At 37.1% G+C, this 57,151-nt stretch overlaps 6 protein-coding genes across 7 annotated transcripts; 2 read left to right on the top strand and 4 right to left on the bottom strand.

Moving 5' to 3' along the window:
* Positions 1 to 1,257: 1,257 nt before the first annotated feature.
* On the bottom strand, positions 1,258 to 3,221 carry LOC148697912 (uncharacterized). The gene has a single exon (XM_088690970.1). It carries the CDS (start codon positions 3,131 to 3,133, stop codon positions 1,475 to 1,477), a length of 1,659 nt encoding a protein of 552 aa, XP_088547096.1. The 5' UTR covers positions 3,134 to 3,221; the 3' UTR covers positions 1,258 to 1,474.
* Positions 3,222 to 9,644: 6,423 nt separating this feature from the next.
* LOC137714430 (uncharacterized) lies at positions 9,645 to 11,605 on the bottom strand. Its single transcript, XM_068453651.2, has one exon. It carries the CDS (start codon positions 11,518 to 11,520, stop codon positions 9,862 to 9,864), a length of 1,659 nt encoding a protein of 552 aa, XP_068309752.2. The 5' UTR covers positions 11,521 to 11,605; the 3' UTR covers positions 9,645 to 9,861.
* Positions 11,606 to 24,284: 12,679 nt separating this feature from the next.
* On the bottom strand, positions 24,285 to 29,514 carry LOC137715943 (E3 ubiquitin-protein ligase BIG BROTHER). 2 transcript variants are annotated; one of them, XM_068455309.2, is made up of 9 exons: positions 29,226 to 29,514; positions 28,248 to 28,342; positions 27,983 to 28,152; positions 27,446 to 27,689; positions 26,776 to 26,810; positions 26,385 to 26,429; positions 25,641 to 25,768; positions 24,923 to 25,031; positions 24,285 to 24,814 (listed from the first exon to the last, which is right to left on the bottom strand). In XM_068455309.2, exons 3-9 carry the CDS (start codon positions 28,121 to 28,123, stop codon positions 24,758 to 24,760), a joined length of 759 nt encoding a protein of 252 aa, XP_068311410.2. In that variant the 5' UTR covers positions 28,124 to 28,152; positions 28,248 to 28,342; positions 29,226 to 29,514; the 3' UTR covers positions 24,285 to 24,757. The 2 variants fall into 2 exon arrangements, with proteins under 2 accessions (XP_068311410.2, XP_088547095.1); XM_088690969.1 differs by having other exon boundaries at positions 28,248 to 29,048; positions 29,226 to 29,347.
* A 3,946-nt stretch (positions 29,515 to 33,460) lies between these two features.
* Positions 33,461 to 36,024, bottom strand: LOC137747797 (uncharacterized). Its single transcript, XM_088690332.1, has one exon. It carries the CDS (start codon positions 35,834 to 35,836, stop codon positions 33,461 to 33,463), a length of 2,376 nt encoding a protein of 791 aa, XP_088546458.1. The 5' UTR covers positions 35,837 to 36,024.
* A 12,448-nt stretch (positions 36,025 to 48,472) lies between these two features.
* On the top strand, positions 48,473 to 49,670 carry LOC148697911 (uncharacterized). The gene is made up of 3 exons (XM_088690330.1): positions 48,473 to 48,618; positions 48,938 to 49,113; positions 49,357 to 49,670. The coding sequence occupies exons 1-3, from the start codon at positions 48,473 to 48,475 to the stop codon at positions 49,668 to 49,670; spliced, it is 636 nt and encodes a 211-aa protein (XP_088546456.1).
* A 4,377-nt stretch (positions 49,671 to 54,047) lies between these two features.
* On the top strand, positions 54,048 to 56,592 carry SLO1 (SLOW GROWTH 1). Its single transcript, XM_068455913.2, has one exon. The coding sequence runs from the start codon at positions 54,395 to 54,397 to the stop codon at positions 56,567 to 56,569; it is 2,175 nt and encodes a 724-aa protein (XP_068312014.2). The 5' UTR covers positions 54,048 to 54,394; the 3' UTR covers positions 56,570 to 56,592.
* Positions 56,593 to 57,151: the final 559 nt, after the last annotated feature.

Raw genomic sequence — 57,151 nt, 5'->3', positions numbered from 1 at the left:
ATTCACTTTTATCCTCCCTAACTTAAATGTATAACGATGTGTTACAATATTATGTTAACTTTGTGAGAATTCTTTTACTTTTCTGAAGTTGGCCGCTTCAGGAATATGCTCAAGAGATCATGAATGAAAGAAGGTAGTAAGCTTTCCCTTTCTGCCTTTTAAGTTTGTGTTTGAGTAGAAGGCACCAGATCACTTTTAAAACAGATGTCAAATACACTAAAGACTAGACATCAAGATGTTCTCTAAGAGATGTATCATATATGATGCGTCTGTTGAGTCATCTGACTTTTTATTGTTTAATTGTCTTTTTTACTGTAAATAAAGATAGAGTCAAATGTTTTTAATTTAATTTTTAATGCATGAGTCTCATTAACAACCAATAAGATGAAATTAAAATCAATTTAAATTATTTTTAGTCATTAATGTAATTAATGGGGCCCAATATATTAATAAATAAATATTTAACACATCCTTGGAAAAGAAAAAGATTTAACATCTATATTTAATTGCCCGCATTGTCAATCAAATAAATTTTGACATATTATATTTTACATCTCCTTAAGAGATGCTCTTATAGTAGTTTATAAGTACTAGGCCAACATTCATATTAAAATGAAAAGTAGTTATATTCATACACTTATTTTTGCTTTTTACACTCTCTTATTTTTTTGCCGTCAAAGCAATAGATTAAAGATTAATAGCTACTAATTAATAAAAGTGTGTAAGAAATAAAAGTTAGGGTGTAGTAACACTTTTCAAAACGAATTAGGGTGTCTGTGTGGAGGCCCATGTATGGTTTGGGTTAGATGGTCGATTAAACTATGTAATATAATTATATTTATCAATAAAAAACTAGGTTGAAAAAAATTAAATTAAATGAAAAACTAGGGCCAATCTATTAAAAAAATGAAGGACTAGGGCCTTGGGAACTGGGGCTCTTTGACTCTAAACATATATATATCGGTGGACTCAATTGCAGTAATGTTTCAAGAACATGGCGACATTAGGTCAACTCCAATTAACATTTCTTCTAATTTGATTACGTGTTTTGCGTGTTGACTTTTAGTCATGATTTGAAAATCCCGGTAACAATTCAGTTATAATATGCATGGTTATTTGTTTAACATGCCTTATCATGTGCAAGAATAATAGCTACGGTAAACTGACATGCATTTAACTTTTAAACCAAAAAGAACAAATCTAATCAAACAAAAAGTCATAAGTAATGAAATAGAAGATTAAAACACTTTGATCACGTACAAGAAATTAATGTTCTTCACTTTCATTTAATCTCTTTAAACAAGTAGTACAATGAGTTCTTACAACAGAATACAGGAAGGATCTGTTGGACCCTTATTATGCACAAAAATGCACTTGTTTGTGAACTGAATAACGATGAAAAGAAATGGTACCCAATTAACATCCAAAACAAGAAGTTATTCCGACCCTTTCAAATGGCTGTAACCATTAGCTCTTAGTAATGCTTCGGAGGTGGAGGTGACCTGTAGTAGTATGCAGGTGGTGGTGGAGACTTCAGTGGAGGAGGTGGTGAGCTGTAGATGTATGGAGGTGGTGGGGACTTTGATGGTGGTGGTGGGGACTTGTAGTGGTAAGGCGGTGGTGGTGACTTTGCTGGTGGTGGAGGTGATTTGTAGTGGTATGGAGGAGGAGGGGAAGGTGACGGTGGAGGTGGTGATTTGTAGACATAAGGAGGAGGAGGTGAAGGTGAAGGAGGTGGTGGCGACTTGTAAACATAAGGAGGAGGAGGTGAAGGTGATGGAGGTGGTGGTGATTTATAGATGTAGGGAGGTGGAGGTGATGGAGATGGAGGTGGTGGTGACTTGTAGACATAAGGAGGTGGAGGTGATGGTGATGGAGGTGGTGGTGACTTGTATACATAGGGAGGCGGAGGTGATGGTGAGGGTGGTGGTGGTGATTTATAGACATAAGGAGGAGGAGGTGATGGTGAGGGTGGTGGTGGCGACTTGTAGATATAGGGAGGAGGGGGTGATGGTGATGGAGGTGGCGGCGACTTGTACACATAGGGAGGAGGAGGTGATGGGGAAGGTGGTGGTGGTGACTTATAGACATAAGGAGGAGGAGGTGATGGAGATGGGGGTGGAGGAGATTTGTAGACATATGGAGGTGGTGGTGAGGGTGATGGGGGTGGTGGAGACTTGTACACATAAGGAGGAGGAGGTGAGGGTGAAGGAGGTGGTGGTGACTTGTACACATAGGGAGGAGGAGGTGAAGGTGAAGGAGGTGGTGGTGACTTGTAGACATACGGAGGAGGGGGTGAAGGTGATGGAGGTGGTGGCGACTTGTAGACATAAGGAGGTGGAGGTGATGGTGATGGAGGTGGTGGCGATTTATAGACATAAGGAGGAGGAGGTGATGGAGATGGGGGTGGAGGAGATTTGTAGACATATGGAGGTGGTGGAGAGGATGATGGGGGTGGTGGAGACTTGTAGACATAAGGAGGAGGAGGTGAGGGTGAAGGAGGTGGTGGTGACTTGTACACATAGGGAGGAGGAGGTGATGGTGATGGAGGTGGTGGTGACTTGTAGACATATGGAGGAGGGGGTGATGGTGATGGAGGTGGTGGTGACTTGTAGACATAAGGTGGTGGAGGTGATGGTGATGGAGGTGGTGGGGACTTGTAGACATATGGAGGAGGGGGTGATGGTGATGGAGGTGGTGGTGACTTGTAGACATAAGGTGGTGGAGGTGATGGTGACGGAGGTGGTGGCGACTTGTAGACATAAGGAGGTGGAGGTGATGGTGATGGGGGTGGTGGCGACTTGTAGACATAGGGAGGAGGAGGTGATGGGGAAGGTGGTGGTGGTGACTTATAGACATAAGGAGGAGGAGGTGATGGAGATGGGGGTGGAGGAGATTTGTAGACATATGGTGATGGTGGTGAGGGTGATGGGGGTGGTGGAGACTTGTAACGGTATGGAGGGTGCGCAGATTGCTTTGGTGGTGGGAAATTGTGGTAATGTTTTGTGCTGTGGGGTGGTGGTGGTGAAGAATAAGTGTCAGGCTCATTAGCAAGCACACTTGTGGCTAAAAGGCATAATGCCACGACATAAAACATTGGAGGCCAATGCCTCGGCTGTTTCGAGGCTATCATTCTCTGGCAATTCAGATGTTATTGCCAGAAAACTGTACTTCGTTCTTAGAACTTGTTTGTGAGTGAGTTGAGTTGCTTTTAAAAGGGTGAGAGCTATTCCCTTTTATAGCATGCAATATATGAAATCGTGGTTGAAAAGACATGTTTGTTTATTCAGTATAACAGGCTGGACTGATGCTTTAAAAACTTCCATATATGTAACTCGTAGACTTCGAAATGTTTTAATCAATCAAGGTCAACTATTTCGACCAATGATTGTGGGTTCCCACATATATTTTAGGTTAATTTGTTCTTTCATGGAGGCCATGAACAAGTCAAGTTGCATGGTTGCTAGGAAAGTGTCGTGTGCATGGCTGGATAAGAGTTCAATTGTAAAACCGTGTTAGAAGCATAGGCGGTTGAACTTTTCCCCAGTTATATGTGTCTCTTTTTGTTGTATAAATATTGAGGCTTCTTTTAACAAAGTTGAGAAGCCACTTTACGACTAATTAGTTGTCGTGGACTAATTATACTTGTGTAGAAGGTGCATCCCTTGAAATGTTCTCACACTGAAGTTTTACTTTATGTATGAAAGAACATAAAAATTGAACGTTTGCGTAATCGAACTTTAAGATCTATATTCTTTTAGAAAACGACAGGATATATATATATATATATATATATATATGAAGACTTATTACAACTGCAATGTATTCACATTGCAACTACAAGTTTGGATGAGAAAATTTCAAGTTTCAAGGGATTTAGCTTAAAGACACGAGTCCATTAAGACTTGAAATTTCTTCATCCAAACAGAGCCCAAATTCACGAATCTCATCAGAAACATATATCGTTTTCAATAATTTATGTAAATTAAACATGAAATAGTAACTAAAATTCAGTAGAGACGAATACTAATGAATCGATATGGATCCATGTATCTCATGGAAAATATGTAATCATTTTCATCATTAATTAAATCGAACATGCATCAGATAGTAGTTTTAATTTGAGTGGAGACGAATATTGACGAGGGGTGTGATATTCACACATCATTTTTTACTTCTGACACACTTTTTTAATTTTTTACCATTGGATTGAGTGAATTGAAGAATATCAAAGGGCAAAAATTAATAAAATGTGTGTGAGAAGTAAAAAAAAACGCTATTAATGAATCTAAAGGCTAGTTAAATCAAGTTTATATTTAATCAACCAATCAGGGAAGCATCGGGAAAAGAGAAAAAAACAACACACACACACACATATATATATATATATATATATATATATATATATATATATATATATATATATATATATAGGGTTCTATCTATGCTCGTTCCAACTCAATTAGGAAAGAAAGAACCTAAAAGCTGACTTAGATTAAATTAGTTCGTACATATAATATAAATATATATATATTTATATTATATGTACGAACTAATTTAATCTAAGTCAACTTTTAGGTTCTTTCTTTCCTTTTTCATTAGTTCATTTCTATCTTAATTGAGTTGGAACGAGCATGGATAGAACCCTCTTAACCAATGGCGGAATCCAGACAGATGAATAGGTTTAAAGATTTTCATTAAATCAATAGTGTCACAATCCTCGAAAGCATCTGCTTTAGAATTAGCTTCTTGATATAGATACTGTGGGGGCAATATACCGTCGTCCATGTGGTAGTCGATTGGCGAATCTCTTGAATTAATAATGGTCCCAAGTCTCCAAGGTCGTTCCATATCTGAATTAGAACTTTGGTTAGGGTTCTCTTAAAACAAATTAGGGTTAGGTTAGATTTATATATATTTTTTTTCATACATGAGGTATCCCACCGCATATTGGCAAACTAATTTCCCTCCATATGCAGCTCCGATACTACATGAGGCTACATCCTACTTTCGGTTTCTGGTCAAACGGTACGTCAAAGCAGAACCGATGACCCCAAATGTATTTGTGGGAGTTCAAAGTTGAGTTAGGTTAGAGTTATGTGAAAAGAAAGAAGGTAGAGACAGATGAGGATCAAATTAACAAGGGTGATCGAGTAGGGAGAGAGAGGAGGAGAGAGGGGGGGGGGGGGGGGGAAGGTGGTGGGTGGTGGAATAAGGAAGATTATGATAATAGCACCACTAATCTTGATCTGTCATTGATGGAGAAGTTGACAATGAGAAGGGATCAAGATGAATAATGAAACGATATATATATTTTTTTCCCCTCAAACTTATGATCTCTTAATTAAATTTAACTAGTATATTCATGCTCACTTACTTATTGTCTTATAACTATTTTTTTTTCTTTTTTTCACAATTAATTTTCTTTGTTTCTGTAAATATTAAATTTGCAAGCACAATAATGAAATAAAGTAGAATAAAATATATCAGTTCTCTAAGAAATGTTCTCCGGGAATATATATACTTTCTTGTAGTGGATATACAGAGAACGTGCTCTCTAGTCTCCAAGTTGCAGTTGCCTACGGTGGGCACCAGACAACATATAGATTGGTGAATTTGGTGTGCAATGTTGGCCATCATCTCTTTCAATTTGTTTTTTTAATTAAGTCAAAGCGAATTCATCATTTCTTTCATCTCCCTTCTTATGCGGGTTTAACACTTGATCTCTAGGTTTCCTTGAAATCCTTCTGAAACTGAAAGCTTCATTAATTACGTTTTTTCACTAATTTAGAAAAAAGTTACAAATTACTAGTATGTTATTTTTCTATGATTTACTAACAATAGATTATCTATTTCAAATTTTCAATATATTCCTTTACACCAAACGAAACCATATGGTCATATCAGTTAGTGCAAAAGATGGATTTACAAGAATAAACACAATTCTTAGCCACCATTGGCTCCTCTGTTTTTTTTAACAAACGAAATTATCTATATTAAGGGGGTAGAAGTAGACTAAGTCTCACAATGGGTAACAATAATGTGGTTCAAATTCGCCTTTGACAAGAATCAAACTTAAAACATCTTACTTACAAATGAAGAGGAAACCACTAGACCGTAGTACTACATGACCCTTATACTGAGTGTTTAATTTTTCTTTTTCTTTTTTGTCGATGTTAAGTGTTTATTTTAAGGTAGCTCATTTTTCCAACTTACCAAATACTTTCAAGTACCTATTCTTTTAGGTTTCCTTTTTTTTACCCTATTATTTTAGCTAGTAACAAAACGTCATAATATTTTCACAATAATGTTATTCTTACCACATTATTATACCACAATCTTATATCACCTTATATGGCGGCTGAGTTGGACATGCCTTCTCACTTAATTACAATATACTTGGATTTCCATATAAATTTTATTAATCTTAATTAGTTTTTGTTCAGAAACAGATATTAGATTGAATTAATTAAACACTTCAATTTTCATAGACTTGCACCCCTCGTCCAGTCGTCCTCAAATACTCTTTTCGTCATCCCAATCTCCTCCTCCCTCTTTAAAGTTCCTCTAATTGTCTTGTGCTTCTTCATCCTCCTTCATCCTCTTTTCCAAAACAAATAGAAAGAACATTAAAATAAAAATAAAAAACAAAAGGCCAATTGCAAAAGGAAAAAAAAAAAAAAAAGCATAATTAATTTCAATAATTGGCAAGCAATTGCAGCATAAATCTGAGGATTTTTCAAGAACAGTGACCCCATAACCTTCAATCTGATAGAAAACTTGTTCCTTTTGACTCCTTCATCAAATTTTTAAAGATGCATATAGAGTCATTGTTCAATGAAACGATCAGCTAACCCTTATTTTATGACAATAAAAAGGAAAACAAATACGATCAGTTAGAAACCAAATAAAATTGACAAAAAAATTTGAGATGGAGTGGAAAACGAAGCGTCCAACCCAATCAATCCTAATTAGGGTGTTTTAATTATTAATTTTTAATTATAGTAATATATAATAAAACTAAAACTAAAGATGTGGTATGTCCAAGTAAACTGCCACATAAAGTAACATAGAAATTATGGTATAATAACAGGGTAATAATAGTATTACTCATATTTTCATCATGAGAAGTACGGCATTCCCATTATATATCCAAGTGTTTATTTTGTAATTTTGCGTACAATATTCCAGTTATATGGGGGCATTTTCTAATTATTCTCATTTATTCTTTGACCTTAAATTCCGGATTCTTTTCCTAAAGATCTTAGAGATTTCGCGATCGTGATCGTTCATCATACACTGTGCGATTAATTTTCGTTATGTACTATATATATTTAATTTTAAATTTTAAATTTTGGAATAATTTCTGAGCGCATGATGACTAATCAGTACAGGACCAAAAAAAGATAGAAAATACACCAATGACTAATCAGTACAGGACCAAAAAAATAATTAACTCCTAATTAATAAAATATTATATATATATATATATATATATATATATATGTATATATCTTTTCTTGAGAACAGGAAATCAAAGTGTATCGATATAGAGAGCCAAAGCAAACCAGATAGACAGCCCGCTCAAAACTACCCGAACCGCATTCAAACCCGACGCAGAGGATTCATCGCTTGATGGACCCTGGGCAGCACTATCCGGTGACATACTTGCCGGCGCCGGAATCGGTGGCCTACCGCTTGATGGGAACATTCCTTGGGATCCTGCCGGTGTTGCAGAACTCGAAGGAATGCCCACTGGTAACGATGGGGTCGCTGCAATCTCAGGACCCTCTGCAACTGGCGGAGCCCCGGCTGGAATTTTCTTGGGAGCGCTCACCGGAGTTTTGGCCGGAGAGGCAACGGTTGGCGTATGGGGCACCGGTGATTGAGCCGGTGGAGACACACTCTTGGACGGGCTCTTCGCCGGAGAAACCGATATAGGAGGGGATGCCGGAGAGACGGTGGGTGGGGTAGCCGCCGAAGGAGTTGGGGTCGGCGGGGAAGTTGGCTGAGAGGTCTTGGGAGAAGTCTTAGGCCATTATACTTAGACTTGATTGTATTACACTATTAACATTGATTATTACACTATGAACATTTTATTACAGTATAGAGTAATGTTATCCATATCATGTTTTTATACTACATTTTTATATAATTTTATGTGGCATCTGATATGAACAGTTACATCATTTGTGGTATACGATGAGTCTTTCTCCTTCCTTTTTTGAGTTTTGCAAATTTTTTAAATGATGTGGTTCTCCACATCAAATGTCATCTAATGTGGTATGAAAATATGGTATAAAAATATGATATGAATAACATTATTCCAAACAAGTGTATGTACTGGAAAATGTCATAAAATTACATAATATTCTAATTCACTTTTATCCTCCCTAACTTAAATGTATAACGATGTGTTACAATATTATGTTAACTTTGTAAGAATTCTTTTACTTTTCTGAAGTTGGCCGCTTCAGGAATATGCTCAAGAGATCATGAATGAAAGAAGGTCACCTTAGTAAGCTTTCCCTTTCTGCCTTTTAAGTTTGCGTATATTTTGAGTAGAAAACACCAGATCACTTTTAAAACAGATGTCCATTACACTAAAGACTAGACATCAAGACGTTCTCTAACAGATGTATCATATATGATGCGTCTGTTGAGTCATCTGACTTTTTATTGTTTAATTGTCTTTTTTACTACAAATAAAGATAGAGTCAAATATTTTTAATTTAATTTTTAATGCATGAGTCTCATTAACAACCAATAAGATGAAATTAAAATCAATTTAAATTATTTTTAGTCATTAATGTAATTAATGGGGCCCAATATATTAATAAATAAATATTTAACACATCCTTGGAAAAGAAAAAGATTTAACATCTATATTCAATTGCCCGCATTGTCAATCAAATAAATTTTGACATATTATATTTTACATCTCCTTAAGAGATGCTCTTATAGTAGTTTATAAGTACTAGGCCAACATTCATATTAAAATGAAAGGTAGTTATATTCATACACTTATTTTTGCTTTTTACACTCTCTTATTTTTTTGCCGTCAAAGCAATAGATTAAAGATTAATAGCTACTAATTAATAAAAGTGTGTAAGAAATAAAAGTTAGGGTGTAGTAACACTTTTCAAAACGAATTAGGGTGTCTGTGTGGAGGCCCATGTATGGTTTGGGTTAGATGGTCGATTAAACTATGTAATATAATTATATTTATCAATAAAAAACTAGGTTGAAAAAAAAAAAATTAAATGAAAAACTAGGGCCAATCTATTAAAAAAATGAAGGACTAGGGCCTTGGGAACTGGGGCTCTTTGACTCTAAACATATATATATCGGTGGACTCAATTGCAGTAATGTTTCAAGAACATGGCGACATTAGGTCAACTCCAATTAACATTTCTTCTAATTTGATTACGTGTTTTGCGTGTTGACTTTTAGTCATGATTTGAAAATCCCGGTAACAATTCAGTTATAATATGCATGGTTATTTGTTTAACATGCCTTATCATGTGCAAGAATAATAGCTACGGTAAACTGACATGCATTTAACTTTTAAACCAAAAAGAACAAATCTAATCAAACAAAAAGTCATAAGTAATGAAATAGAAGATTAAAACACTTTGATCACGTACAAGAAATTAATGTTCTTCACTTTCATTTAATCTCTTTAAACAAGTAGTACAATGAGTTCTTACAACAGAATACAGGAAGGATCTGTTGGACCCTTATTATGCACAAAAATGCACTTGTTTGTGAACTGAATAACGATGAAAAGAAATGGTACCCAATTAACATCCAAAACAAGAAGTTATTCCGACCCTTTCAAATGGCTGTAACCATTAGCTCTTAGTAATGCTTCGGAGGTGGAGGTGACCTGTAGTAGTATGCAGGTGGTGGTGGAGACTTCAGTGGAGGAGGTGGTGAGCTGTAGATGTATGGAGGTGGTGGGGACTTTGATGGTGGTGGTGGGGACTTGTAGTGGTAAGGCGGTGGTGGTGACTTTGCTGGTGGTGGAGGTGATTTGTAGTGGTATGGAGGAGGAGGGGAAGGTGACGGTGGAGGTGGTGATTTGTAGACATAAGGAGGAGGAGGTGAAGGTGAAGGAGGTGGTGGCGACTTGTAAACATAAGGAGGAGGAGGTGAAGGTGATGGAGGTGGTGGTGATTTATAGATGTAGGGAGGTGGAGGTGATGGAGATGGAGGTGGTGGTGACTTGTAGACATAAGGAGGTGGAGGTGATGGTGATGGAGGTGGTGGTGACTTGTATACATAGGGAGGCGGAGGTGATGGTGAGGGTGGTGGTGGTGATTTATAGACATAAGGAGGAGGAGGTGATGGTGAGGGTGGTGGTGGCGACTTGTAGATATAGGGAGGAGGGGGTGATGGTGATGGAGGTGGCGGCGACTTGTACACATAGGGAGGAGGAGGTGATGGGGAAGGTGGTGGTGGTGACTTATAGACATAAGGAGGAGGAGGTGATGGAGATGGGGGTGGAGGAGATTTGTAGACATATGGAGGTGGTGGTGAGGGTGATGGGGGTGGTGGAGACTTGTACACATAAGGAGGAGGAGGTGAGGGTGAAGGAGGTGGTGGTGACTTGTACACATAGGGAGGAGGAGGTGAAGGTGAAGGAGGTGGTGGTGACTTGTAGACATACGGAGGAGGGGGTGAAGGTGATGGAGGTGGTGGCGACTTGTAGACATAAGGAGGTGGAGGTGATGGTGATGGAGGTGGTGGCGATTTATAGACATAAGGAGGAGGAGGTGATGGAGATGGGGGTGGAGGAGATTTGTAGACATATGGAGGTGGTGGAGAGGATGATGGGGGTGGTGGAGACTTGTAGACATAAGGAGGAGGAGGTGAGGGTGAAGGAGGTGGTGGTGACTTGTACACATAGGGAGGAGGAGGTGATGGTGATGGAGGTGGTGGTGACTTGTAGACATATGGAGGAGGGGGTGATGGTGATGGAGGTGGTGGTGACTTGTAGACATAAGGTGGTGGAGGTGATGGTGATGGAGGTGGTGGGGACTTGTAGACATATGGAGGAGGGGGTGATGGTGATGGAGGTGGTGGTGACTTGTAGACATAAGGTGGTGGAGGTGATGGTGACGGAGGTGGTGGCGACTTGTAGACATAAGGAGGTGGAGGTGATGGTGATGGGGGTGGTGGCGACTTGTAGACATAGGGAGGAGGAGGTGATGGGGAAGGTGGTGGTGGTGACTTATAGACATAAGGAGGAGGAGGTGATGGAGATGGGGGTGGAGGAGATTTGTAGACATATGGTGATGGTGGTGAGGGTGATGGGGGTGGTGGAGACTTGTAACGGTATGGAGGGTGCGCAGATTGCTTTGGTGGTGGGAAATTGTGGTAATATTTTGTGCTGTGGGGTGGTGGTGGTGAAGAATAAGTGTCAGGCTCATTAGCAAGCACACTTGTGGCTAAAAGGCATAATGCCACGACATAAAACATTGGAGGCCAATGCCTCGGCTGTTTCGAGGCTATCATTCTCTGGCAATTCAGATGTTATTGCCAGAAAACTGTACTTCGTTCTTAGAACTTGTTTGTGAGTGAGTTGAGTTGCTTTTAAAAGGGTGAGAGCTATCCCCTTTTATAGCATGCAATATATGAAATCGTGGTTGAAAAGACATGTTTGTTTATTCAGTATAACAGGCTGGACTGATGCTTTAAAAACTTCCATATATGTAACTCGTAGACTTCGAAATGTTTTAATCAATCAAGGTCAACTATTTCGACCAATGATTGTGGGTTCCCACATATATTTTAGGTTAATTTGTTCTTTCATGGAGGCCATGAACAAGTCAAGTTGCATGGTTGCTAGGAAAGTGTCGTGTGCATGGCTGGATAAGAGTTCAATTGTAAAACCGTGTTAGAAGCATAGGCGGTTGAACTTTTCCCCAGTTATATGTGTCTCTTTTTGTTGTATAAATATTGAGGCTTCTTTTAACAAAGTTGAGAAGCCACTTTACGACTAATTAGTTGTCGTGGACTAATTATACTTGTGTAGAAGGTGCATCCCTTGAAATGTTCTCACACTGAAGTTTTACTTTATGTATGAAAGAACATAAAAATTGAACGTTTGCGTAATCGAACTTTAAGATCTATATTCTTTTAGAAAACGACAGGATATATATATATATATATATATATATGAAGACTTATTACAACTGCAATGTATTCACATTGCAACTACAAGTTTGGATGAGAAAATTTCAAGTTTCAAGGGATTTAGCTTAAAGACACGAGTCCATTAAGACTTGAAATTTCTTCATCCAAACAGAGCCCAAATTCACGAATCTCATCAGAAACATATATCGTTTTCAATAATTTATGTAAATTAAACATGAAATAGTAACTAAAATTCAGTAGAGACGAATACTAATGAATCGATATGGATCCATGTATCTCATGGAAAATATGTAATCATTTTCATCATTAATTAAATCGAACATGCATCAGATAGTAGTTTTAATTTGAGTGGAGACGAATATTGACGAGGGGTGTGATATTCACACATCATTTTTTTACTTCTCACACACTTTTTTAATTTTTTACCATTGGATTAAGTGAATTGAAGAATATCAAATGGCAAAAATTAATAAAATGTGTGTGAGAAGTAAAAAAAAAACTCTATTAATGAATCTAAAGGCTAGTTAAATCAAGTTTATATTTAATCAACCAATCAGGGAAGCATCGGGAAAAGAAAAAAAAAACAACACACACACACACATATATATATATATATATATAGGGTTCTATCTATGCTCGTTCCAACTCAATTAAGATAGAAATGAACTAATGAAAAAGGAAAGAAAGAACCTAAAAGTTGACTTAGATTAAATTAGTTCGTACATATATAATATAAATATAAATATATATATATATATATATATATATTTACATTATATATGTACGAACTAATTTAATCTAAGTCAACTTTTAGGTTCTTTCTTTCCTTTTTCATTAGTTCATTTCTATCTTAATTGAGTTGGAACGAGCATGGATAGAACCCTCTTAACCAATGGCGGAATCCAGACAGATGAATAGGTTTAAAGATTTTCATTAAATCAATAGTGTCACAATCCTCGAAAGCATCTGCTTTAGAATTAGCTTCTTGATATAGATACTGTGGGGGCAATATACCGTCGTCCATGTGGTAGTCGATTGGCGAATCTCTTGAATTAATAATGGTCCCAAGTCTCCAAGGTCGTTCCATATCTGAATTAGAACTTTGGTTAGGGTTCTCTTAAAACAAATTAGGGTTAGGTTAGATTTATATATATTTTTTTTCATACATGAGGTATCCCACCGCATATTGGCAAACTAATTTCCCTCCATATGCAGCTCCGATACTACATGAGGCTACATCCTACTTTCGGTTTCTGGTCAAACGGTACGTCAAAGCAGAACCGATGACCCCAAATGTATTTGTGGGAGTTCAAAGTTGAGTTAGGTTAGAGTTATGTGAAAAGAAAGAAGGTAGAGACAGATGAGGATCAAATTAACAAGGGTGATCGAGTAGGGAGAGAGAGGAGGAGAGAGGGGGGGGGGGGGGGGGGAAGGTGGTGGGTGGTGGAATAAGGAAGATTATGATAATAGCACCACTAATCTTGATCTGTCATTGATGGAGAAGTTGACAATGAGAAGGGATCAAGATGAATAATGAAACGATATATATATTTTTTTCCCCTCAAACTTATGATCTCTTAATTAAATTTAACTAGTATATTCATGCTCACTTACTTATTGTCTTATAACTATTTTTTTTTCTTTTTTTCACAATTAATTTTCTTTGTTTCTGTAAATATTAAATTTGCAAGCACAATAATGAAATAAAGTAGAATAAAATATATCAGTTCTCTAAGAAATGTTCTCCGGGAATATATATACTTTCTTGTAGTGGATATACAGAGAACGTGCTCTCTAGTCTCCAAGTTGCAGTTGCCTACGGTGGGCACCAGACAACATATAGATTGGTGAATTTGGTGTGCAATGTTGGCCATCATCTCTTTCAATTTGTTTTTTTTTAATTAAGTCAAAGCGAATTCATCATTTCTTTCATCTCCCTTCTTATGCGGGTTTAACACTTGATCTCTAGGTTTCCTTGAAATCCTTCTGAAACTGAAAGCTTCATTAATTACGTTTTTTCACTAATTTAGAAAAAAGTTACAAATTACTAGTATGTTATTTTTCTATGATTTACTAACAATAGATTATCTATTTCAAATTTTCAATATATTCCTTTACACCAAACGAAACCATATGGTCATATCAGTTAGTGCAAAAGATGGATTTACAAGAATAAACACAATTCTTAGCCACCATTGGCTCCTCTGTTTTTTTTAACAAACGAAATTATCTATATTAAGGGGGGAGAAGTAGGCTAAGTCTCACAATGGGTAACAATAATGTGATTCAAATTCGTCTTTGACAAGAATCAAACCTAAAACATCTTACTTACAAATGAAGAGGAAACCACTAGACCGTAGTACTACGTGACCCTTCTACTGAGTGTTTAATTTTTCTTTTTCTTTTTTGTCGATGTTAAGTGTTTATTTTAAGGTAGCTCATTTTTCCAACTTACCAAATACTTTCAAGTACCTATTCTTTTAGGTTTCCTTTTTTTTACCCTATTATTTTAGCTAGTAACAAAACGTCATAATATTTTCACAATAATGTTATTCTTACCACATTATTATACCACAATCTTATATCACCTTATGTGGCGGCTGAGTTGGACATGCCTTCTCACTTAATTACAATATACTTGGATTTCCATATAAATTTTATTAATTTTAATTAGTTTTTGTTCAGAAACAGATATTAGATTGAATTAATTAAAACACTTCAATTTTCATAGACTTGCACCCCTCGTCCAGTCGTCCTCAAATACTCTTTTCGTCATCCCAATCTCCTCCTCCCTCTTTAAAGTTCCTCTAATTGTCTTGTGCTTCTTCATCCTCCTTCATCCTCTTTTCCAAAACAAATAGAAAGAACATTAAAATAAAAATAAAAAACAAAAGGCCAATTGCAAAAGGAAAAAAAAAAAAAGCATAATTAATTTCAATAATTGGCAAGCAATTGCAGATAAATCTGAGGATTTTTCAAGAACAGTGACCCCATAACCTTCAATCTGATAGAAAACTTGTTCCTTTTGACTCCTTCATCAAATTTTTAAAGATGCATACAGAGTCATTGTTCAATTAAACGATTAGCTAACCCTTATTTTATGACAATAAAAAGGAAAACAGATACCATCAGTTAGAAACCAAATAAAATTGACAAAAAAATTTGAGATGGAGTGGAAAACGAAGCGTCCAACCCAATCAATCCTAATTAGGGTGTTTTAATTATTAATTTTTAATTATAGTAATATATAATAAAACTAAAACTAAAGACGTGGTATGTCCAAGTAAACTGCCACATAAAGTAACATAGAAATTATGGTATAATAACAGGGTAATAATAGTATTAATCATATTTTCATCATGAGAAGTACGGCATTCCCATTATATATCCAAGTGTTTATTTTGTAATTATGCGTACAATATTCCAGTTATATGGGGGCATTTTCTAATTATTCTTATTTATTCTTTGACCTTAAATTCCGGATTCTTTTCCTAAAGATCTTAGAGATTTTGCGATCGTGATCGTTCATCAAACACTGTGCGATTAATTTTCGTTAGGTACTATATATATTTAATTTTAAATTTTAAATTTTGAAATGATTTCTGACCGCACGATGAACGATGAACGATCACGATCACAGGATCGCTAGATTCCTCTGGAAAAGGATCCGGCTTAAATCCAGACACATTTTCTGCAGGTCAGCAAAAAATAATCCATGTCTATATCTCTGCAATTCCTTGTTGATCGGATGATCTCACAAAACCCTAGTCTAGTAAATTAAACAAGTGAAACCAAATCCATCATAGTCGATGAATTTTAGACAGCAGCTCTAAGACAAAATTAGTATGTAAAAGATTGGGAAGAAAGACAACCTGCGTTTCAGGTTAGGAAGCTTGTTGCGTAGACGTTGGAAAATAAAATTTAAAATTGAATATCATATTCGTTTTATTATATATAACTATATTACATATATGAATTTGTCTCTTTTGCCTATTTATTTTATATTAACTTTGACACAAATAACATAACTGTCTTTGGCTGCAATGAGAGAGGATCCTCGCCGATCCTCTTTGTGAGAATCTCAGAAATCTTTTAATCACGTCTGTTCATCGTGCATCATGTAATCAGTTTTTATCCGGTACTTTTTATATTCAATTTTAAATATAAAAATTTATAATTATTTTTAACCGCATAATATACGATTAACGGATGTGATTTGAAGATCTCGGAATCTTCACAAAGAGAATCCGGCGAGGATCCTCACTGTGCTGCAATACTGTTAGATTAATTTTTAGGGAACTGTTATTAGCATTCCAAAAATCTCATTTTACACTCCTCACAAGTGTATTTTTCTTTCTAATTATAGAAAGTTTAGAGTGCTAAATGAGATTTTTAGAGTATTAATAATAATCCCCAATTTTTATTATAGTTAAATGTAAGTGGCATCTCGGCGAAGAACGGGCAAAAGGCAAAATGTTACGTGGATCCCAAGTTTATATGCTTATTACATGACATCAGAGTAGGTAAAGGAGCTGGAACGCAGCCGCACAAATACAGTTTTTATTTTTTATCAAACAGTATCTTTACATTAAAAGGTGAAATGAGTTAACATAGGCCTCGTTTGGCAGCTCGGATTGTACTGATTATTTCTGTCGGATAGGATAAATAGACACCGGATAGTACTGACTAAATTAGTCGGGTGTTTGGTGCAGTATCGGACTAGTGACCGTATTATTTATACTATGTTTGGTATTATACTAGATAGGAGGAATCAAACTTAAAAAAAAAAAAATTTTAAAAAGTGAAATCATTTTTTTGTTCCCAGATCTCTCCGCACCCCCCAAACACCTTCCCTCTCTCTCCCTTCTTCTTCCCCGACTACAGAAGAATCCCAAATAATTGTTCCCCAGCTCTCTCCGCCACACCCCCCAAACTCCCTCCCTTTCTCTCCCATATTCTTCTTCTCCGACTAAATAATCCGAGCGTTTTGGTTGGTTTTATTAAGCGGGTGTATACCGTGTTATCCTATCCGACCGGTTAAATTAATCCGGCGCTTATTTAGTAGGAGTGAACGCCAAACATCCGAGTCCGTATAACTAATCTTATCTGATCCTTTATCCGATTTGCCAAACAGGGCCATAATGAATTAGACATAATAGTTTGATTCGAACTCATCATTCACAGGAATCAAATTTAAAAATTTTCACTTATTAATGAAAAAACATACTATCAAATCGTAGTGTTAAACGACCCACTTACAAGCCGACAAAAATAATTTTTAAAGATAAATGTACCTCTCTTAAGTTTGAATTATATTAACAAGGTAACATGCAATCCATTATTATCAATTAGAAATGTGGGGGTCAATGCAGGGAAGAGTCGAAAGTCAAAGGCTGAAGCCAACCGGTGTTCATTTTCTTGTTTGTTCGTAACCGTATATGCTGGGTCAGCATTACTCCACATTACTAATTTTCTGTAATATCTTCTTAATCCAATATTTAGTAAAATAATCTGACTGCTACAGAATGCCACCGACAACAAAGAAATTTAGTAAATTGACTATATAAGTACATATAGTGCATAGCTGGTTTATTATTATTATTATTATTTTTTATTTTATACTGACCCCTAATATAACTAGTTGACTAATTTGTATAAGAATTTTTGTTACCGACTTATCTAATTAAATTCATGACTAGTTATGTTGTTTTTGGGGACCTTGGAAGCATTAGAATATGAGCTTCCAAAAAGGCAAATATTATAGATTAAAAATTCTTTGTTTGCCTTTTGTCTTTGATTTGCTTCATGAGCTTTGTATGAACTATGAAGTACTTATCTTCGTAAGTGCTTGTCTTGAAAGTTTCTTTGTTATAAATATGTAGAAAATTTTATAGAAGACTCGAACTGCATTTGGTAAGCATTTAAAAGTACTTCTTAATAGGAGTGGGTTTGAAAAACCGAAAATCAAATAGAATATTGAACTACAACCGAAAACAATTGAACTAAAAAAAATCAAACCGAACCAAAATTGTTTGGTTCGGTTTTGGTTTTCATGGTTTGGAAACCGAAGTAGCACCTAAATTGGCGTCGTTTTTTGGTTTTGTATAACTCGAAAATGATGTCATTTTTTGTCTGCTTATAACCCTACGCCGCTCATGTCCTTGGTTTTCTTCTGCGCCATCTCACTCTCATCGACACACTCACTCCTCAAAGCCGTTCCAGCGTGTTCAATCTCCTAGTGATTGGGTGTGAAATCCCCTGCACACTCCCCCCCCCCCCCCCAAAAAAACCAGAAAAAAAAAAAAACTCCTCTAACTAGGGGTGGGCACACTGCGGTTTGGTGTGGTTCTACCCTCAAACCGTAACCGAAATAAAAAAATATCAACGGTTTGGTTCGGGGCGGTTCCATTTAAATTTATTACGAAAACCATACGATTCGTTTTAAATTGGTTTCCGTTCGGTTTAAACCAGTTTTGGTTCAGTTCATGCCGGTTTACGATTCCGAATACTAAATCATTTGAGTACCAAATCAAAATGGTATTCAAAGTTTACTTGATTTTTTTTTCTTGTGTTTTTGCATGCTTGCATTCAAATACGACTTCTAAAATGGTTATACAAAGTTACAAACAAAAAATATCCTTTTGAAATACTAAATCAAAATGCAAATGTCCTTGACACCAAGCAAATAAAAAAGGAAACATAATTCAAATGTACATATACATTTATAATACAAATTACATACAAATACATCCACTATGCAGTAAGAATGTTAATACGAATACAATAATTTAAACTTAAAAGGGACTTATCAAGAGATTAAAAAAATGCCCAAGAAAAAGGGAAAGAAAAAAGCAAGATGTAACTGAACACATTAAAATCATTCTATTCCAAGAAAGAGATGAAATCAAAACCTAAATGTCAAATTTGGAATTCTAGGAGAGAAAATGACCTCGTTTTTTCAAATATGTGCCTTATCTCAATAGGTGAACTATGCAAGTGAATGACCTAATTGAGAAATGTTGTCGCACTAGGTTAAACCTGTTTGGTTTTCACCACTTATTTAGTGACACCTGTATCAGTTATTAAATTTAATTAATTATTTATATTCATGATTCAGTTCGGTTCTAAGTTGTTCTACCAACATGAAAACCAGAATCGGAACCGATATGAATGGTTTGGTTCAATTTTTGAACCTATGTTGATTTTTTTTGTCATCACAGTTTTTTACGATTTATTTTGTCGCAGTTTGATTCGGTTTCGTAGTTCCACCATTTTTATGCCCACCCTTACCTCCAGCCCAATTCAATTCACTGGGCTCCATGGGAATCCAGTTGGTCACCTAGGCAAAAATGGATAGGCCTAGCCCCCAGGTGGAGTGACGCAAGGTTTACGTCACCATGACGTCATCTACTATTAAAAAAAAAAAAAAAATAATTAAAATTAAAAAAAAAAAAAAAAAAAAAATATATATATATATATATATATATATATATATATATATATATATCAAAGAAATTATTTGCTACCCCACTCGTAAGGGTGGTGCACCCTTACTAACCCGAAGGGTGTAGGGCGTGCTTAATGTTACTTCAGAAGAGTGGTGAACAGATTTCAAATAATACGCCTCACTTGACCAAGGCTCTATCACCTATTAATCGCTTTAATGCCTTGGGCATTTATTGTTCACTAAGGGGATTGAGTTACCTATAGCCCAGGGGAGGCTATCAACGCTGGAACTGCTCTCAACTTAGTCACCCTTGCAAGCTTCCTCTCGACATTGACCTCACCCACCTCACCGCGACGCCGTCGCTTCTCGATGTCGACCTCGCCCACCTCGCTGTCACCCCTGCGAGTTTCCTCCCGCCGTCTCGACAACCGACCTCACCCAGCTCGATTCGCCAGAGGCATGATTTTGGTATTTGCAAGATGTTTGAGCTTGGTGAATTTTTGTTCTAAAACTATCTACACCACTCTTGTAATATATAAAGACAATCTGTGTATCATTCAGAACGGAAGTATTAATGAAATTATAATAAGAATGGCAAGATAAAGCCTTTGCTCAAGTTTGATGCTGGGATAGAGGATTTAATTAAAAGACTTACTTGGGCTAACCAACTATTGACCCTAGAAATTCCATAACCTGTGAGGAGTGTAGGCTAAGTAACTAACGAGCTCACAACGTCCTTCTGTGGATGGTTGTTGATGTGGGTGTGCCGATTCGCTACTGAGCTCAGTCGGGCGAATGAGATGAATGTGGTGGTGCGGTAACGAAAGCGCATGTTGACTTCTGCAGCGATTGACTTCGGCATAAGAAGGAATACTCTTGGCCTTGGGTTCTAAAACCTGAAGAAAAGGTTTTGCAATTCACTACTAAGTTCATGACCTTCTGCATCGGGTTCGGCCTCATCAACTATGTTTGTTAAAATATAAGTGTGTCGAATAGGAATCAAGTTGTAGGTAATAGGATTTTTACCACCTGCAAAAGTAATGATAAAAACATTTAAAAATACTTACAAGAGAACAAGGTACTTGTAGTATAAACAACTCAAGTAATGTCATTCTCCATAAGGATTGAACGAATCAATTGTATTTAAACAAATCCTTAGCTAATTATTTGAAACAAAGTTTCGAAAAGGTTGATTTTGAAATTTAAAATCACAACAACAAATTTTAAATAAAAACAATTAAATAATTGGCATAGTAAAATTTACTAAAAGAAAATGGTTTTGAAAATCAATTGAAGCACTAGGGTTCCGCCGTCACCATTAATAATCCTATGCAATTTTACTATTTATTTATGAATTTCCACATACATGCTTTAAATGTTAGATTTTCCTAGTGCATATTTTCCTCGTGATGTTCAAGTGAAAACATATATCTAACATGCAACCTGTTTGATGTTCAGATCAAACATATACATGCAAGACTCATTAAGCTTTGTGAAAATCCTTTGAAAAGCCATGCAACCCCTAAGAGCGTGATGTTCGCCTTAAGGGAACTTATAATTGCTAATCACAAGAAGCCCTCCTCAATTTCAGGGTGATGTTCCAAGTTTCCAACATAAATTGGATCAAATTACTTGTTTAAATACCCTAATGGTCGCGAATCATTAAGACAATTAGATAGTTTAAACACGGTGATTAATAATTCAAAGCAAGCATGCATCCATTCATAAGTAAATTAATAAAATCACATATTCATTCTAAGGCTCATGGCCTCGTCCAAGAAAAAGGACTAGTTACGCAAAATCATAATAAAAACTAAAGAAGATGTCATTAACTAGAAAAATGATTGAAAACACCTTGCAGGTAAAAAGTCTGAAATTCTCCAAAGCTTTACTAAGTTCTCTCAATGTGGCGTATAGAACTTTAATGGCTAAAAAACCTTATTTATACTACTACAAATTAAAATCCTTGGTAGAAAATGATTTTTAAAAACTAGGAAATATAATAGCTAAAGGATAACTTAAAAATACAATCCAAATATGATTAGAAAATCTGCCCATCAGAGAAATAGCTAGGTTTTTGGATCTTCAGGGCTCCAAAATGACTTGAATTAAAGATAAGAACCTCCTCTTCAAGTTTCAAAAGGAGCCCAAGTCCAAACTCCATCATCTTCTAGCCCAAAAGTCGCAAATAAATTCTGTAACTCAATCTACGAGCACCGCGCGCTGGGCACAAATCAATTTGCCACGATCAGATGCTTTGGGAAAAAATTATGAAATTTTGATACAACCTTCTTGACATACTCACAAACCCTCTATAATTGGAATCACTCAAAAATTTCACCGTTTAATTACTTTATGGTCAAAATGGATTCACACGTCCTACATTGAAAATACATAATAAAACATCAAAATCTTGCCAAAATATACCAAGAATAGGGGAAAATATATAGTATAAAATCGATTCATCAGTAGGGACAAAAGATACTCAAAGGAGGTGAGTGTATTTACGGTAAAAATGGTTTAGTCGTCTAAATGCTTAACTCTGAAATGCACTTATGAGCAACTGCTTATAGAACACCTCACTTCGCAGGGTATACTGATGAAGCGACCTCTTTCGATGAAAGAATCAAAGACTCTTTGTTAGCTGAGACTTAGGATAAATAATCAACCGAAATAGAAGTAGTGTTGTTTAACCAAATTGAAATTACTCCTAGGCTGACTAATTCTACAACTCCAAAGATGTTCAACCAAATTGAATTTTTGCTTACAGAGATTAGTGAAGCAGTTAGAGTTTTTCTTAGAATATGAGAAGGTTTTATGTAGAGTGTTTGTTTGTGTGCTGAGTTGGAGGTCCTCTCTATGTTGTAATACCGCTTGTATTTATAAGCGTTAATTTCATGATGACCAAGTCTTCTGAGTGGTACAATGCTATCAGGACAATGATTCCTTGGCACTTATCTCATCAAACCCCTTTCCTGCCGAGACTGTATCTCTACCTAGTCTCGACCTCTTCGACTTGGACTAGATTTTGAACCTAGTCCCCTTAGATGCTTAATTCAGTCCGTATCTGATCAACCACAGGTCTTTGATTCTTAAAATAATTCAAATCTTATCAAAACTCATTCTGATCCTTCAAAATTTCTAATTAATCCAGAACTCGACCGGGTTACACCTAAATCTAATCCTTTAGCAATCTCAATTCCACTAGGATTCGTTTCATCTGGACCCAAATCCTTGATTTTGGGCCCAAACACTAAATACACAATCCATTCAGCTATGCTATGTTTTTTTTTTTTTTTTTTTTTTTTTTTGGTTACTCCACCCTGAGAATAGTCAAACAAAGAACTCATATTTTTGTTAATCTTCTTTCCTCCCTCTACTTCTGTTAGCTCTATATGTGTCTCCATCTTCAAATAATCACTCCATATTTCCTATATTTTGTTTCCTTCCTTTTCGTTCCAAATGACCAATTTTCAGATTGATATATTAAAAAACTTTAGGTAAAAAAAAAGGAACTGAACCCGTACTGAGTTGGATAAAAAAAGCCTAAACAGTAATTTTGGTTTAGTTTTCAATTCCGACAAAAAACTGAACTGATTGGAATCGAAATCACGCTTACTTCTTAAAGAAGCACATAACAGAAAACACTTTGAAAATTTGACAAAGTTGGAATAAAAAATTACTTTGGTTCTATGATTGAAGGGGCATTTTGCCTTGTCATTGGCCTATTTGGGCCTTTTGTTACAAGTTGTCATGTACAACTTAAATACAAGCCAATCGGCCTACAAAACCAAAATCAATTTAAGGACCATTTCAGCATTGTATGCTCTTTTATTTTACTAAACTTTTGTTTTTTTTTTTTTTTGAACAAATGTACCAGAAAAACATCCGTAAATGGGTTAAGGATAAATTAATTTACTCATCTCCATTGATTTTTCCAAACTTAAGTTTATGATTGTGTGATCCATTAGATTCTGGCTAGCGAGGTTTTGAGCAATTAAAATTCTTATTAATTGATTATGTATTAAAAGTACTAATAATTCTCCATTTTATGATAACTGGTTATGGTTAATTCGCATGGCTCCCACAAGCTATGAGCAACACCTCGTACTATATCATGGTTACCTAAGCTAAGAAAAATGATACAAAATCTATTTAGTTGGGCTTGCAAATGCAATACAATCTCTTTATAATTCATTACTCTTAACCACATTACTAGTGCACTAAACAAACCCGTGTCGATCCCCTAATGTGAATTCTCAAGTCCATATGATTCACATGAATATGATTGAAACTCTTAATTTCAAACACTTTGATCGGTGATTCCTTAATCATATCTTAGAGCATGTCGGACTCTTTGCCACAAGTACAGATTCCTCATGTCCTTCTTGTACATTCTCATTCCTTGTTGGTTGAGTTTTTATGTGTATGTCTTTTTTTCCTTCAGTGCAGTTTCTCATGTGGTTTAATCCAAGCAAGGTTTTCTATAAGCTACTATTTTATACATGCTACATACTCTTGTCCAAAAATTTCTACACACTTCCATCAAGAACATTAATGCACAACTTTCTAAACGCATTAGAAAACAAAATATACATTAGAGACTCTTGTACTGATAACGTGTTGTAAAATAAGCATAACATGAGTGCCTGCGAGTGTGAGGCGGGATCCAGTGTGAGAGTAGGCATATACCTTGCATAACATTCAATTCTATGGAGCGAAACTCAAAACATTGTTGCTACCCAACACAATACAAATGAAAAGTTGTAGCATGCAGAAATAAGAGGAAGGGAAACTATACCTACTGCAATTAGCTTCCATATTTACAGGATCATTTTTGTACTCCACCATAATTGCGTAACATTACCAAATCACCTGATGTTATGAGTCGATTCTGGAATTTACGAGCAGTTTGTGAAGCTAATGTATATGACAAATGCATAAAACTCATTGAAAACACCATGCACCTCACAGAGCCGCAACACGATCTAATGACCGGAATCCTTCACTTCGTAACATTCTCATTTATTAAAATAGCTCAGACAATGCTTCTACAAACAACGTGGAAAAGAAGCAAGCATGCACCTCAGTTAACCAAATTTGAAGAAATTTTTTTCGAGGCTCTCTTCTTTAAGCTCATCGGGCCTCCTATTTTGCGCACTTTGACGCATCACCAAAAACCTCAGTGTAACATATTGGGCAAGCCTGATACAAGAAATACTTGTCAGCTAAAATTGAGGCATTGCTAAAACAACTCCAATAAGTTATAAACACCAATATATTCCTCTTAAAAAATTAACCACAACAGCTTGCCTTGTTGATGCTAAGCCATCTGGTCCCACAACCAGCATGATAGAGGTGTTTGCATGGTAGAGCAATCCGCCGGTCCCCTCGTTTATATTCCATCTGGCAAATCACACATCTACATCCAACAAGGGAATACAAGTAAATATGAAGTACATTTGGAAAGCTGCTCATACAAAAGATGGCCTTTACAATCAACAGATGGCATATGAAATGAAAGGCCTCTCGGTAGGAAGCACAGAAAGATCCCAATAACTTCTAATAGGGGATGGGAACTAAGTTGAAAAAATTACTCACCAATATGTAATTATGAGTATTCATCAATTTGAAACCATTAAATTTACCAAAATCCTATCCCATCCAATACTGTTGTCTCTGTATATTTTTCCAAGCAAACCACAAAATTGCATAAGACCCAAGTAGGTCACTGAAGTATGCAGCTGAAGAGCTAAAATCCAATCCCTACTTTTACGCTCCACAGTGCCAATACATGAAAAATCTAACGTCATGTCCAAAATTTACTTCAACATCCTACCGAAAAATGATCCAACATTTTATATTCTTGTGCAAAGAGAACCATTCGAGACTCATAAAATCATACAACCTAGTACAATACCTACCTTCACTTCCCAAGTAATCAGTGTTCTATATGCTCTCCACAGAACAAAAGTTGTTCTTATCAGTAGATATTAAACTTCCCATTTCTATATTTAAGGGCAACGTATACCTCTCGTCTCGTGATTTCTTTCTCGAGAAAAAGCTGCATTTGTACTTTGAGATTGGAAGCAACGAGATCTGATCTTGGGAGAGACCTCGATTTTGAGTGCCAACCGTCTCACCTAACTCAAGTAATTCCTGAATGTAAAAAACATTTTCAGTAACAATATACCAAATATATGTTAAGAAGCAAAATCATAAGCATGCAAATAAAAGGTTTTTAGTAAGCACTAGATGTTCCCATACAACACAAGACATTACAGACATACAACTACTAAAACTACCATCACAACTCAAGAACATTGTTCTGCTTTAGAGATTCACTCACTAACGATTATATAGTAAGGTCCCCACCATGAATACAACTCTATAGCCAGATCCAACGTCACATTGACAAGTGAAAGTCAGATACTTAAGAAATTTGCAAGAATCTCCTCATTAAGAACAGAAATTACAAAAGGAGCCGTGCAATGATTGTTTAGCACACAAGCAATCCTCCCAAAAATGAAGTAAATCTGTACCACCAAGAAAACATACACAAAACACAATTTAAATTTCCAAGGCTAGGGTGGTAGATGGAATTTGTTCCAGTATAAACCATGGCTAGTGTATCCATTTGTTACCATAAAATCTAAACAATACCTAATCCAGAGAAATGTTAAACAACAATTCAATAGATAAGACGGATTACTTGAAATTATAATACAATTGTGTTATCCAAATTCTCAGGAGGAGAAGTGCAATTAGCTCTAACCTCGTAACTCATGATGTCAGGATCAATGTTGTCTTGCCAAATAACCTGCATATTTCACAGAAAATGCTCCAACTTAGTAATCTATTGAGCTCATTTTGTTTCACATAAAAAGTTCGAAAATGATAATGATGTAGAGAAAAATTCCAGGTATAAAAGCTTTGGTTAAGGTATTTTTTGAAGTTATCACTGAAAACCAGGAAGAGGCCTGCCAAGGCTGTGATGATTTACTCATCTAACACTTCCATTCATGTTAAACCAATCAATTTTACTCAGCCTCCAATATAGGTGCCCATGTGCACATTTGTTGCACATACGCATACATGAATGCATTCATAGTTATATGTATATACATACATTTAGAGAAAGACCCAGAGTATGGAGAAATAAATACCTGGTTATCATCGGAATTTTGATGTCTCCGTGGGCCTGAAATGTAAAGGATGATACTTAGATTGATAGAAAATATTCAAGTCTCAAGTGTATAGAAGTGACTTGGAACAGACCAAATGACATTGGGAGCAAGGAGGATAAAAATGGAGTAAATAGCAGCCACACCAACAACTTTGATTAGAAACATGTCTGTAGTACAGAGTCCTTAAACATCGTAAGTTTATAATAAACAGTCACTGGGTAACAATCAGTGGTGCTACTGCTACCTTTAGGCAACAATACGAAAAATGACAAACTTTATACCAATCAAACAAGTAATTCTTATCTTCTTCCCTAGAGGTATTATATAATTCATCTAACTCTATAAGTCACCACTAAGATTACTTATTCTCTATGTCACTGGTTCATCCAGGCCCTGTAATGTTTTAATCCACAATTTAGGAAAAATAGTAATAATAGAGAACGCTATTAGACTTTCATAAACTGTGGAAACTCTATTGCCAGTGAACATACATGGTCACTTATTTGTTCAAAATAATATTTTTACCAGTCTTCAAGGCTTCTTACAGAAAAGAGAAAACCGCAGAGCATAATCATGAAACTCCTCACCACCTGCAGCATCCATCCCCACCCCAAGAGAAGAAAGGAGAAAAGCAACACTGCTAACTTACATTCTCTGGGGTTGTGGCGTCTAGAAGTATTCACACTTCCTTCCCATTCTGAGTTCACAGCCACATTCTGTTCATTAGTCATTGTAGCGCTCTGCAAATGCCTTCTTTGTTCCCCACTTCTTGGGTCAGGACCATTGATCTCATAAGCATGACCAAACCCAAGATCATAGTATGAAGTAATATTCCCAGGTTCTGACAACCCAAACTTGTAATAATTTGTATTCATTGTTGGGTAAGCACTCTCCTACAAGTGAGAAGGAAATTGAAATTGAAAGAAATTTAAATAGATGAAAATACAGATAAACATTCCAAGGTTCAAAATTTGCATTATTAATGGTATAAAATTAAATAAAAACTTGCTACTTATGACTTATGAGCAATCCTACTATGGAAACCCATATAAACTCCTTTCCGATGATGTACAACAATCCTACAGATCTAAATTTTGGAAACATAATAATTAAAGACTAACTCAACAAATCACCATGATTGGTGGTTGAAAAGAAAACCTTTGCGCAGATATTTAAGGTAAAGTACCTGAGCATGCAAATCGCCTGAAAAAATAAAGTTCACATGTTCATAGGTAAGACCCTCAAAATACTCCATAAAGCTACCCGCTGAGCTATAAGGACAGTTGGTGTAGGTGTAATGAACCTCCATGTGCGGGTTCCAACTCATTTTCAGCGACCACAAGACAGACGAGTAATCTAAGGGGCACAAAGACAATACAAGAAATGAATATTTTACACTGAAGAAGAGACCATAAGGTTCACAAATAAAACGAATCGGGAGAGATGTAAACCTGATCTTTTGACAAATTCTAGCACCCAATATCATATAAAATAATCCCAGACAGGCAACCGAAAAATGCAATCAGTTTCTCACTTTCAGAAATTCCTGCAAATCAAAACGAACAATCAAAAACTCTCCCAAGAGAAAAATCGAGTTGCGAATTAACAGACAAAGCACATAAATCAAGAGTTTAAGAATGCAAGATTGCTGAAACAATGAAATCGAAGTTGTTCCAAATTCATATAGCTCCCCTTAGCTTCATACTTCAACCGGCATTAGTAGATCTAAGCAGATGTGTGAAATTATTCATCTCCATTACATCTATCTATGGGAAGAATCAACCTCAATTAGTTATGAAAAGAAATTCATTACTAACAATGAATACAGATACAGTTTGCGTGTACTTAATTAGGAAGCCTCCCGTCATTATAGCGGAAATTTTCCTTATGGTTAACTTAACTCTCTAATGGAATAGTTTTTCGTTCAGACAGACACAAAATAAATGGCTAAAACCAAACGAATCGCTATCGAAACCAAGGCATCATTATCACCACAACTAAATATAAACTGCCGATTCCAACCAGAATGTTTTAATTTACAGATTAGCTAGAAACAAATTCCTAATTACGAAACAGAAACAAATTAAGAAATAAAATCACTAATAATTTGATCCAAACTCCAAAAAATTAGAAATAATAATAATACTATCATCGCATTTCCTGTACTTCCCTATCAACTTTCTCGGCAACCAAACGCAAAAGGAATGCCGCCAAATCTACCTAATTAGACGGCATTGATCTCTAAGAGCTCCCTAATCACACCAAATCAAGCAAAAACCAAGCCGGACAGCAGAGAAAATCCGAGAAAATGCGACGGAAAATGAGATGGAATGTATCAAACGGATCAGAGAAAGCTAAAACCAAAACAAATTAACCAAAAAATAAAAAAATAAAAAAAGATTGAATCAACGAGGGATCAAAGAACCGACATTGCTGGCTCGTCTCCTCAGAAGCGCTTCTTCTTCAGCTTCTGCTTTTCTTCTCTGCTCTCTCTCTAGGTTGAGGTGAGAGAGGATGATGGTGGTGTATTTAGTAAGGGTGATGAGGAGAGAGAAGATCGAGTGACTGCCGTGGCTTTATGCAGTGGTTTCAGTGACACGCCAAGTCCGTTTGATGATAGAAGGTTGGGATCTGCTGTCACGCGTCATATGCTAACACAATCATACCTCGCATCGCATGTCTCTCTGAGTCTGTTGTGTTTCGCCCCCACCCACCCAAGTAATGATCCCACTTGCCCTTTTTTATGGACGTAAATGTAGTCATATTTATTCGAGTAGACTAGTGTCTTTCAGGTATCTAGGTTCGAATTTATCCTCTCTCAATAACAATTTAAATTGGTGGTATCTCTTTTACTTATGATGTGTCAAGTTCGAAGTACTAATAGTATAGAGACGAATTTTTAGTTTTCATTTTATTTGGTATCTTTAACACAAAAATGAATTAAAAACTAAAATATCTCAAACATGATCTTCTTTCCGAGCAATTTTTAAGTCTACAATTTAGTTTCAAGCTGTAACATGAAAAAATACAAATTATTCACGAACTTTAGGAGCTGAAGGAACCAATGTTCAAGCTTGACTTGTTTCTTAATCGAGTCAAACTAAGCTTGTCTTGTTTCCTTCTCGAGCCGAACCCGATACAAGCTCGAGCTCTTTCATTTCAACTTACAACCCTAGGCTAAACTTATCATTTTATATTCAATTTCTAGGGTCATATTGTGTGATACCATATATATTGTTCGCATACACATTAATTGGTTACACAATTCAATAAATGTGTTAAAGCGTGTAAAATGATGTGTTAGGACTCAATTATTGTGCAAGACAAGAAAAAACATGATAAAAAAGAGAAGAAAAGCAAGCATGCGAATGCGATGTGTGTAGATCGTAGAATGCGTGAGATGAAACATTGATCATCGGAGTCATGAAAGAGTTTGAAGCATGGGCTCCACAAGTCGAACCAAATGATCCAAATCCAAGATTGTGGTTGGAATTGCAATTAGTGGTTGGCTTACCAAATTGCCATTACATAAAAGGGGCATTAATTTGGTTGAAGACGGATCACCAAAACCATCTGACTCTCAACCCCAAAAGGAAATTAGTGTCGGATAAGGTTCGTTACGACTCAAGAAAAAATTGTTATCCGTTATTTAATATCACGATTTAATAATATTTTTGAGAGATTTTAAGTTCAATTCTTACAGATAACAAATTCGGTGCGAGTTTAATATAATTACCTTTTTGTGTGGCTTAAGCACAAATCCTGCACACCTTATCATAAGCAGATACATGTACCATAATCAGGTCCGGGAAGAAGACCTCCATCCATGATGTGAAAGGGGGTGTAGGGGCCACTATAAATTTTAAAGTTATGATTGGTGGGGTGGTTCCCTTTAGACACATGATTCAACGAATAAACTATAAACGGAGCATGCAAAAGTTCGTGATGATTGCTTGTTAGTTGTTGCCACTAAGAACCATGTACTTATTTTTTCTCTGCGGGTGGCTGCCGTGCTATTTTCAATCTTACATATTTTTTAACCTTTTGGTTGAGAAATGTACGAAATGACTTCAATATAACCACCTACAAACCATTTTTAAACAAGTTTACCAAACTCTTATCATAATCTTTTGGACATGTTACAAACTCGAATAGCACGTCGAGTAAAGAATCAAGCATATTATATTCATGTTAGAACGATAGAATAAAGGTCGAACGTAGGGTCGAACATCAAGACATTTTTGGTTAGAAAAATGACCAAATGGTTAGAAACAATGTAGCTTTAGGTTAGACAATACAAATATCATATCACTCATTAAACGAGATCATTTGATATATATAGTCCCCCTCATTTTTCCCACTTCTGAATTTGAAGTAATATTGAAGATCTACTATACAATTAGCATTATACATAATGCAGTTGAAACCTTGCAAATAGCGTTAACGTTGAAATTTGACTAAAATACTTACAAATACTTAATATTATCAACATCTAACGATCGGATATATGCTGTAATGACATCGCATGGCAATAGTATTAAGTACTACGTAGCCAGTTGGCAAAATTTGTGCTGCTTCTCCCAATTATGGGGGAGAAAGATTACTGTAGTTTAGTCGTTGGTGAGCTTTTGGTCTGCCATGAGAGAAGAGCAGGTAGGTCTGATCAAAACGGCAAAGGCTAGGGGCTGGCGAGGCATGTGACATGAATGAGTGATAGAGGGATGGAATCAAAACCTGGCGTGCAAGACAAGTCAAGGACAAGTCATCATATATTCTCTCTCTCTTTTTTTTATTTTTATTTTTTTTCATTCTGTTTGCTTACGTGTGGCAACCAAATTAAAGATTGATCTTCTATTTCTGTCCCAATTGCTACCTGGGTGGGGCCTCAATACACTTTCTTCTTCCTTTTGATTACCCTAAAATCATCGCTTAGTGTTACGGTTTATTCATCTTCATATATAAATACAGACGAAACTTTGACACCCGTAGATGACGAGTTCAATAGTAATTTATCGTGGTGGACTATTGCGTAATTTAACCTAAACCATTCACTTCTTAATGTAAATATAGCATTGTTTAAAAATATCTAAAATAAAAAAACAAAGAGATTTTGCCTCTTTGTGATTGGAAGTTGGAACTCCACAAGTGACAAACCACGTTTTTAGATTTGTTGGGACCAAATCTTAGCCAAACAGTTTACCAACATAATTTATTAGGTCGTTTTTTTCAAACGATGAAAAAGAAAGCATTTATTCTTACAAACAATGAACAAGTTTGGTGAGAATAAATGCTTTTATTTTTAAGCTTCTTTTGAAGAGATTGTAGAGATAAAAGAAATGCTGTCACTTTTAACTTTTATGTCAATGGCAAATTTCTTGAAAGCTAAGCACTTAAGTCACTTTAATTGCCCACATTGGCCTTATTTGGCGCGTTATGTATAATTTTAGTACATAACTAAATATCTGATTCCACCATTTTAGTACACTCCACGCCTGCTTAATTATCTCTTTCCCCTCAAAACCTATGGATAACTAGTCGGGAGAAACAACGCTCACATTCGTGAATTCCTTCCTCCGTTCTATCGCCTAGACTTTATAATTTGCCTTGTGAGGTTGCTGCTAGACTTTTTATAAACATTTTGAATTTGATGTATGGAGTTTACTAATTTTTTTTCTATTATTGTACATTTGTGTGGTTTCCAATTGGTATAAATATGAAAAAAATTCAACAAACAAACAAGGACTTGTCAAAAAGATTTTTTTTTCTTATCCAGGTGCAGTATCAAACACAATACAAATAATACAGTCATTAGTCGATTGTTGCCTTGGGGCTTTGAGTGGGCAATAGAGAATAGAGCATTTTAATTTCTTCTTAAAATACATTCCTACCTTAGATCAACAAGCTCAATTACAGGAAATAATCTAGGTATAGTTTGATATTGCACCAAGCGCAAGACTAATTTAGTCAGTACTATTTTATGACTATTTGTCATGCCCTGATCCCAACATGCGTCTAAGATCGACATGTGACGTCACCAAATATCCGTATCTCTAACTTACCCCGCCTCCGGGATACGACAAAGCAGAACTCAAAAATCGAATCACATAGCAATTTTTCGTGCACTTTATGGCTACATCTAACCTCTTCGTTAGACTGCCTACGTACTCTCAATAGGGATAAAGCCATTCGTAGTTCACCATTCGTCAAACTTTAAACTTTTCGTAAAATACTTCTAGCAGAAATCATAGAGTACCACACTACACATCAACCATACACCAAAGAACAATTATCACCTTATCATGCACGCATATATGCCAATCCCATGCATATGCATTCCAATTCATCCATCATATAAATCACTATGTTTCAGATAATACTGCAATTCATAGTATGCTACATCTCAAAGAACAGTCAACGAAGCACAAGTTATTCTCTAGCCACATTGATCAACGAGTCTATCATAAGAATAACAATCATATCCAACGTCATTCCACAATCACTCCAATTAATCAGTCCCATGCAGTGGCGGATCCAGGATTTTAAACTTAGAGGGTCCCAATAGTAAAGGTTAAAAAATTTATAGACAAAAATAACATTGAAAAGTTAAATATAATACATTTTATTCAAAAATCATTTGCATAACAATATTACAAGCTATAAAATCCTAATTCAAGCGTCCACAACGAGGTTTCATGGTCTGAAAATGTTTCATGATAGCTTCATTACCAATACATGAAAAAACATCTTTCTCAATGTAAACAACTAAGCTGTCACTCAACCATTGATCTCCCATTTTGTTGCGAAGTGGACCCTTAATGATATTCATAGCGGAAAATGTCCTCTCCACTGAAGCAGTTGCAACCGGTAAAACCAAAGCCAACTGAACAAGCAAATATACATATGCAAATGTTCGATGCAACCCTTTCTCCACCATTTTCTTAGCAAGCTCATTAATTCCCCGCAATTGAGAAAAATCATTATCAGAACGCACAAAATGAATGTAAATATCAAGTTGATCTTGAAGTGCCAATCTATCTCGATCCGTGAAATCTTTAGGATACATATGAGCAAGGCGAACAAGCTTATCTTTATCAAAAGCTACAAATGAATCATTCGGACTCAAGCATGCCAAGCAAATAAGCAATTCGGTATTACCTTCAGCGAAGCGATCATCTAATTCTGTAAGTTGGAAATCAATGACCTCGAAAAAGAGCTCCACTTTGTAATGATGATGATTGGTCTTTCTTGGAGCCTTGCGCAATGACTTCCCTTGAATGACATATAAATCATCCATATTAGGCACCTCAATTTCATGTTCAACACAAAAAGATGATACTTTATCAACCAAAAGATCAAAATTTTCATCATTTCTCATGCAACGTAGTTGTTCTTTACATGTCTTGACTAAAGCCATTGCATTCACAATCTCTTGATCTTTTTTTTGCAATGCTTGTGACAAATCGTTTGTAACTCCTAATATGGATTTCATCAAAAAGAGGAGGAACACAAACTCAAAAGATTGTAAATCTTTTAATAACCTTTTTGCTTCACCAGCACTATCATTGTAGCAATCTTCAACAATCATGTCAAGCACATCCACCACAGATGAGAACATTGTAATCAAACTAATCAAAGCACCATAATGTGAATTCCACCGTGTATCCCCAGCACGTTTGAGACTAGTTTCTTGATTTAACCCTTGCCCCGTTTCAAGACAATCATTTTCAATAGCTTCCAAGAGATTTTCTTGTTGTTTCTCTCTAAGTGCATCACGACGCTTACATGAGCATCCAACAACATTTACCAAACTATTAGTCAATGTGAAAAAAGCGGCAACATCGGAGTTTTTCTTTGCTACGGCAACAAGAGCTAATTGTAGTTGATGAGCAAAACAATGAACATAAAATGCACAACTTTCTTCATCCAAAATTTTTTTTTTAAGGCCATTGAACTCACCTCTCATATTACTCGCACCATCATAACCTTGACCTCGTAGGTTGGAGTAGCTCAAGTCATGTAGTTTCAAGAACTCATCAATGGACTCCTTTAGTTTACTTGAAGTTGTTTCGGTAACATGTTGGACTCCCACGAACCTTTCAATTACTTGACCTTTGTTGTCCACATAACGCAAAATCACCGCCATTTGCTCCTTTGTTGAAATATCACGTGATTCATCTACCATTATAGAAAAGAATTTACTCTCTTTCACTTCTTTCATAATAGCCTTAATAGTTTCGAAGGCACATGAATTGACAATATCTTTTTGAATTGAAGGAGCTATTAGCTTGAGATTTCCCGGAGCATTTTCCAACACAACTTCCTTTATTTTCTCATCATGATCTGCAAGGAATTGCAAGAGCTCTAAATAATTCCCCCTATTATTCGAAGTGACACTTTCATCACGGCCACGAAAAGGAAGGCCTTGTCGCAACAAGAACTTAGTGCAATCTATTGATGCATTCAAGCAAAGACGATATTTCATACACTCTTCTTCTGATTGTTTGATCACAACTGCTTCAATATGTGTCTTTTGGTTCATTAGATAACTAGCCGCTTCTCTAGCTTTATTGTGGAAACTACCAATAGGACCAACATGTTTGTCAAAACATTCTCTTGCATTCTTCCATTTCTTAAAGCCTACCCCAGGGAAGGCATCGCTTCCTAATTGTGAAAAGTTGATTTTAAAGAGATAGCAATGAAGACAAAATGCCGCATCTTTAGATATACTATACTCTAACCAATCATATTCTTCAAACCACGAAACAACAAATCGTCGCTTTTTCTTTGCATGCAAAGTGTATGGGAACTCATACTTTGTAGGCCTACAAGGTCCCATTTGCAAATATGCTCTGCGGACCTCATCTTGAATATTAGAAGGATAGTCCTTCATTCGAATTCTTTTTCCCGGGTCTCTCTCAAGATTATTAAAATCAATGTCACACTCATTTTGTTTTGAGCTCGAACTACCCGAACAAGTAGATGGTGCTATTGGCTTTGGCTTGAAAAATCTTTCCATATTTCTTATTTCTAAACTACACATTTAACCAAAAACACAAAACATATACCAATCAACCAATAAACAAAAATTCCATCTAAATTTCAATTATAAAATGAGTATACAAACATAAAACACATCAACAATCATATCAATAATAGACTAAAAATCTCCACCAATATCTAATATAATTTAATTGAGATTAGATTAAAATACCAAAAAACTTACTTGAATTTGGAACCAAATAGTGGTGGCTTGGAGAATTGAAACAAGTGGAGGTATAATATTGGAATAATGTAATTATAATATGGGATTGGGTGGGATTAGAAATTTAGGGTTTTGGGTGAATATAAGAAAGATGGGGGGATTAGGGGGAAAAGCAGTGGAAGGAACGGGGAAAGGAGAAGTGAAAGGGACGACAGGAAAGATGGCCCATGTGGGGCTGACTTTCAAAAAGAATATGTAATCGGTGGACCAATTTCAAACGTTGATTTCATTGGTTTAACAAAAAAAAAAAAAAAGGGCCAAAACACTGCGTTTTGGACCAATTTTTTTAATGCCCTGTTTTCTTTCTTCTCCCCTGTTTTCTTCTTCTTCGTTGCAACCTGCAACCTGCTGCTGCAACAACACAGACAGTCTGCACAGGCCTCGTGTTCGAGTACGAGGGGTCCTCCAGAAAATTTCTAGCAACATTTTAGGATGGCCGAGGGGTCCTGGGACCTCCCAGGACCCTCTGTAGATCTGTCCCTGGTCCCATGAATCACAAATGCACGATATTAACATTTAACTACGTTAATCAATCATCAAGATCACATATCAATTCATGAAATTTAAAAAAGGAATTCAACATAATTCCCTGCACAGATTCCAAGTAATAACAAGGTGAATCTAATTTATAAACACAATGTCTATTGTGAACAATTTCTGTTTACTCAAATCTAAGGGCCGGACTAACTTTATGGAAGTGAGCAAGAGTAGAGATTCTAGACCACTCCACATAATCCAACTAAACTATGGTCACCTCTTGCAAATGTACCAAGTACAACTAATCCTCAGCACCCCTAGAATGCGTATGGTTCCCCATCGCGGTTAAACCAAGCAGAACCATAGGCATAAGCTCATCATGCAGGTAGTGATCACTCATCGCGGATATACCAAGCATGATCACCCCTGAATACGTATGGTCCCCTAACACAGATATACCAAGCAGAACCACATCCTAACTCTAGGTAGTGATCACCCAACGTGGATATACCAAACATGATCACTCCTAGAATGCGTATGGTCCCCCAACACAGAAATACCAAGTAAAACCATATGCATAGTCTAATAATATAGGCAGTGATCACCCAACGCCGATATACCAAGTAGGACTGTATCCTATAACTCTAGGTAGTGATCACCCAACGTGAATATACCAAGCATGATCACTCCTAGAATGCGTATGGTCCCCCAATGCGAGTATACCAAGCAGAACCATATGCATAGTCTAATCATGCAAGCAGTGATCACCCATCGCTGATATACCAAGCATGATCATCCCTGAATACGTATGGTCCCCCAACGCGGATATACCAAGCAGGACCATTTATGTACCACTCCTACATGGTATAGTAAATTCAACACACAACTTACCCATACCTCAACCCCTTTGAGTTACAATGTAGTCACCCGCCCCATCAACTACTCATGGCCACCAACTAATATGTCACACTTCATATAAGTTCCACATAATGCTTCTAATATGATTCTAGGATCACATTGTCATAACCTTTATCATACATATTATCAAGAAGGTAAATAAACACGTATACATCACAATATGACATCTCATACACGTAAACTAGTGTATATATTATCTGGGATAACTCACTAACCAATACAGGCCCACTAAGCCCTACATAGTCTCTAGTAATACTAATTTTAATATTTAAGATCAATTTGTAGCATACTGACCAAAACTAAGCAGTAATTAGATTAATACATATAAGGTTTCCCAGACCCCTTACCTTGAATTCGATTAATTTTGTTCCTTTGAAGAACCTAAGTGGAACACAACAATACAAACAAAAGTATAAATACAAGTAACACACATTAATAACCGAACTAAGTGTTTAATCACAAAATTATATATTATCTAAATAAAATACATTGATTCTGGAATCTTACAACTCAAATAATATCACTCAAATAGTAGTAAACAAGATTAGAAAGGAATCTAGAAAAGAAAATAGGTATGGTAAAAACAGTACTCTGCTTCTCCACAAAATCTGCAGAAAAACAGCACCATTGGACCAAGTTTAGGCTCCCTTTAGAACATTCAAAACTAAACCAAATTGTGTAATATTATATGGGATTTGAAGCTTGTGTTCTGTACTTTAAAAGTATATAAAGTTTGTAGAAAACGGAGCTCTAAATTGGAAGTTATACCAAAAAGAAAAATGGAGTCTTGAAACTAGAAACCCAGTTTTCCGCTGCTGTTTGGCAGCTCGCGACCCAAGTTTAAATAAGGTTTTGATCAACCAAAACTCAACAGAACTGAGTGAAAACAATTGGGTTACGATCATTAACATATGTACTTTCAACACACTAAAAGTTTTCTCTAAAGGAGCACATAAAGACCTAGAAATTAAGAGCCAAAGAAGGCTACTCGAAACTTGAGTTTTCTTTGCAAAGAAATCAATTTTCTACAACTTACGTATAGGGCCGGTCCGGAGATTTTTGAAGCCTGGGATGACGTAAAAAAATGTGCCCACATTTCATATAAAAAAATATTTGTTTTCACATGTAAGACATCGATAAAATTATATGAACACTTCAAACTCAATAATTTAGAAATACGGAATAATTAATTTATTTTGTATCAAGAGAAGGAAACTAAAAAACTTCGGGCTTACAGGTAGAAAGATTATGAGTTTTGTTTTCCATCTGAACTTTTAAAGTGTTTTTGTATAAATTGTGAGTTATTTTTTCTTATTTACCAACCTCGTTAATATAAGACTAAAAAAATATTAATGTTTTTGAGTCTTTAAGGATATGTATAAGTAATGAATGAACAATAAATTAAACCTTTTGATGGCACGTAATATTATTTGTAAATTTGGTCTAAAAATTTAGTCTACGCATTACTCTTTGCTAAAGATTAAACTTGAATTGGAACAAATATTTAAAAATAGCAACTCACATAGCTACTAGCTAGTAAATAAATTAACAACCAAACAAAAGTTTGTAAAAATTGAAAAAAATAAACATGCATATAGCATTTCAAACTTAGGACCTCTTGTTAATTTTAAATAACAAAAACCATTGCTTCTAATTAAACTTCTTAATCATTTAGCCAAATTTTATAAATTTATACTGTTATGAAAAAAAATTTGTAAAAATTGGAATCTAAATAAGCACACATGATGTTTTGAACCTAAGACTTCCTCATTCATTTTAAACAACAAAACCACTAATTCTAGTTAAATTTCTTTGTCACTAAACCAAAATTTATAAATTTATACTCTTATAAAAACATATATAAATATACCACCCTAATAATTTTGGTGCCCCCAATTTTTTTGGGCCCCGAACGGTCGCCCTGCTCGCACTAGGCCTGGGACAGGCCTGCTTACGTAACAACATCCAAAACTAACATGACTCAAAATTAACAAGAATTCGACCTTTTGAACCAAACCTTTGATCAAGAAATTTGTTCTACACACCCAATCCGAATTACCCAACTCTAATTCATGTTCAGACTGGTTCATTGAATGATAGAAAACCCTAAATAAAACTAAGAACTCCAAATATATCATGGCAGTTTCAATTCAACATAAGGAAATTAAATTTGAAAATCAAGATAATCAAGGAACAAGGAATTTACCCTTCAAATCTTTGAATCCTTCCTTCACAATCACGTTCTCTAACTCTCAATTTCTCTGCCAAACACACTCTCTCCGATTTTTGTCTGAAGAAAGAAGACTTTTCTTCCAAAAGCTATGGAAGAGCCACCTTCTACCAGTTTCTTTGCTTATACCCGGTAGGGGAACATTTATGTGTATAATCTCTTGGTAGTCTTGCTAATCTGAAGGACATCGTAGTGACTGGACCAACATGGAGTCCATCGAATCTGCATCGGCATCAATCGAACAGTGAAAGAGTATGTCTGTGAGAGAGAGAGAGAGAGAGAGAGAGTCGGTGTAGTGTAGCTTGGGGAAAAGTGTGAGCCGAGACTCATCCCCCCTGGATCCTTCTTTCTTTTTTCTTCATCCACTCCCCCCTCATTCTCGAGAAATTTTTAATTATGATGGGAATACGGGTAGTACACCACGTGTTTTTATATAAGTGGTGGGAAATTTTATTTTTTAAGTTATTAACTTTTTAATATACATATCCCACCATTTATATAATGACACATGGTGTACCATCCCGTGTGACGGTCACACTGAAAAATCTCTCCTCATTCTCGATAGTTCCTCTTTTTTCTCTCTCTTTTTTTTCTTATATTTTGTTTTATTATTTTTTCAATTATATTATTATTTTCATTTTATCAATTGTTAGTAAACTTTCTCTTCACTTTTAAGAGTACTAAAATGCCCCACTTTCGTGTTTTGTAAATTCTTTTTATTTTCTAGCCCTAAATTTTGTTTTACTTGCTCTTACACATTTGTAGTGACAAGTACTATCCATATTTGTTAATAGGTGTAATGAAACACGAAAAGATCCAATACGTACGATTCCACATAGTCCAATGATAGGAGCATATTTAGGCGACTTAGTTAGCTTGTTTTCTACATTTATGTTGTTAATTCATAGTTATTTTAGTATTTTAAGCTATTTTCGTGTGTTTATAGGTTCATATGGCTAAGGAAGCAAAAAGGTGCATTTTGGAGCATTTTGGAGAAAAATTGGGCTTGGAATGGATAACATATGCTTGGAGCAAAAGGAATGGACAAAATTGAAGACTTAAAGATGTTAGGATTCCTAATCAAAGAAGGATTCCTAATCAAAGTAGGATTCCTAATCAAAGAAGGATTCCTAGTCAAAGAAGGATTCCTAATCAAAGTAGGAAAGTTAAGCCAAGGTTTCCTATTTTGGTTTAACCTTTCATAATCCTAAATATCCCTAAGTTCCAGCAACTTTGAAGGTACCTTATGTATTTTAGCACACAAACCAAAGATCCCTTGCACTATCCTAGTCCTTGCCGCATATATCCTTACCCTTTTCTTCCAAAATCTGCCATATATCTTCTTTCCCCTTTGCTCAAAGTTGTGCCGCACCTTTTCCTTCCCTTTTTCATTTGGGATTCTGATTTGGACCCTTTTCTTGGAGGATTTGGAGTCTTAAAATCTTCCCAAATTAATTAATTAAGGCCTTAACCTTTCTCCCTCTATATATACACAATATGCCACACATATTAGGCTCTCGAGACATCCATTCGAATTATTCCTCATTCTCTCCATTCATTCAGCCATCATCCACCCCCTACCACCATCCAACCTATCCATCCATCACCATAATTCATACCCAAACACCCTTGTGCTGCAACAAAGAAGGAGAAAGAATAGAGGAGAAGCCTTGGACGTTTTGGCTATTCAAGCTTGGATTGTTGGAGCGTTTCTAGGTGTATTCAATCTTTGTTTTCAATGTTTAATTTATATTCTCTTTGTTTTGTTGTAAACATGAGGAGCTAAACTTATTTTAGCTAGGGGAGACTTTGAAACCATGATTATATTTGCAATATGAATTGATTAATTCCAGTTGTGACTTCATAAATTGTGAAGCAATTTACTTAACCGTTTGATGGATAACTTATTCTTGTTTGTTGATTAAGGGTGCACACTTAGTTTGCATGCATGAATTTGGTGCTAGAATATAAGGGAGTTTCACTTAATCGTTACAAACTTATATTCACAAGTAGTTAAGGTTGTTTTCACAATCATGTTAAGTAAATTCCTAGCATGAGTATCATGATGTCATAGTTACAAGTGCTTTGTCAATACTTATGATTTTCATAGAACGTAATGATCTTTGATTGTATCTCTATTATGATTTCATGTAGGGGACTTTTGAAAAATGCTTTGGGTTGTAGAAAGATGTCATCCAATCCAATAACTAAAGGAAAATCTGAGGGTTAATTAGTGATGTCACGGTTAATCTGGGATGTTAAGGTTCTTGGTTTATTGAGAAAGCAACTGGAAATCAATTTGTATGCAAGTGTGTCATGTGTGGAGAAGGATCCTCTAGCTATCTAATCATCCATAGTTTTTCCCAAATTCGTCCAAATCTCATTTAAGTCTTTTAATTACTTGTTTTTATCTTAAATTCGTCAAAACCCCAATCCCCTTTACTTACTTGTTTCAAATTTGTCCTAAAGTGTGTTTTTGAGTCTTTTGAGTCAAAACCAATTCTATTTTCGTCCAAATTAAGTCCTAGAGTCTAAATTGAGTCTTTTTTATTGTTTTGTGTTGTTTTGAGTCTTTTAAGTTTCTTTTGAGTCATATAAGTTTAGTTAAGAGTCTTTGAGTTTGTTTAAGTGTTTTTAAGTATACTTTTGTATCTTTGAGTTTGTTTTCATTAGATTAGCAATCCGTCCTAATCCCCGGCCTAGAACGATCCCTTCTTATATCTATACTACAATTGTTAAAAAGAGTTTTTAATTTGTGTGCTATCTTTTATCACATCATCCAACATGGGCATTTTCATCATTTTACTTAACAAAAAAATTCTACACTGTAAAAATATACACAACGTGACTACAAAATACGAAATACAATATTTAAATAGTGAAATCCAGTCCTCGGATTTCACACTATTTATCATATCCGATTAAAATAGTCAGCAAAGTCCGAGCTGTCAAACGAGACCATATAGTAAAAAACGTTCGAGTACCACTACAAAAAATACCTTGCTAGATGAAAAAGTTTTGTCGGCTCAAAGCTGGTTTCGTTGCCGTAACCTTTAGCCAACAAAAGTTCTTCGGGAAAGATTAGTTGAGCAAAATCCATATCATGAAACCTTAAACGAAGACAACACAACTTTGTCAGGAAAAACCTAGTTAACCTGATGAATGACCCAATGAAAACTTCTTGCCCGAGAAGGATATCTCGTCGACCAACAAAGAATTAAATAATGTTGTGAACTTGACTCGACGAAAAAGTAGTCGGACCAACTCTAAGATTTAAAAATAATATAAATTTTGAGCGATGAAATCATCTGTCAAGCTAACATTTTTTTAATATAAAAAAAAATTAAAAAACAATATTTATAATAAATAATTTATTCGTTCTATTTTTTTAAATTATCATAAATATTTAAAAAATGATATTTACATTTGAATTAAAATTGTTTGTACGATTATATGAAAAAAAAAATTAGATAAACGTAAACTACTTGGTATATGCTCGGGTGGCTGGGGGAATGGCTCCTGAGGCCATCTCCAACCGACTCGACCAAAAGGTCATAGGGCTAAAAATAGCTTGAAATGACACGAAAATCATGTTCAACCGAAGGCTAGGCCAAAGGGCTTGTGGGCCACCGAGCCAAAACCACCAAATCAGGCCAGCGGGCTGGCCATTTCCAGCCAACCCAATGAGCCCAGCCCACTTTTTTTTTTTTGGACAAATCACCATTTCTCACGTACTTTTCACCATTTCATACTATCTTACCTCATTTTATTTCAATTTTTCACATTCTATTCTCTTCCAACAATCTTTCCTTTAATTTTTTCCAATAATTTTCAAATGGCCACCTCTTTCAATAATCTTCGAATATGTCCGAAAATCTTATTTTAATATGATAGTTTAATTTAATTAACTATAATAATTTAATTAAAATAATAAATTATGTTTGCCCTATGACCCTTTGGCTTCCTCGGTTGGAGATGGTTTTTTGTTAAAGGGCTATGTTTAGCCTATGACCATTTGGCCTCCTTTGTTAAAGATGGTATAAAATATGACCTGAGACTATTCATTAAATATAATTTCTTGCAGGGCTATAAGGCTAAACATAGCCTTTTGCCCCTTCTTTGGTTCAAGCCATCTCCAATCGACCCAGCTAAAAGGTCATAGGGCTAAAAATAGCTCGAAATGAGACGAAAACAGTCTCCAATTGAGTGCTAGGCCAAAGGGCTTGTCGGTCCTCTGAAACCCCACCCCCATAACTTTATGTAATTTCACATTTTCCCTTAAAAATATATGAGATTACATTTTCACCCTCACTCTTCTACCTAATCCAAATCTACTTTATAGATTGTCTTTCAAATTCTCTCATCTTTCTGCTGCCATATGGCAGCACCCTCACCATATCTCTCATTTTATCTCTTCTCCCCAAGCACTATCCCTCTCCCTCTCACTCTCGGATCTCTCGTAGCTCCTCTCCACAATCGACACACATACTCAACCACACCCAAACCCAAATGATTGCCAGCACAATCACCATCTTCATGTGACACTCTCTCCTTATCTCTCTCTCTCTCTCTCTTCGTCTTTGTGAAGCTCTGGGGCACCCAAAACCAGGTCTGGCAAACCCCAGCAATTTTCAAGCTAAACTCGGCCACCTTCGACCACCCCACGGTGTATCGAAGGTAAGAAAACATTTCCCCACGCCTTGTATTTCATTTTAGTACTTGAATTGTGCCCTAGGGTGATAGATCGCCATCGACCGGAGCTCGGGAGGCTTCGACCTTCATTCCGCCTAGAACTAGGTCAAAATACCCACACCCGGACAACCCATAACCCACCAAACCCAGGCCCTTCGAGCCATGACCAGCATCGGACCTTTGACCCGCTGAACCTCCAGCTCGCAAAATTCTAAACCCAAACATTATTTAAACCGCAAAACCTTTACCTTGGTCCAGGCTTTTAAGCTCAAGGCCAAATGGAACCTAACCCAAAAACCCAAAGGAACTGGCCATCGGGCCATGCGAGCTTAGGCTTTCAACCCAGGATCCCAGGCCCAAGCCTAGAAACCCTAAACCCAGCACCCTTTGGGCCGGACTACAAAGCCCAAACCCGAAACCCCTCAACCCAAACCCCAGGCCCGTTGATCAGCCCATGACCCGACCCGGACCTGTTAACCCAGTCTGACCGTTGACTCGGTTAACGCTAACTGTTGGCTTTGACTTTGATCGGTCAACGGTTAACGTTGACTTTTGTTAACTTTTTTTTTTGGGTTTTGTCTGGGACCCTTCCTAGGCTAATTTCGTCGTCTTAGACCCGTTTTTTACGTCCGTTTTTTGAAATTCAATAATTTGAGTAGAGTTTTATTAATTGGAACCTTTGTGTGCTTAGGTGTGATTATTAGCTGCAATGTTGTCCTTCCTATTTCGTATGGCTCTTCGACGACAGAGTATTTGCGAATGGACCTATTCTAACATGCATATTTTAATAGTAGAAATGCATACATGAAAAACATGATTTAATGGTTACGTTTTATGAGTAAATTAGATTTGCACTTTATGATTATCATGCTTTACTAAGAATATTTTGGATTACCATATTTTATCAAATTTATGTTCTTTGTAGTATATATGATGGATGACTATATACTATTTATGAACATGTTTTTACACTACTTTGTAGTATATATGATGGATGACTATATGCTACGAAGATGTTTTGAGATATATGTACCTAAGTTTGGAAAGACTATGTTTAATGATTTTGTGCATATCTAGTGGTCACTGTTCTGCCTATGGGCGAAGATACTTTTAGATGGCTTTGGGTTGAAGGAGATATATGTGGATGGCTTCGGGCTGTGGGAGATATATGTAAATGGCTTCAGGCCAAGAAATATATGTATTGGCTTCAAGCTAGAAGATATTAGCACAACAGGCAACTATGACACCACTACTTAGCACACTATATATGATATATGTTTTATGAAGGTTTTATAGCATGCTAAGGTTTTCGGAAAACCTACTACATATTATGCTATTGAGTTTTCATAAAACTTTGGGGGTTAGTACGTTGATAACTGTTTCAGTATTATATATATATATATATATATATATATATATATATATATATCTACTTGGTCCACTTATGTTTGTTTTGCGCCTCCTCAGGACATAGGAACGAAGCCTATGATCCACATTACGAGACATTCCCCTACCAGTGATATCTTATCATCCTCTTTGCTTTGACATGTATTGTAATAACACATCTCTATTTTACCTTCCGCTTGTACTCTTGATTAATTGTATGCTCTGAACATGTCATGCATTACCATTAGATTCATTGTTGGCAATTGAATATTTTATTGTATTTTGTAAGACTTATATTTGAGTATTACTTTGCATAGTTATGTGCAAAATTTATATGCATGTTATACTTGTTCTCGACATATACATTCATTAAATGGCTTGCGTCATCCTAGGATGTCGGCCAGCACGTGGCCATCCCGATGTCCCTCGGACATCGGGATCGAGGCATGTCAAATTGGTATCAGAGCATACTTAGGATTTCATTCTTCCATTTGGTAATCATAGGCTTTCTTGTATCCATAATCTTCCGTCTTTCTAAATCTTGTTTGCCTCTTATTAGAATCATGGACCATCCCGGTGGGAATGTACCTCGACGACCTCGTTCTGGTCTAATGGGAGGAATTCAGCAATTAACCTCTGCTTTACGGAATGCTTTCTCAGGGAGTAATAGACTAAGTCGTGCATACATAGAGATTGTTTGTAGCCATGACGTTATGGAACTTAAGACAGTTGGAGCCTGTGAGGTGGCTGAGGATTGGTTGGAAAAGATGGAGGATACCTTAATGAGCATGAGATGCCTAGTCTATGCATAGGCGAATACTACAGGTTACTTCCTGCAAGGGGACACGAGGTTTTGGTGGAAGTCAGAGAAGGGCTCTCTTTAAGTATTACTGAGTTTGATAGTACTTTTCGGCGTCTGTCGAGGCACCACAAGGGAACCTATGGGAACTAGCGAGAGATGATAATACAGGTGCATATTGCTATGAACCCGGACTATCACGAGTTGTGGTAGCACAGAGGCATGCATCATACAAGGAGATGATTAAGACGGCTTTAAGGATCGAACAATTGAGGTGGGATAGACTTAACTAGGATCAGCCTTAGAGTCAGAACTAGCCTCAGAGTCAAAACCGGCGTTGGAACCAGAATAAATAGGATCATAGATTCCGATCCTTGAGTATGAGGGATCATTCTACTTCTTCTCAGTTCGTTGGCCCTAGACACTTTCAATCGTTTAAGGGACAAGGTCAAGGTTTGAGATCATCTAGTAAGGGCTTAAGTGGTGAGCCGGCCAAGCGATCTTTCAACCATTTTAGTCCGACAATAGCACCTTGGACACTTTGTGGTTTGCGCCATTAAGGAGATTGCAGGGTGAATTCTGCCAGGTGTCACAGGTGTGGTGGCACAGGGCATTATAACCGTGATTACCCTTTAGCATCACCATTAGAGAGTTATGCTTCTGGCTCAGGGTTACAGTGGGGGTGATTATTCGACTAGTCAGAGGTATGGCAGCAGTAGTAATCAGAGTACCCAATTTTCTGCCTAGCGACAAACACAGTACTCTAGGGTAGCTTTGGGTAGACGTGCCCGGAGGAATTGAGCGGGCCGTAACAACCAGGGTGCTAGGACTTGTGGCAGCCGTAACAGTGGATCGAGACATCAAGTTCATGGGCATATCAACACCATAACTCAGCAAGAGGCGGAGTAGAACCCCCGAATCATTACTATTACATTACTTGTTTGTGGTAATTGAGCTCGTGTACTGATTGATTCAGGTGCCACGTATTCATTTATATCTTCACCATTTGCATGGGTTGTTAACCCGTAACCTACATCACTTGGTTTCGATATGTTCATTCAATTGCCACTTGGAGATTTTTTTTGTGCATTGTGGGAGTATAAGTATTATCCAGTTGTTGTCAAAGGGGAAATCTTGGAGGCTAATTTGATTCCCTTCAAACTAGTAGAGTTCGACGTCATTCTAGGAATGGATTAGCTATTTAGGCATAATGCTTTTGTTGGATGCAGAGAGATATTTGTGACTTTCAGTCAGCCTGGACGACCGTTGATCACGTTTCAAGGTGAACGACGGATCCTTCAAAATAGTATCATTTCTGCCATCCAGACAACTAAATTGTTACAGTAAGGTAGTGTGGGATTCTTAGCCCATATAATCACACGGGATGAGTCTTCTTTGTGTGCTGAATATGTGCCAGTGGTGAAAGAATTCACCGACGTATTTCCTGAGGATTTGCCAGGGTTACCACCTGCGAGGGAAATCAAATTCACCATTGATTTACTTCCAGGTACCAACCATATTTCCTTGGTACCTTACCGAATGACACCAGCAGAGTTAAGAGAATTGAAGATTCAACTTTAGGAGCTTGTGGATAAGGGTTACATCTAGCCCAACATGTCTTCCTGGGGCGCACCTGTACTGTTTGTCATAAAGAATGATGGGTCGATGAGACTTTGCATCGACTATAAGCAACTGAATTGAGTGATGGTGAATAACCGTTATCCTCTGCCTTGTGTTGACGATTTATTTGACCAACTGATGGGTGCTTAGGTGTTCTTAAAGATCTTCGTTCGGGTTACCATCAGTTGTTGATCTGGAATGAAGATGTACTAAACACTGCATTCTGCACTAGGTATAGACACTATGAGTTTCGTGTTATGCCTTTTGGGTTGACGAATACACCCAAGCTTTCATGGATTTGATGAACCGAGTTTTCAGACTGTATCTCGATCAGTCTATAATTATGTTCATTGATGACATCTTCATATACTTCAAGAATAATGTTGAGCACATGAAGCATTTGAAGTTGCTGTTGGAGAGATTGAGGAAAAACCAGCTGTATGCAAAGTTCAGTAAGTGTTAGTTTTGGCTGGACCAAATTAGTTTCCTCGAGCATGTGGTCTCTGCTGAAGGAATTAATGTGGTCCTTCATAAGGTTTTGACAGTGTCTACATAGGAACAATCGAGGAATGTTACTGAAATAAGAAGCTTCATAAAGCTTACAGGCTATTATTGACGTTTCGTACAGGATTTCTCGGCAATCGTTTTGCCTCTTACTAAGTTGACATGAAAGGAGTTTTTAGGAGCTTAAACACCGTTTTACTCATGCCTCCGTCATTGCTCTTTCGAATGATGGCGGTGAGTTTGAAATCTACAGTGATGCATCTTTATCGGGAATGGGTTGTGTTCTGATGCAGCATGGGAAAGTCATTGCCTATGCTTCTACGCAGCTAAAAAACCACGAGAGAAACTACCCAACTCATGATTTGGAACTCGGAGCAGTGGTCTTTGCTCTAAAAGTCTGGCGACATTACTTGTACGGTGATAATTGTTGTATCTTTACCGATCATAAAAGTTTGAAATATGCCTTCACCCAGAAAGAACTGAATTTGAGGCAGAAAAGGTAGATGGAGCTCATTAGTGACTATGACTGCATTATCGAGTATCATCCTGGACACGTCAATATCGTAGCGGATGCACTTAGCCGGAAGTCTTATGGACAACTTGCCTGCCTTTGAGCTATCCATGTTCCGTTATTGTTTTCTCTTCGAGAAATTGGTGTCATCATGATGCCAGATCCACAAGGAGCCTTGTTAGCATACTTCCAAGTTAGACTTGTTTTGGTGGATATGGTGGAGGAAACTCTGGAATTTGATCAACAGTGTGCAGACCTAAAGAAACAGGTACTGGATAGGTTGAGACGAGATTTGAAAATCTGGAGAGATAGAGTCTTGGTGATGGGAAATAGGCTATTTGTGCCTAAGGATAATGAAGCAGTGAAGAAAGAAATCCTTGATGAAGCCCACATCTCGGCGTATGCTATGTATCCAGAGAGCACCAAACTGTATTACACTATCCGTCAATTCTACTACTATTACGAGAAGAAATGAGATGTGGCAGAGTATGCGAAGAGATGCATTATTTGCCAGCAGGTAAAGACAGAGAGGCAAAGACCTGAAGGGCTAATGCAGAATCTCCCAATACTAGCATGGCAGTGAGAAGACATGACCATGGATTTCGTGTATAGGTTGCTGAAAACGCAGTTGAGGTTTGATGGTATTTGGGTGATTATAAACTGACTCAGCAAGACTGCTCATTTCTTGCCTGTTTGACAGACCTATACACTAGAGAAGTTAGCAAAGTTGTTCATCGATAACATTGTTAAACTTCATGGTCTACCTGTCACTATCGTTTTAGACAGAGATCCAAGGTTCACTTCCAGGTTTTGGAGAGCATTCAATGATGCCTTGGACACTCAGCTGTTGTATAACACTACCTACCATCCACAGACCGATGATCAATTGGAAAGGACAATTCAGACCTTGGATGACATGTTGAGAGTGTTTGTTTTCCAGTGAAAGGGTAACTGAGACATTGGTTGAGTTTGCTTATAACAATAGTTATCACTCCAGTATTGGTATGGCACCATTTGAGGCACTGTATGAGAAGACGTGCCAAACACCATTGTGTTGGACAGAGGTTGGTGAATGGGTGTTAGTAAGCACATAAATTGTGGACACTACCAATGCTAACATCCAGTTGATAAAGAAGAACATGAAGGCAACACAAGACCAACAGAAGAGCATTGTGGAGCGACATTCCAGGGATTAGGAGTATAAGATTGGTGACTTTGTCTTCTTGAAGTTGTCTCCCTGGAAGGGTGTGGTTCGATTTAAGCAAGGGAAGTTGAGCCATTGATATGTTGGTCTCTATCAGATTACGGAGAGAATTGGCGCAGTTGTCTATATATTGGAGTTACCACCAGAGTTGGCACAGATTCATAACGTTTTTCATGTTTCCATACTTCATAAGTATGTGCCGGATCCCTCTTATGTTATTCAGTTGGAACCGCTAAAAGTGAATCAGGATGTGAGCTATGTTAAGGAACCAGTGGTGATCATCAATCGGTGGGAGAAAACTCAGAGGAAAAAAGTCATTTCATTGGTGAAAGTGTTGTGGAGAAACCATGTAGTCGAGGAAACGACTTGGGAAACGGAGGAACTGATGAGGAGCCAGCATCCGTATCTATTTATTTGAGATTGTAATTTCCGGGACGAAATTATTTTAGGGAAGTAGATTGTGAAACCCCACCCCCAAAAATTTATGTACCTTCACATTTTCCCTTAAAAATATATGAGATTACATTTTCTCCCTCACTATTCTACCCAATCTGGATCTACTTTATAGATTTTCTCTCAAATTTTCTCATGTCTCTGTCTGCCACGTGGTAGCTCCCTCACTGTATCTTTCATTCTTTTTTCTCCCCGAGCACTCTCTCTCACTCTCGGATCTCTCTCGCAGCTCACCCTCTCCTCTTCCTAATTGACACACACACTCACCCAGACCCAATCCCAAACGATCGCCAGCACCATCACCATCATCGCGTGACTCTCTCTCTTTCTCTCTTCGTCTTTGTGAAGCTCCGGGGCACCCAAAACCAGGTCAACCAAACCCCCACGATTCTCGAGCTAAACCCGGCTACCTCCGGCCACTCCATGGTGTATTGAAGGTAAAAAAAATATTTCCCCTTGCCTTGCACTTCATTTTAGTACTTGAATCGTGCCCTAGGGTGGTAGAACGCTGTTGACTAGGGCTTAGAAGACTCAGCCTTCATTCCGTCGAGACCGGGTCAAAAGACCCACACCCAGACAACCCAAGACCTACTAAACCCAGGCCTTTCGAGCCATGACCAACATCGAGCCTTTGGCCCGCTGAACATCCAGCTCACAAAACCCTAAACCCAAACACTTTTTATTTAAACCCCAAAAGCCTTACCTTGGGTCGGGCTTTCAAGCCCAAGGCCCAATGGAACCCATCCCAAAAACCCAAAGGAACCGGCCTTCGAGCTGTGTGAGCTTGGGCTTTCAACCCAGGATCCCAAGCCCAAGCCCAGAAGCTCAAGCCTAAGAACCCTAAATCCAGCACTCTTTAGGTCGGACTACAAATGTCACATCCCCGCCCGAGCGGGACCACTTCCCGGGCCCAACTCCACCATAGCACGATATTGTCCGCTTTGGGTCCTGACCACGCCTGCACAGTTTTGTTTCTGGGAACTCGCACGAGAACTTCCCAGTGGGTCACTCATCTTGGGAATGCTCTCGCGCGCTACTCACTTAACTTCGGAGTTCCCATGGAACCCGAAGCCAGTAAGTTCCCAAAAGGCCTCGTGCTAGGTAAGGATGGAAATATACATATAAGGATCACTCCCCTGGGCAATGTGAGATGTCACAACAAAGCCCAAACCTGAAACCCATCAGTCCAAACCCTAGGCCCGATTGACCCGACCCAGACCCGTTGACTCATTATGACCGTTAACTTCGGTCAACGCTGACCGTTGACTTTGACTGGTCAACCATCAATGTTGACTTTTGTTGACTTTTTTTGGGTTTTGTTTGGGACCCGTTTTTCGAAATTCAGTCATTTAAGTAAAGTTTTATTAATATGACCCTTTATGTACTTAGGTGCGATTATTAGCAGCGATTCCGTCATTCCTATTTTGTACAGCTATTCGACGACGGAGTATCTGTGAGTGGACCCCTTCTAAAATGCATGTCTTAATAGTAAAAATGCATACATGAAAAACATGATTTAATGGTTACGCTCTATGAGTAAATTAGATTTACACTTTATGATTATCATGCTTTACTGAGAATATTTTAGATTACCATATTTTATCAAATTTATGTTATTTGTAGTATATATGATGGATGACTATATACTATTTATGAACATGTTTTTACACTTCTTTGTAGTATATATGATGGATGACTATATGCTATGAAGATGTTTTGAGATATATGCACCTAAGTTTAGAAAGACTATGTTCATTGATTTTGTGCATATCTTATGATCACCGTTCTGCTTATGGGCGAAGATACTTGTAGATGGCTTCGGGCCTAGGAAGATATATGTAGATGGCTTCGGGCTGAGAGATATATGTATTGGCTTCAGGCTAGGAGATATTAGCACAACGGGCGACTATGACACCTCTACTTAGCACACTATATATGATATATGTATGAAGATTTTATGGCATGCTAGGGTTTTTGGAAAACCTATTACATATTATGCTATTGAGTTTTCATAAAACATTGGGGGTTAATACGTTGATAACTATGTAAGTATTATATATATATATATATATATATATATCCATTTAGTCTACTCATGCTTGTTTTGCACCCCCTCAGGACATAGGAACGATGCCTACGATCCGCGATACGAGAATGAGGCCTATGATCTGTGATACGAGGCATTCCCTTACCAGTGATATCTTATCATCCTCTTTGCTTTGACATATATTGTAATAGCACCTCTTTATTTTACCTTCCGCTTGTACTCTGGATTAGTTGTATGCTCTAAACATGTCATGCATTACCATTAGATTCATCGTTGGTAGTTGAATATTATTATTGTATTTTGTAAAACTTATATTTGAATATTACTTTGCGTAGTTACGCTCGAAATTTATGTGCATGTTCTACATGTTCTCGGCATATGCATTCATGAAATGGTTTATGTCACCCTCGGGTGTTGGTCAGCACATGGCCATCTCAATGTCCCTCGGACATCAGGATCGAGGCGTGTCAAGCCCTATCTGGCCAAAACCACCAAATTAGGTGGGGCCTGACATGTGGAAATGGCCAGCTCGGTGGCCTGATTTGGTGGTTTTGGCCAGGTGGAAATGGCTAGCTCGTAAGCCCAGCCCACTTTTTTTTTTGGTCGAATTGTTTTCCTATAAATACCTAAGCCATTCCTACACCTTTTCTCCCATACTTTTCCCCATTCTATACCATCTTACCTCTTCCAATAATCCTTCCTATAATTTTTTCAATAATTTTCAAATGGCCACCTCTTTCAATAATCTTTCAATATATCTGAAAACCTTATTTTAATATGGTAGTTTAATAATTAACCATATTAATTCAGTTAAAATAATAAATTATTTTTGGCCTATGCCCCTTTGACCTCTTCGGTTGGAGATGGTTTTTTGTCAAAGGGCTATGTTTGGCCTATGACCCTTTGGCCCTCTCGGTTGGAGATGGTATAAAATATGGCATTATACTATTCATTAAAATATAATTTTTGCAGGGCTACAGGGTTAAACATAGCTCTTTGGCTCTCATTCGATTGGAGATAGCCTGAAGGTCTGCCGGGAGCTAGGGAATCCTGTTGCCAGAAGCTAACAAGGATTAGGATACGGCAACGAAGTACATGCGTATTAATTTTCGATTGCGCGCAACACTTATGTCAGTGCGCCTCTTCTTCTTGTAGGTGCTCACCTTCTTTCTTTTGGCACACTAGCTCCATCTCCTAGGCCGCAAAGTTTCTTGCCTTCCATTACCCAACCCCGTCCATTAGCAACTGTAGAGACACCTTTGGATCATATCTTAGCTCCTTCATAGGCATGTTTAGTTGATGCTGGAAGAGGTTGGTGAGATATTCGTTCTTCTTCTGCATCATAAAAGCCTACAACAACAAAAAAAAAAAAAAAAAAAAAAAACCAATTAATATTATCAATCATAATTTAAATTTTATTTATTGTAATGAAATTGACAATCAAAACATAGAGGGTGATACTTACAAAAATGTGGTTCCCGATCCCGTTGCCATAATGGCCAATCGTCTCCCGCCAAACCTCCAGGAAAGGCGAACCAGTAGCCCCCAATTTTTTCACGACACACACCACCCACCACAATTTCCAACCCTCAATTTCCGTTTTCTTTCATTTTATTTTTTACCTGTGAAGAATTTATGCTTAATTGGAGCTGAATTTGTAATGTTTAAGCTTGTTGGTAATTTTTGGTGTGAAGTTTCAACTTCAGTCCCAAAACCCCTACAACGTCCCCTCTTCTCTCTCTTCCACACTCGCTCCCTCTCACCCCACAAAGACAAACCCACCAGTTGGAACACAACCCACACTTCAGTTCGAACAAACCCACTACTCTCCCTGTTCGAAACATGCAAATCCATGTCCCAGCTGAAGCAAATCCAATCCCAGATGATCCTTACCGGTTTAATCTCCGATGGGTTCGCTTCGAGCCACCTTATCGCCTTTTGCGCACTTTCAGAGTCTCGAAATCTTGATTATTGTATCAGGGTTTTATGCAATGTGCAGCACCCAAATGCGTTCTCGTGGAATGCGGCCATTAGAGGGTATTCGGAGAGCAAAAATCCGAGGGAAGCGATTGTATTGTATAAGAAAATGTTGAGGAATGGTGGGTCGAGACCGGATAATTATACTTACCCGTTATTGATGAAAGTTTGTGCTAATTTATCGTTGAGTTTTGTGGGTGGTGAGGTTCTTGGGCATGTGATGCAATTGGGTTTGTATTTGGATATGTTTGTTCACAATGCTGTGATTCATATGTTTGTTTCGTGCAGAGAATTGGAGGCTGCACAGAAGGTGTTTGATGAAAGTTGTGTGAGAGATTTGGTTTCTTGGAATTCTTTGATTAATGGGTATGTCCGATGTGGGTTGGCATGCGAGGCGTTGAGGATTTATCGGGAAATGGAGGTGGAAGGAGTGATGCCGGATGAAGTTACAATGATTGGGGTGGTTTCTTCGTGTGCTCAACTTGAAGATTTGAGTATCGGGAGACAATTTCATTGGTTGATTGAAGAAAATGGACTAAGTTTGACCATTTCTCTTGCTAATGTGCTTATGGACATGTATGTGAAGTGTGGGAATCTTGAGGTTGCTCGAGCTTTATTTGACAATATGAAAAAGAAAACTATTGTCTCATGGACTACAATGATATTTGGATATGCCAAATACGGGTTTCTGGAAATTGCTCGCAGGCTTTTGTATGAGATTCCGGAGAAGAATGTCGTGCCATGGAATGCAATGATTAGCGGCTATGTCCAAGCCAAGCATGGGAAAGAAGCTCTGGCTCTGTTTCATGAAATGCAAGCAAGAAATATACGTCCTAATGAAATAACCATGGTTGGCTGCTTATCCGCATGCTCACAAATTGGAGCACTTGAGGTCGGAATATGGATTCACCATTATATTGAGAAACAGGCTCTTTCGTTAAATGTTGCATTGGGGACTGCCCTTGTCGACATGTATGCTAAATGTGGGAACATCACAGAGGCTCTCAAGGTTTTCTGGGACATGCCAGGAAGAAACTCTCTGACTTGGACAGCTATTATTTGTGGTCTTGCCCATAACGGACATGCACATGATGCCATAACTTACTTTGCAGAGATGATCAAAACGGGATTGGAGCCAGACGAGATCACCTTTCTTGGGGTGTTATCAGCTTGTTGTCATGGAGGTTTGGTTGAAGAAGGTCGTAAGTACATTTCGTTAATGAAATCGAAATTCAATCTTTGCCCCAAAGTTAAGCATTACTCTTGCATGGTGGACCTTCTAGGTAGGGCTGGACTTTTGCATGAAGCAGAAGAGCTTATCAATAGCATGCCAATGAAGGCGGGTGCTGGGGTCTGGGGTGCATTGTTCTTTGCTTGTTATGTTCATAAAAACGTTTTGATGGGAGAAAGAGCAGCTTCCAAGCTTCTTGAGTTAGACCCTCTTGACGGCGGAATTTATATTTTGCTTGGTAAAATATATAGGGAATCACATATGTGGGAAAAAGCAGAGAAGATACAGAATTTGATGAAGGAGCGAGGAGTAGAGAAGAGTCCTGGTTGTAGCTCAATAGAGGTGAATGGCATTGTTTATGAGTTTATCGTCAGAGATAAATCACACCCTCAGTCGAAACATATATATGATTGTTTGATTGAGTTAACAAGACAAATGGACCTTTATTTGCCAAACATTTAAATTAACATCACATTCTACAGGTAGTACATACATAGTTTAACTTAACTATGCTTCTTAGCGCCACTTAGTATATTATTGTCTAGTGGTATTTCTCTTCACCTGTAAGTGAGAGGTCTTAGGTTCAATTCTTGTCGAAGGAAAATTCGAACCAGTTTATTCTGACCGGCCCCACTTCCTTAATGTAAATACATGGTTATATTAAACATTAGGGACCAAAGTGAGGAGTTAAGCTAATCTCATGATTCATGAACCATTTTGGGTAAAAGCCTTAAAAATAAAATAAATAACACTTCTTAGTACTTTGCCATGACCACCATGGTAGAAAGCAAAGACGCTTCCTATGATTATTGCATTATGTGGTGCTATTCACTCATTTTTACTTCCCACGTATCCCTTGTTGAACCTCTTCAATTCATTTGAGCCAACGGTCAGAAATTGAGAGGAGTGTGAAAGATAAAAAGGGATGGGTGGAGAGCACTACCCTTGTCGTATATAGTTCTAATTGCTTCCCCGTCACTAGTCACCACAGGGTTTAGATAGTGGGTTATAGGTACTTAATTGTTAGGGGAGGGAATTGATATG

The sequence above is a fragment of the Pyrus communis genome, chromosome 3 (assembly GCF_041283825.1).
Source record: "Pyrus communis isolate YQ-2024b chromosome 3, ASM4128382v1, whole genome shotgun sequence".
Classification (NCBI taxonomy): domain Eukaryota; kingdom Viridiplantae; phylum Streptophyta; class Magnoliopsida; order Rosales; family Rosaceae; genus Pyrus; species Pyrus communis.
Note: the sequence above shows the minus strand (reverse complement) of the source record. Positions and strands in the feature narration are given on the sequence as shown.

What these genes read in the sequence shown, in the direction of transcription:
- LOC148697912 (XM_088690970.1), bottom strand. Translation starts at nt 3,133, where the DNA reads ATGATAGCCTCGAAACAGCCGAGGCATTGGCCTCCAATGTTTTATGTC.
- LOC137714430 (XM_068453651.2), bottom strand. Translation starts at nt 11,520, where the DNA reads ATGATAGCCTCGAAACAGCCGAGGCATTGGCCTCCAATGTTTTATGTC.
- LOC137715943 (XM_068455309.2), bottom strand. Translation starts at nt 28,123, where the DNA reads ATGAGTTGGAACCCGCACATGGAGGTTCATTACACCTACACCAACTGT. An exon ending in CTGACATCATGAGTTACGAG is followed by an intron (nt 25,769 to 26,384) that starts GTTAGAGCTAAT and finishes TTTTACATTCAG; the next exon opens with GAATTACTTGAGTTAGGTGA. An exon ending in AAGAAATCACGAGACGAGAG is followed by an intron (nt 25,032 to 25,640) that starts GTATACGTTGCC and finishes TGTTGGATGTAG; the next exon opens with ATGTGTGATTTGCCAGATGG.
- LOC137747797 (XM_088690332.1), bottom strand. Translation starts at nt 35,836, where the DNA reads ATGTGTAGTTTAGAAATAAGAAATATGGAAAGATTTTTCAAGCCAAAG.
- LOC148697911 (XM_088690330.1), top strand. Translation starts at nt 48,473, where the DNA reads ATGGATTTGATGAACCGAGTTTTCAGACTGTATCTCGATCAGTCTATA. An exon ending in AGATTGAGGAAAAACCAGCT is followed by an intron (nt 48,619 to 48,937) that starts GTATGCAAAGTT and finishes TGAAATCTACAG; the next exon opens with TGATGCATCTTTATCGGGAA. An exon ending in CTTGTACGGTGATAATTGTT is followed by an intron (nt 49,114 to 49,356) that starts GTATCTTTACCG and finishes TCATGATGCCAG; the next exon opens with ATCCACAAGGAGCCTTGTTA.
- SLO1 (XM_068455913.2), top strand. Translation starts at nt 54,395, where the DNA reads ATGGCCAATCGTCTCCCGCCAAACCTCCAGGAAAGGCGAACCAGTAGC.